The sequence below is a fragment of the Scleropages formosus genome, chromosome 14 (genome assembly GCF_900964775.1).
Source record: "Scleropages formosus chromosome 14, fSclFor1.1, whole genome shotgun sequence".
NCBI classification, from domain to species: Eukaryota; Metazoa; Chordata; class Actinopteri; order Osteoglossiformes; family Osteoglossidae; genus Scleropages; species Scleropages formosus.
Genome location: NC_041819.1, coordinates 22,810,364 through 22,882,452, shown reverse-complemented (window position 1 = coordinate 22,882,452; position 72,089 = coordinate 22,810,364).

The following is a 72,089-nucleotide window of genomic DNA, read 5'->3' as shown; positions in this document are numbered from 1 at the left end:
ATGCTGGGTTTACATGATCTTCATTGCTTTCCAGAGGGAAGAATTTCAAAAAGTTGGTTGTTGCTGGTCTGGAAATGATCTGAATGGTCTCCCCACCAACCCAATTTGGATAGAGACAAAAAATGACTGCAGTTCATCTCCATTAATCTTGGCAGCAGTACTAAGACACACCGCGAGAGCTGCAGTGGTTTCAGAGCCCTTATGGCGAGAGAAGGGATATGGCGGAATGTTCTGGAACGTTCTCTGGCACGTCACGCAAATGGTCACTCTTCCACCACCCTCCTCAATAACCCTAAAGCCGCACACACGCTCACTTCCTGCACGACTTGTTGACGCGACAGCGGCTGATGTCGGTTTGGCTTTCTTGGGAACGACATATGAAAGAGATCATTTAGCTGTCCGTCACCTAGACCGATGACCGTCTCAACGTGTCTCGGTGTTGGGGATTCCCATAGCATATGAATTCTACGTCTCTGTCTCCATCCATGTTTTTCGAATCAGCGGAGCGCATTAGCGTTGGAACCGCCAGGGCTCTAACACCATCAAACACACGGCCTGCCCCATATGACCGTGAAAAATAATCCGGGGCCAACTGTGCCAAACAACATATAGTTTCGTCTTCAAATATATAGCCCTAGGAACTAAGATAAACCTTGACGTACGAGGAAATTGCTTTACCTCACACAGCTGCATGGAAACATTTGTGTGCTTGGGTGCGCACCAAAGGCTGGCGTGTTTCAGACACACCTCTCTGAAAACACACGGCCATCCAAATTCCTGATTGCATGTGACCATTTTGATGCGCGCCAGCTCCCCCCACCGCCCGCCCCTTTCATAATTTAGTGCACCGGTATATAAGGGCTGATAAACAGGTTCTGCTCTGCCTTGCAGCCGTAACCTCTGAAGAGATGGATTTTGACAGTCGCACATTTCTGGCAGTCTGCACTTAATCAGCGCTCCTGATCTGGGTCCAAGTACACCATTTGGAGTGTCTCTGGCTCCTTCCAGGGAGACAGTCTGACCCTACCATCACTCCCGGATGGGGGCAGGCAACAATACAGATGCCTGTTAAAATTCAGCGCAAAGCGCTGCGTCGGAGGCAATTAGACCGCACCGGCACGGCCCTCGCAAGCACCCGACGGCTTTTCACATTCTATAACATGTCCTGGCTCCATAATCCTGTCCAGGGGTCTCACACAGCTGAGAGTTGGCCAGTGTGGTCTTTCTTGCTATTTGGCTGACATTTTTTGCCTCTGGTTAACATACATCAACATGTTTTTGAAGCCTGGTCTATACACTCATACGTTCGGTAGATCTTTGCTGCAGAACAATCATAATTCGAGATACGCCTATTCGAGTTATGAGAATTCAACTTTACGAGGAGTTTCATTTAATACCCCTACTTTGGGGGTATTTCTTCTCATTTATAAGGAATGGATTTGGATTTTGCGCTCCTCCCGACATCTGGTCAATGCAAGACATTGACATTTATTCATTTCACAGATGCTTTCTATGAAGTGACTTGCAATCATTATTAACTATTTTCAGCTGACACCCTTATGCAAGGAGACTTACAGTTTTATATACATTACATTTATTTATTTTTTCCTCCAAAGCAGGGGGCGTGGTGGTGCAGTGGGTTTGGCTGGGGCCTGCCCTGTTTTGGGTCTGGGGTTCAAGTGCTGCTTGGGTTGCCTTATGATGAATTGGCATCCCATCTAGGATGTGTACCCTCCCCCTTCAGCCTTCTGCCCTGTGTTGCTTGGTTAGGCTCCAGCTCGCCTTGACCCTGCTCAAGACAAGCAGTTGTAGACAGTGTGTATGTTTTCTCCAAAGTAACTTCGAATGAACTCTATGTAGTGTTATCAGCCCACACACCTTATTCACCGTGGTGACTTACACTGCTAGATACACTACTTACAATGGGTCACTCATCCATACATCAGTGGAACACACTCTCAAAACAGAATTATATTCACTTTACACTTTTCTCCAAAGCAATTTACAATTATCTACCCATTTATACAGCGGAACAATTTAGGTTAAGCACGTTGCTCAAGGGTCCTACAGCTAGAGGTGAGACTTGAACCTGCAATCTTTGAGTCTAAAGGGAGCAGCTCCATCTTTTACATTACCAGCCACCTTTTGTGTAATAATGATGGGAAGCTGCCTTGTTATGTTGTGCTATGACAATTAATGTGAACTACTAAAGCAAATAACTAACTGTATCCTTTTTAATGGGATTTAGTCATATTTTGGTGTCAGGTGTCAGTTTTACCCAGGGGGTGCGGTGGCGCAGTGGGTTGGACCACAGTCCTGCTGTCCGGTGGGTCTGGGGTTCGGGTCCTGCTTGGGGTGCCTTGTGACGGACTGGCGTCCTGTCCTGGGTGTGTCCCCTCCCCCTCCGGCCTTACGCCCTGTGTTGCCGGGTAGGCTCCGGTTCCCCCGTGACCCCGTATGGGACTAGCGGCTCTGAAAATGTGTGTGTGTGTGTGTGTGTGTGTCAGTTTTACATTTACATTTATTCATTCAGCAGACGTTTTTCTGCAAAGCGACATACACACATCATCTGAACCGCTCATCCCATACGGGGTTGTGGGGAGCCGGAGCCTAACCCGGCAACACAGGGCATAAGGTTGGAGGAGATACACCCAGGACGGGACGCCAGTCCGCCGCAAGGCACCCCAAGCAAGACTAGAACCCCAGACCTACCGGAGAGCAGGACCCGGTCCAACCCACTGCACCACTGCGCCCCCCAAGTGATGTACATCTAACAGAAAATACAATGTGTGCATTACATTAAGAGAAAGAGAGACATAGTTGCAGGCGTGTGATTCTTAAAGACAGTTAGTTTCTTTTCACCAAATGAACCAATGCTCATCACGCAAGTAGCTGCATAAAACTTTATCTGAATATCGAAGATTCCTGATCACCTTTCTAGTATTTTTTTTTTTTTTTTGGAGATGCATATAAACATTTACATTACATTACAGGAGTAGCTGTGTAAGGGTTTATTCGGGCATCATCTTAAAGTTATAGAGCATGAACATTTACACCTTACGTGAACTTAAGAGATCATGGGCAAAGTGAGTCTAGAAGAGGTGAGTTTTAAGACCCTTTTTAAATGTGGACAGAGATTCAGCAGTTCTGAGTGAGAGGGGAGGTCATTTGTCCACAACAGAGCCAGAACAGGGCTTAGGAATACACAAAATTTTTTGCCATTGAAAAAAGTGGTAATTATGTTGTTTTAGACAGGAGGGGAGAGGAATGTACAGTTTAGAAAAGCATGGGTTGATTCCACTTTTGGCATCTCTATGTCAAGTTCTCCAGTGGGCGCTGGAGTTTTTCTTCCCACAGCTGCTGAACTCGTTCTGGAACACGAGCGCCGGTGACAGACACCGGAGAGCCCCACCGAGTCACTTTCAGCGATCACAGTGAACATAAATCTGAGGCACTCGCTTTGTTTATGAAAATGTCAACATGTCACCCATGGCTCATACGCAGGTAGGTGCTGCACCCCAGATCATAGTGAAGTTGAACCATGAGCCTGGAGATGCCAGATCAGTCGAGTAGAGACACACCAGGAAAACAATAGCGCAGCATTACAAAACTGTATATTTTTTTAATTTATCTCTTTATTTCAGTGACTATTTACACATTGTTTTTTATTATTTATAACATATTCACATTTAATAATTTACACATCAATTTCTGCAAAGCAACTTATGAGGGCAGGTTTGTACATTGATCTACTTAATGAACTATTTACCCATTTTGACGGTTTGGCTATTTATACTGTAGCAATTCAAGGTCAGTACCTCGATCGATGGGAACAGGGTCACAGCTCTCCCATGTCAAGTTATGAAATTTGTGCCAGCTGGGATAAGGATATGCATAGTTACAGGAATTTTAAATTCCCACACATCTGACAACGCTGCGGCACTGGTTTTCTGCCAGCTTTAACAATCAGATTGAAAACTGCTTTCCTTTTGGCTGCTGTTTTAAGACACGGGTTACATTTCACTCTGCATATTACATTGTAATTGAAATTTTTTCCTGTGTTGCTTTTCAAAATAGTGAAATGCAATCTATTATGTAACAGTGAAAAAGCTGGAAAAACCACGGTTTCCTGGAGTATTTGGTTTTTATGTCATAATTAGCGGAGCCAGAATAAATTTTGATTCGGATCCAACTGTAAGGTCATATTTAAGGAAATGTGTCGTACATAGTTTGCATGTCAGTAGTTTGTTGTAATTAGTGCCTTGCTGTTATGAATAGAGCTGGAAAAGTGTACCCTTGAGGAGATGATATCACTTAAAGTGCCGGACCTTGATCTGGGCACGTGGTCGCTGTCAGTGGGTCACAGCGGGTTATTTTAATTCGCCCGTGAGTTCTGGAACACTCAAGAGGTGCTCGGCCTGACTGACGTTTCCTGCCTTTGAATTTTGACAGAAGAGAAATGACTTGCACTGGCTCCAAGTTTTGTGGGGGGAAAAAAAAAGGCAAGCTTGCTGTTTTCTTACCCTTCAAAACGAAATGCGGCGGTAAAGGTGTTAGGCTGACGTCTTGACATCTCTTTTCAGAAACCCACGATGGCGCTTTTGCCCTTTTCTATTTTCAGTGACAAGACATAGCTATAACAAATTGAGAAAAAAAAGGAAAAAAAAAACTATTCACATTTTTCCCCGTCCTGTTTTTTTTTCTTCTGTTCCTTCAGTAATGCTTTCCTGAGCACAATAATGAAAAGCCATGATATGAAATGACTCTGGATTCCTTACATCACCTAACTTTTGCCCAGACATCTCAGAGCGCTTAGAAACCATCAGGACGGATGCCAAAACTAGGATTTTGCATTAGGGATAGATGTGATTCCTCGGCGCTTTACTAGACAAACCAAAAAATTTTATCTCACAAACATAGACAGATGTCAAGGAAGAAGATGTAAGATCCTCGACTGGAGACAACTGATTTCGGTGCTGGGAGAGGAACAAATCGTTAGAATATTTGGGATTTTGGGACTGACTGAACAAAGATGTGAGAATGTGGAGGATAAGCATTTGAGTGATGGACCATCACCCATGTGTGCACTGCTGATGAAAGGTTCACTGTAGCACTGTACGAATGAATTGTATATTTGTTTTTGATTATGTTTGGGATTACAGCTATTTTTGTTTTCTGCGAGCCAATCCAACATGCCAATAGTGACAGAAAACAGCCACGAACAACACGATCAGTTTGTCACTACGTTTGATTTTATATCATTTGCAATTTATTAGTATATACTAGACTTATTAGTATAATATCACTATTGATTACTTCACTTTCTTGGCAGGCCTTTCTGCACAAAGTGAGCTGCACAGATTACTGCGAGAGGCTCGGCTCTGCGCAGCTCACTCATTAACACAGCAGGAAAATGGTCTTCCAATTTTAGGCTTCCCTTCCCCAGTTTTATAAATACATGTACTCTTTATAAATAGACGTTCCAGCGAACAAGACCCTCATTCATTCCGCACTCTCTCTCCCAGTTTATTTTGCTCTTCCTGGCTCAGCAGAACCTGCTTTACATCGTCACTGCATTGCTCCACACCTGAGTGCAGTTACAGAGTAAAAGGGCCAAGATCAGCTGCGACGTCCGCATGGTTTGCACATACGGGCTTTACCTGGATTTCAGGGATCCTCGGGGGCTGCAGTTTTCAGAAAGTGCATCACCATTTTCAGACTGACTGATTGACACCTGAAGGACCTGGTCAGCTGATTTACAGTTCTTGTACAGGTGGTCCCCGATTTATGATGGTTCGACTTACGACTTTTTCGACTTTACGATGATGAGCTGGCAATAGACATTCAGTAGAAACCATACTTTGAATTTTGAATTTAGATTTTTTCCCAGGCGAGCCATATACAGTTTGATACTCTCTCGCGATGCTGGGAAGCGGCAGTGATCTGCATCTCCCAGTCTGCCATACGGTTGTTTGTGTATCCATAATGTCATAGAAACGCCCATCTGTGTCTCCTGCTACTGGTGAGAATAAGAAGAGGAGGGCAATTACTGCTGAGGAGAAACTGAAGATAATTGCCCAGCATAAAGGCGGCAAGCCCATAGTGGCCATCGCATGCTAGGCTAGGTTGGTAGGTTAGATGTATTAAATGCATTTTTGACTTACGATATTTTCGATTTATGATGGGTTTCATTGAACGTAACCCCATCGTAAGTCAAGAACTTTACTGTATGGGGCACAGTGGGCAGTGTTGGTGCCTCACAGCTCCTGATCTCTGGGTTTGGATGTGGGTTCAAATCTGGCTCAGTCTCTGTGGAGCGTTCATGGGTTTCATCAAGATGCTCTGGTTTCCTCCAACAATCCTGAAAGAACTGGTGACTCTAAGTTATTCATAGTGTGTGCGATTGTTGAGTTTAGTAATTATTGATGATGGATGGCATATAATTACTTCAACAAATAAAAGTAATGGCATAAGTAAAAGACCAGAGCTGCAGTCTACAAGCTAGATGAAGACCTTTGCTTATCTAATGGTAATTGGTTGTTGTCATCAAGGTAACAACAACATTTTCCTGTCTGAGATATGATCCTAAGTCCTCCCCGAGTGCATTCTTTAGGTTTGGCTCAGCACTGCAAACAACAAGCCTTTAATTCCAGTCTTATTTTGTTCTCATGCCATCCTCTTTCCCCCATGGCAATAGAACGAGAATGAATTAATTCAGCAAACACAGCCAAGCAGGGGCCAGACTGAGCCTTCCTTACATAATGTAATTTACTAACATGAGAGACCTTTGGTTGCACGTGACTGGAAAACCCATTAAGCAAATCGGAGTGCCACCACACAGGGGAATGTGGCATATTGGTCTCAGCTATATTAATGGATTTTTCCATTATTACTTATTTATCTTACGCCTCTGCGCAGAATATTGAAATATAATGATTTTTGAACCTTTTCTTGCTGAGAATTCTTCCTTTTACAAGTGATCTCCAAGGACTGTCAGCTGTCAACCTTAACAGGAACACTACAACTCTGTAGACCCAACGTTACCATCAGGTTCTCTAGGCCACAATAAGGAAGAACTTTATTTATTAGTACTTTTATTTAGCTTTTAAGTTAAACAGCAGATCCTTGAAACATACAGGGTGCCTTTCCTCGGTGACAGCCCACAGTGTGTGCGGCATCTGTACTCTGCGGCCCATGACATTTTGACGATGGGGAGTGGGTTTTACATGCGGGTGTGACATTTCTCATTCGGGCATCTCAGACGCTACCGACATTCACTGCAATGTGAGGAAGAGTGAGGTGCTGCCTCTGGCCACGTACCAGACTCAGTGCCTCGCTTCCCACTAATTTCTCCAGGACGTGACTGCCATCCAGAGATCCTCCAGATGTGACGGTGAGAGGTACCAAGAGGGGGCAACTCAAGTAATTTATTACAGGAAGCAAAATGAGAAGAAGTTAAGAGTCTGGAGCTGTGTACCGGATTGTTCAGTTTTAGGTCCTGAGAGAGTTCCTGCTTTTTTACGTTTAGAAAGGTATGAAGCAGTTTCTCTAACTGAACATACATTTGCATAAATAACTTCAGCACAGCTCTGCCAGTAACAGTACTACACTTGTAATAACAGTAACATGATTAAGGGCGCACATTTTTAAGGTTCTAGGAAGGAGCTGTTATTTTACACTACAGTGATATACATAATGAAATATACAACAATAACGAATCCAGCTGTATATATGCGTGAAGTTTTTATTCCAGACAAAAATTTTGGCTAAGCAATAAAATAGAACGGAAACTTTCAAAGAGCTACCAGAAAAGACAAAGCAGTTCTACAGTCACATCTACAAAGAAATGGAAGACAGAAACAGTTGTGAAAAAAGAAAAGTCTTCCAGAAGTTTTGAGAGATCACATCTTGCAATTCTCAATGATCCAACTGAGCATATAATAATAGAAGCTGAGAAGATCAAGCAGAGGTATGAAGAATAATAGGAGAGGCTGCAAACTACTGCTAAATTTCCTTATTTTCACATACCATCAAAGTGACACTCAAAGTCATTCATAGGCTGCAGCCGTACATTGAAGGAGAACTACCTGATGTACTAGCTGGTTCCAGAAAAGAGCAGGAAACAAGAGATGCCACTGCTGTTGTGAAATGGATAACTAAAAAATCCAGACAATTCCAAAAGGACCTTGACAGGTGTATTAATGACAAGAAAAGCTTTGGCTGTGTTGACCATGCTGAAGATGAAGAACTTGCACAGGTGGTCAAAGTTAAAGTAGAACAGGGAGAAACTGATCAGTGTTCATTTGACAAAGCAGTAAGACAAGGCTGCATACTTTCTCCTTACCCTTTTGACTTACATTGAACACATTATTTGGAGAAGGGATACTAGAGCAAAAAGAGGCTTAAAAATTGGTGGAAGGAACATCATCAATCTGATTTACTGATAACACCACACTGATAGCAGAGGATGAAGAAAACCTTAAAATATCATTTAAAAAGTGAAGGTGGAGAGCAAAACAATGGCACCACTTTTAAATATGAGGAAAACTATAACTAAAATCTTGACAAATGGGTCAGCTGCAAACTTTAGTGTTGATGGTACATGTAGAAGTTCTTAAATTTTTGAGATGAATAATCATGAACAAGGGGGTGCGGTGGCGCAGTGGGTTGGACCGCAGTCCTACTCTCCGGTGGGTCTGGGGTTCGAGTCCCGCTTGGGGTGCCTTGTGACGGACTGGCGTCCCGTCCTGGGTGCGTCCCCTTCCCCCTCTGGCCTTACGCCCTGTGTTGCCGGGTAGGCTCCAGTTCCCCGTGACCCCGTAAGGGACAAGCGGTTCTGAAAATGTGTGTGTGTGTGTGTGTGTGTGTGTGTGTGTGTGTGTGTGTGTGTGTGTGTGTGTGTGTGTGTGTGTGTGTGTAATCATGAACAAAAGATCTAACAGTCAAGAGAAACACCAGATACTAGCATTTGGCAGAGCTGAAGTGAAAAAATCTAGAAAAGGTCCTGAAATGTGGTGATGTATGGAAAAGAAATTTAGAAATGCTGAAGGAATGGTAGAAAGACAGATACTGGATAAAATCAGGCCAAAACTCACATTAGACACACGGATGAAAATACTGGGGTCGTACTTAAGACAGATGATGCAAAGATTGGTTTCTTTCTCAAAAAGACGGCAATGCTTGCAGAAGTTGGAGAAAAAATAAGAGGAGGATGATGGATAACCAGATGGATGGGCTTGGTCACAGTGATAATGAATGAAGCCCTTCCAACACTAAGGATACAAGTAGAAGACAGAAGTTTATGTGATTGCTAAGAGTTGACATCAACTCAGTGGCAGAACATGCAAAAAAGAACATCTTCTCAAGTGATATGCAACTGGTCACTTAATGGTCAAGTCACATTGACCATATCATTTTAGAACTAGTGCCATTCTCTTGGACCTTAACATGAAATCCTTAAGTAGAACATGGTGAAGTTTAAAACTGTACACTCTGGGTCACACTGGAAGCTATGTAGGCCACTGCCCAGCAGAGAGAGAGAGAGAACGTGTAATAATAATATAATGTAACACAGGATCCTCTCGTGTTTTACTTGTGAGACTGATCTCTACTGCATGACCTATTGAAAAGATAGAAATTCAAAGATTTCCTCAACTTTCCTAGCGGAGCCACGGCCTTCTCCTTGATGCATTTGCCATCTGGGCTCTGTTTGGTATTCAGTTTGATTCTCCTTTTGTTTTCTTTTTCCTCCGAGAAACTTCTTTTTCAGTTTTGCTGCATTTTCCATCAGCAGCACGTTGTGGAGCGTAACAGGCAGAGAGGTGCTTCGTCGTGGTAATGTGATAAGTGTGTGAGGCAGTCGGGAGCAGAACTGGAGCGGTAATTTAATCAGGCCTGCCTCACCTTGCATATGTTCCGACGGATTCAGAATGACAGGATTCTCATAAATTTGCAATAAAAAAGAGAAACAGATTTCGAGGGGTAATGGCAGCATAGTTTAATACCTTGCTTCTTCAAGAGTCCAGAGGCGACATGTTAAAACCGTACAGTTCTATTTTGAAACAACCAAGGACCGGGTCTCCTTTGAAACTTTAATGATACATAGCTTCTTCATTACCCCCCCACTGTTTAGGATGAAGTCCGCTCGTTTACCTGGCCCCCTTCCTGTCATCGCCGCATCTCTCCACGACCAACTTGCATGGCTTAAGACACGTGTGTAAGAGTGCAGCTTGAGTTTGAAAGAGGGTAACAAGCATGTGAGTCACTGGGTGCGCATTTGCATTTGTGCCCACAAAGATGCCTTGGGATGCACACACACACACACACACACACACACACACACACACACACACACACACACAAAGACACGAATGCATGGTGACATACACAAATGTGAAGTTATCTGTTTCACAAGTAGAGCAAAATTCAGGATCCTCGAATGCACGCATCCTGCAGACTTGAAAGCGTGAGGTGGTATAGAAAGTGCCAGTCAAAAGTTTGAGTACACACGCTGGGAACTAGTTTATGTCATAATTAGATTTACATGTTTTCATTTAGCAGACCCTTTTCTCCAAAGCGACGCACATCTCATTTTGATCATTATGACATGTAAGTCCCCTTCCCTTCTGCAGCAATTCCCAGAAATGCAGGACACTTGGATTTCTTAGCTTTTACTTTTTTGTTCTCTTGCCCCTGAACAAGCTCTCTCCAGGTGCACTCAAACTTTTGACTGATACTGAACATGCTATAGGTCAAGTATAAGCATAAAAACGTGGTGATTTGAGAGGCTGTGTATAAAGTCCCGTAAAATCTGTGCGTAGAACGTAAAATCCTACGAAAGCTGTGTACAGTTTACAGACACACAGCTGCTGTGTACAGAATATATGATCAGACAGAAGCTGCGCACAGAGCACTTAAGATCACGGATAAGTACATGTTCGTACAGAAGCTGTGCTGTGGCTCAGCAGTTCAGCAGCGCTGCAAAGAGTCTCTCCGTGAGGAACGAGCTGGTTTTGTGCTTCTTCGCTGAGCTGTTGCTGATTTAGCTCCTTTCACATTAGCCCACACATGACTAGGCAGACCTAATTTCCTTCCCTTCCTCCCCCTTCCCTTCCTTCGCTCTCTCGCTCTCTCGCTTCTCTCTCTCAGACAAGGCAGCTGAGAGATTGTAATGTTTTGATTCGCTTGTCGCTACCCAGGATGGGGAAAGCAAGATAAGTAGTTTTTGCGATGAGCAGGGCTCTGAGGCCTAGGTTGTGCTTCTTGTGACTGTGCCTCTCTGTTTAGAGACCTCTGAGTTTAGCTGTGATAGAATGACAACTTTTATTTGTGCAAGCGCACCTTCACCACCAGGCATTGTGAATAATGAAATGGGTTAAAAAAATACGTTAAGCGCAATCGGAGTAGCCAGACAAGGCAAGAAGGTGCGTCTTCCCAGTTCCGACACGTTTTCGGCCGTTAACGCATCTTTTCTCATTAGTGTAGTGCTTTTTCACATTTTTTTTAACCCATTTCATTATTCACAATGCCTGGTGGTAAAGGTGCACTTGAAGGATTCACTTACTGCCGAATCTCTGTCCACGTTTAAAAAGGGTCTTAAAACCCACCCCTTCCGGACTCACTTCGACGATGATCTACCAAGTTCACGTAAAGTGTAAATGTTCATGGTCTATAACTTTCAGATCATCCCTGTTAAACCATGGATAAACCTTCAAGCAACTACTACTGTAATGTAACATATATATGTATGTGCATATATATACATATAGGCAGGCAGAAATCATCAATATTCAGATAAAGTTTAATATAGCCACTTGTGTGATGTACATCAATTCACATGGTGGTGAGAGAAAAACTAATTGCACTTAAGAATCACATGTCTGCATCTATGTCTCTCTTTCTGCTGATGTAATGAACACTTTATATTTTCTATGAGATGTATGTCTCTTTGGAGAAAAGCATCTGCTAAATGAATAAATGTAAATGTAAGGAAAACGAGAACCATCTCGCAAGCAGCAATCGATTTGGAGATGAAATTAAACATAATAACTAAGTATGAACGTGGACAAAGATTATTGTCTATAGCGTGGGAACCAGATTTAGCTGTATCGATTGTAAATACGATAGCGACTGATGCTGCACGTATAAATGAGCACGTGAAAGGAACAGCCAGCATGGAAACAACAATAATAACAGAAACGTCAAGGTGCAATTACTGAGATGGAAAAATTATTAATGTTATTATGTTGAATGGTGGGGGAAGAGGGGGAGTCTGACATACGGAACTTTTGACTTACGTAAGGGGTTGAGGAACGGTCTATTTGTGTAATTCGAGGGGTGTCTGTAGTTGGTTTCCCTCTTCCAGTGTTCGCCTGATGACAGAAGGTTTTTGACTGCTCTGGTTACAATAGAGTAAGACCTGGTACTGTACTGCATCTCATCTAGGATTTTATTCATGGCATCTTCTCCAAGGAGGATGCAGTCGTTCGATGCCATCAAAGAGAAGTGGTACGCATACTTATAAGTGAACTGCTGCAGCAGCGTGTTCGTGATGTGCGGGGACCGATGATGATGAGTAGGCCCAGAAAACACTGATTTATTTTGGACTGAAAGCTGAAAACAGCCCTGGTGACAAGATTGCTGCTAAACCTGTCTTACGTCAATGCCACTGGAAAATGAAGAGGGAAAAAAAAAATCCATGAAAATGAAATTAAAGCGGCGACTCACTGATGGAAGTGGCGAAATCGGGCCTCCGCAATCTGCCGCGGCATGAACGTTGACATCTGTCTCCTTCCCCTTGTTGCTCATCGACCTCCTTCTGCTCTGCGCACGAGGAGTCGTGGGGCTGCAGGGGGAGTTGGGAGCAGTCGACTAAGTTCACCCCAGTCCCCGACGGGCTGTCCTCCATTATCTCCAGTTACTCCCATTATCCTTCCTTAAAATCACATGACTGGCCCACAGCACACGCTCTGTGAGTTCATCTTCAACAAATGCTCAAGCTGCCCTAACCGTCCAGTGATGCATTACAGAGAACAGGTCACGGTTCCAGCATTAAGGTGGGCTTTTCCAGGCGAAACGGCCAAATGGAAATGGAAAAATTAAGCTGAGTAAATGCAGTCCCTATTTTCATGCTTTTGACAATTTGCAGGAGATTCAATTATGCAAATATGTCACTTAAATAGCCATTGCTTTCTGTGCAGAGTGCCATTACTGAAGATAATGTTTTAGACTCACATGAGATAATTTGACCACTACATGAATGCGATAACTGGGTGCCAGTACCCAACAGGCTAAACAGTGGACTTTTCACCAGCATGTTGCAGGTGCAAATCCTAAAAGTGTTTGTCTGGGTGACCTTCACAGAGATACAAGCAGAACAGTTTAATAAATTTCCAGATCTAAAAAAAAACTGTGATCCTATACAAAACGTTGCACAGGATAGCACTGTTTTAAGCAAATAAATAATGCCTGTGAACAACGGTGGTAAGTTCCACACAAATTTAACTAAGTAAGTGTTTGTTCTAGAGCTCAGAAAATGTAGCCTTGAATGCAGATTTTTGAAAGGCATAATGCAAGAGTTGAGAACGAGAGAACTGGAAATTAAATGCCGGGGTTCATTCAGGGTGAGACTCCATCTGGCCCTGATCGTCTGGTGGTTTTCGCTTAGTTCTACTGCCCAGTGCGCCAAATGCCCTCTTCCCTCCCCGCCTACTGAATGAATTTAATAAACCTGCCAGCAGGGGGCAGGAGCATTTCCTGGGCACCTGACCTGGGATGCATTAGTCAAGATACACCACATGGAGCATCGGAGGCTGATCATGCTACCACAATTAGTTGCAAGAAGTGTGTTTATGGAAGTTGTCCCGATTGACTTTCAGCTTTTTCGAAACACAAAAATCTGGAGAAATTAAACATTTTATTTATACATACAATATTACTCCTATTTTGAGTGACGGGGTCACACAGATAAGTGATACTGCTCTTGAAGTTTGAGACAGATGTTTCACAGAGTAACCTTTCCCAATGGTACAACACCAGTTTCGATAGCATGATTACACTTAAGGTTACTGTGAGTTACCGTGTTCACATTCTTGACTGCCATGCTACCTACTGCCCTGTTTATGAGACACCATTTTTGGTTTTGCGACCCTAAAAATACTTCCCGCCACAAAGGGCGGGAGCAAAGCCGATCCCATGGCGAGTCTTTCAGTAACATAACTATTGCTTCCAATCAACGAGAGCCACTGCAAATGGGCCACAGCCCCAGGGGGTTGGTGTTGTGGGGGGGGCACTGACGTTATTTCAGGATGAAGGTTCTGCTTTCATCTTTTGTTTATTTTACCTCATCCTTGTTTTTGTTTGCTCTGCGTCCAATGGCTTGCACTTTAAAAAATTCATCTGACCATGGAGGCATTCTGTTTTGAAAGAGGCCAACTCTGGTGATGGAGAAGGTCAGAGACAGTTCAACGGACCAGGACGAGATGAAGAGAAGCTAATCTGTGGTTGATGCACTGGCAATTTGCAGGGTGACCCCAGTGAAGATTGGAGGAAGTTGCCGCGTATCACTGTGGGACCTGTCAGCAGCGATTGGGCCACAACAGATATGAAAGTCCCTCACAATAAACATTTCTGCCTTCCTGCTACTTTCACTGCACAAGGTTAAGCTGTAAATGAAAAGTGACTCTTTTTTCACCGGAACATTGGCGTTTGGAAACACACATAGACATGTGCATACATACACAACATTAATTGAGATCTCTCAGAAGGGGTCCCTCAACAAAGCGACTTTTCACCTGGAGCGTAACAGGTTGCCGCCAACAGTCACCCATTATGCCACCACGCAGATGGCCTGGTTCCATCAGCCCATCGATGAGTTGCACTGGAGCGACTGGAACGACATCCTGTGAAAGCGGTGGTGTTGGTGGGAAACAGGGTGGGGCCACAGCTACAGTGAATTGGAGCAGTTAGTAGACAGTAGCTGACAGCTTTGGGTCAGCGGGAAAGGGCATCGGAGGGACACCATGTGCAGACACATGACTGTCTGTCATCTTTCATGTGAATGTGACATCCCTGTCCAGATGCAGGCTTATTAGCACCACTCAGAATACAAATATATTATTCTTACCTATGTGTGGGAAAGCTCTTCCACTGCCCTTATCAGCTCACCACAAGTCTTTTTAGGTTGGAGGATTTGTGATCCTGGGATGAGTCAGAAGGGTCAGAAATGAAAACTTTGCTTTTGGATCCCCTCCATATCTCCCTTCTTGAGAAGTGCCAGGAGCGGGGGGGAGGAAAAATGAGTGCGAAACAGGAGACGGCAGCAATCTTACCTCAAACTCAACATTAGAGGGAAATGTCATCTCCATAGAAGTAATTTACAGCTCATCTACTTTCTAAAAATGCACTTTTCTAAATGGCAGAGAACTGAAGTACATTTTGTGTGAAATGTGCGTGTGTGTGGTGGGGGCTGAGGGGGGTGGAAGGGAAACGTGAAAGGCCATAATAACAGCAGAAAAGCAGGACACTGCAATGAATAATTACTCCTGCTTTTACAATAATAGCAGTCAGCATTTAAAGTGAGGCATGTAAACAGCTGAATTTTTGGACATTCCGTCTTTAAAAAATCTCCACTTCGATAAAGCAGCATGTCTCCTCAGCCAAAGTGTGAAAAACGAGGTAGAGTCCTAAATGAAAGGCTCGCGATTATCATGGCACACCGAGTTGCGTACATAAACTAGAGAGAGTGGTGAATTCCCAGCAGATCACGGAAACGGATATGGACCACAGCCCTGCATCCGAGTCAGTCCCTTCACCCTACAGAGAGCTCGGTGATCAATATTTCATTTATCACCCCTGTTGTTCAGTGAGATGGGTAGTTTGAGGACAAGCATGACAATGTGAGGATTAAACACAAAGGGGATGAAATGATTCCATGCTTTTTTTCCTTTGTCCTACAGACAGCTGTCGCTTGATTCCGAAAGAACTTCTTTTTGATGTGCTCAAAAAAAAAAGCTTAAAAAATTCAGCTGACTGAATGAAGCAACCGAAGCAACAGCAGAAACATGACAGGAAGCTGAGGGACATGCTTTTTGTCCTGGAACTGGATCAAGCCTGGCAAAGAGAACACTATTAATATTATATTACTTAAGTTCTATAACTGTTCAGCCTAACCAAGTAATGTCATTTTCTGGGGTCAGGGGGATTCGACTTTGACACAGCAGCAACATATCTTCAACACAGGCATTGAAAACAGAAAGGTTGCCTGTATTGTTGCTTCCTGAACCGAATGTTCCCACGTCTCCCTGGAAAGTTTGTCAGGCTAAGACCGAGTCAAATGCTCTCAATGGGGAGATTCATGTACGGAAGCCAGGCAAAATGCTACTGGACTCTAACCTTTATATGGAAGACCTTTGAAAGAAACCAAAACCTTTTCTTAATACAGCTATTGCTGAAAATATAGACTGTCTATTCAACTGGGAAGGGTTATCAGGAGACACAGAGAGACCAAAGGGTAGGTGAATGAATTTAGATTTGCCAAAAAAATTTATGCCAATACAAAGGGGAAACAAAATCAATGGCATATAACACACACTCACACACAATTAACGTATTGCATGTCTCAGTGGAGAATAAACAATCTATCAAAAGTTTTTCTTTTGGGTGGGCAGTATTTATGTAGGGATGCCCAGAGGATGGTGATATGGGAACATGTGTAGTATTTCAATGCAGGACTGCTCTAATTGCTATTATTAAAGGCTATCCCAGTGACACATCTTACATCTTTAAGTTAAGGTTCTGAAACAGAAGTGTTTCACAAAATTCAGGATCAGATAAAACAAAAGCTCTGCCTGTTACCAGGTGGTGAAAATTACCTCTGTGTGAGTGATGCCACTTACATTTATTTATTCAGATGATGCTTTTCTCCAAAGCAACTTACAATGTTAAGCTACTTCCAATTACTACAAATTCACATTTCTAGAGGTGGGTAACTTCACTTGAACAATCTAGGGTAAGCTCCTTGCTCAAGAGTACTATAGTTGGGGAGGGGGGGGTTTGAATGCGTGATGTTTGGATCCAAAGGCAGCAACTTTAACCACGACACTACCATCTGGCCCCTCACTTCACGCACCTATGATAAAAATAAACTAATCACAGACCCACCCACAACTTCACTCCTACCTGTTGTCTTGCTGTCTATGAAGATCATTAATTTACCCTTTGACCTTTAGTAATGAAGCATATAGGATTTTATAGAGAGAATCCTCAAAGTGAACCTCAGCCATGCAGGATTCAGCACTTAATTTTACTCTGTCACTCAACACTCAGGTGAGCAACTTTCCACTTTGGAAACAAAAAGGAAAAGAGGGTGGTCAGCCATGTACCGTATAATGTGCCACTTTTGAAGCAGTACTCACCTCTGTAGCTCTTTCTGTGAGGCTAACCAAGAACATATGCATATGTCAGAAATGAAGGAAAAAGGAAAGTGTCATAAGTGTTTTTAAAATTATTTTTAGCTTGGGAGATGCCAGTACCTCAGCAGGGGTTCCTGACGAAAATGGCTTATGTTTATAGGGAAGAACATTTTGTGCAAACATTTGAAGATATGTAAGTTTCACAGTTCAAGTTTATTTATTCTGGATTTTCTCCTGCAACTCACTTACCACAAATTTAGTTTGCTGAGCCCTCCTCTCAAAGGCTGTATCTTTACTTTTTTCTTATTGTTGTCTTGCTTAGTCAACACTTTTGTCCAAAATGACTGTTTGGAAACTATTTTATACATTTGAACAACTGGATATTTTGCTGCGTAAATCTAGGTTTAGCATAGAACTCAAAGGCGCTACTGCAGAATCCACCCAGGGACTTGAACCATGAAGTTTAAAACTTTGTATTTCAACCTACTACTAAGTTTGAAACTTCACCAAAGCTAATATATATAGTATTCAGAACAAAAGTTCAATTCATAATAATTTTGCTCTGTTGATTACTTTGGACTGTAAAAATCTGATTTTATTTTATTGAACCCCAGAGAGTAAGAATTAAGAACATTAAGAATAGTATTATACACACACACACATTTTCTGAACCTCTTGTCCCTGATGGGATCACGGGGAACCGGAGCCTACCCGGCAACACAGGGCGTAAGGCCGGAGGGGGAGGGGACACACCCAGGACGGGACGCCAGTCCGCCACAGGGCACCCCAAGCAGGACTTGAACCCCAGACCCACCAGAGAGCAGGACCCGGTCCAACCCACTGCTCCACCGCGCCCCCCAGAATAGTATTATATTAAGAATAAAATTATATTACTAAAATATTGAGAAAAGTAAAGATATTAACATTTATACTTGTACTTTATGTATTTTTTTTGTATGTTTTTGTGCTTTCATGCTTTCAAGAACCTTTTCCTTACAATCAAGATCCTTCACTGCCATATACTGTAATGATATTCTCAACATTAGGACACCCTGTATTACTTTAAAAATGTTTTGTGTTATGGAGTCTATTACTTGAATTCTGTAGCATGACTGTACTTCATCAATATTTTCATAAATACTGTATGCGTGTATAAATGTAATTCTACATCAATAGTTGACATTTTTTCATAACAAATGGACAAAACATTTTAATTGATCCTTAAGAAATCCATTTACATTAGGGAAATAAAATCTGATATTTGGATATTATTCATGCTAACAACTTAAAGTACGTAAAGCTCCTTCATATTATTTCGAAGAAGCTGCAGAACTGAAAATTTTCTTCTTATTTAATGTTGTTTTTCTTTTTTTAATGAAATGTCAACAATCATATCTTTTCTCGTGCTCTTGCACACAACTGGGAATTTTCTAGACTTTTACCTAAAGTGATTGAACAATTTTAATTTATGAATGAAATAGCGTGCTTTGATTGATGATAAAATTATTTTTCTAAACAGTAAAAATAAAAATATTTACATTCAATTCTTAAATTATATGCTTTTGCAATTCTGCAGTAGTGTGCATCTGTGTATAATTAGGAACAAACACCTGGTTATTGAAATGCTTTTGAATTCTACAAAATAAAAAGTAACATGACAAATCTTAATAGCAGTGATATAAAAAAGAAATGACAGCAATTAAAAAACAAGTCTGACACAATCATAACAGAAAAAATTCAACTGAAAAAAGTTTTACTGGAACAGGATTCTTTGACTTAACAAGGCAGAAGTCTATTGGTTAAGCTGGTAATCTAAGAATTTAAGGCGAGCAAAATTTACATGGCAGCAAGCCCTCTTTAATTTATACCTGTGAACGCTGCATGCAATATGAAATATTTCCTGACACTGAATCCAGTCAAAACCTCTGCTGCGTAAACACTTTCATGAGCTAGGCGCCGATTTTGGCAGAGCATCCCCCCCCTAAATTTCCCTTTGTTTTGGCAGAATGTTACTTTAGTTCATTGGTGGTTATCAACAAGTCATTAATGTGTAATAAATTACCTTTTCAGGCTTGGAGGCGTCTAACTAACGCATGCTTGGCAGATGTAAGCATTGCAGCAATAAATCACAGCAGCAGTAGTAAACAGGCCGTGCTCCCATATATAAAAATCCTATTAATTGCCTGTCAATAACGCTCAGGGTAGCTGTTGCTATGTAAGTGCTAATGCGTGACCTTTGACCCAAGTGATGTTCTTTTTTTGCAAGAAAAAGGGCAGAGAAGACATTGGCTCCCCATGAACTCTGCAGCTGAGATATTATAATTAAGACAGGCGTTGTGTGATTGCTTTGCGAGAAACACCTCTCTCAAGATGCCTTACTTGGAGACAGAAACAAACGACGACATCCCTCCGTCTATCACAAGCAACCACTTGAAGGAGCCTGTGGTGCTGCTAGTTATTTATTGTTGCGGCTGCCAATTAATCAGCTAATGTTTATTGAAACGGATGTGCCTGGTTAAATGACTGTACGTATCAAGGAGCCCATTACTTTCTCGTTCCATATACAATCTTCTCATTTCCGTAATTAAAATTCATCACCATCTGGCATGTCTTTAAAACCTCCCCTTAAAAAAAGGGTTGCCTTATCTGAGCCAAAGAGCGAATCTCATTCCAGACCCTCTCCCATCAATTCCTCATTAACTTAATGCAAGTCATCACGAGGAACACGTTCGCTCCTCTGCTGTCGCTGCCCGACTTACTCCAGCCATTCCTGCCTTGGAGGTACATTGCTGGTTTTGAACATGTCCCCTTTTACGCTTACTTCCATACCACGATTACCGAGAGGCCTTCAGGCACTGACAGACAGCAAATTTGGTGCTGGAATGGCCTTTTTATTGTGTGCCGTTCCGATTCCTCCCGGGTCTCTTTGAGTCGCTGACTGCGTCGCCGCGGAAGGCCGAGCAGCCATCCCCGTTCCGGCGATTTTTTCCCTCCGACCCTCTGCGTGCCTACTTCTTTCTGTCCTGTTTCCCCAGTAAGTCACCCGCTGTAATTATGCTTTATGGAGTCCAGTAATGGGGTCTGCGGTGAGTCAGGCCTCATCTGAAACCCAAGGCGCACCTTGGTTTCATTCGTAGCTACCTCTGCTATTACAGCACCGCAAGCTTACGCCTTTCAGAGCAATCCATCTTAGTTCAGTAATGAAAGTGGCACTGGTTTGAAGACTTTCATTTCAGCGCACCCCTCAAAGCTGCTACAGAGGTGGTTTTTTTCTTCACTCTTTTTTTTTCAGCAAAGCACACTGGCCACTCCTGTGCTCTCCAGTCCCTCCAAACTCGTCCTTCCCTCAAAAGATGGATTGCCAAGTCTCTGGTGCGACAGCGTCGCCTAACACACGTGGGCCCTGCTGTTTTGATCTGTGGCGTGGACCACGCTGTAGTTCAAGTATGTGTATAATAACACTTAAAAAAATGGCAGCTCACTTGTGGCCACTGTATCTGGGGCCCCAGTCATTTATCAGGTCCCGCCACACCAGCATTAATCTCCCTTGGCCTCCGAATTGCTGACCATAATTACTACCTCTTTCATCTGCGGTTGCGAGCTGTTCGGGAAAAGCATTTTTCTGAGGAATATTTTTAGAGTGGCATCACCGGGTTCATTTGGCAGCTCTAGGGTGATGGTCCCCTCTCCAGGCAGCCCTTGAGTTGGGCCTCCCAGAACCCGAGCATTCACCCATGTGACACTTCCTGTTCCAAAGAATGGAGATTTACCACAGCCTGCTGCGGACCCCTGCTGCGAAACGTCGACTTGGGGAGGAGTTTGACATATGACTCTCAGACGCATGCCAGAGCAGAAGTTAAAAATTAAAGAGGGATATGTGATGTGACAGTAATTCATTTCCAAAATAACCGGCCCACTTGGCTGCTCATTTGCCGATTGATTTTATGGCCATTTCATGAAAGCAGGCTCGAATCTTGACTTTATGACTTATCGGTGATGTCCTGACTGCAGATGTGTTGATAGTAACGTTAACAAGAGCCGCCCCACTTCTCCGACGTGTTCTCTTGACACGCGTCAACCAATTACCGATGCCCCGTGCTAATTGTACCCTTTCAGGTTCCAAGGACAGCTTCTGGGGTGTGGGTGTGATTGCATTACCTCACACTGCTGGGGCGCTACATTAGATTTGCCCTGACAGCAGCTGTTCCAGTATGGCAGGAAGTGACATCTGTTCACTGAGAAGGATGTAGAGGATGGAGGATGGCTGGAGGGGAAAGGGCAGAGTCATGGGTGACGGGGGCATTCACCATGGAACCTGGGGGACTCCAAACCCACACACCCACCTGCCATATTGCCATACCCCAAGGACTCGTTGAATCCTGTAGCATTCAAAAGCTTCAGGCCCTGTACAGCGACCAGCCAGATTTCCCAGTTTTATTTTTAATACGATCATCCGACACATTGCTCTACACGAACACATTTTATTTTGGGCAGTGGAATTAGCTTTAAAATGGCAAACACTTCAGCACGGCTGCCCGTAACAGCAGAACGCGTTTGCGTCTTTAAAGCAGAACAACATAGACCCATTTTGGAGGCTCCCTGATATATTTCTGGTGTCTTTATCAACTGGGAAATTCAAAAAAGAAAACACCACCTGGATTAAATTGTCATTATATCATGCTTTGCAAATCCAAATATAATACATTTTTGTATGAATAGAAGCTGGGATAGGAGGGTGGGTTTTATCGAATGGTGTCCAGCAAGGTCTCCTTGTGTGCTTTTATCTCCGCCCCTCTAGGGCGTACCACAGTAAAAATGAATATCCTTTCATTTCTTTTTTTCATGCTCACAGCAGTCCTTCAATTACCACCTCCAAACTTTAAATCCATTAAAAACATGCTTTGCGCTCTCTTTCTCTCTCTCGCTCTCTCTCTCTCTTTCCCTCTCATTCTCCCTCCCTCTGTGTGAATTTATTTAAAGGTCAAAATTAAATTGAACAGGAAGAACAAGAATCTAAATTATTGTCTCTTTAAAACTTTTACAATATGTAGGGTACAGAAAATTAAATGCTTAGTGCACGTATTACTCCAGTTAAACATAGGATTATGTGGCCTATCATAAGGATTTTTCTTACACATGGAAAAGGATTTGTTTCAAGCCCAGGCTACAGTCTCGATTAGCTTGTCTTCCCCCCTGCGATCTTTGAAAAATCACATCCGCAACAAAAAAGCAGCTGAACATAAGACATCCCCCTTCTAAGAGGCGTCTCAGAATCGTGTCGACCGCATAATAGATTGGGCTACTGCTGCAATGGAGGCTATGCGAGACATGCACTCCTGCAAACCAGATGCTCCTTGTGCAGAAGTGTGTGTGTACTGGTGAATGTGTACCCCACCCCTAAACAGGCGGTTTCATTTAAAAGCATGGAATGTTCTCTATGAGGTGTATTAGGATTCCACATTGAGGCATGAATATTAGGGGAGATACACTGAAAAGTATATATTCTCTAGAGTGGATAAAAATTAATGTCTGGGTCTAAGGAGGTTCTTAGTGTTTCTGCAAGTCATGGGTACAGCTGATGGTGTAGTGGTTGAAGCTGCTGCCTTTGGCTCTTAAGGTGGGTGGTTCAACCTGCACCTGTTGCTATAATACCGTTGAGCAAGGTACTTACCCCAAATTGCTCCAATAAAGTAACCCAGCTCTATGAGTGTGTAAAGAATTATAAGTTGCTTTGGAGAAAACCATCAGCTAAATAAGTAAGTTCTTATGTCTGAGTGTTTTCACATTGCTGTGTGTGTATGACTCTCTGTTCATCCGGTGAGGATGTGCATGTTCTGGTGGCAAGAATTTATCGTTGCATATGAATATGGCTGCGTCGAGGTGTGTGTACCTTGTGTATCTGCTTTTTTGTGTATTTTCGCCTGCATTTGTGTGTGTGTGTGTGTGGTTTCTGTTCTGGAGACACTAGGGAGCACACTTACCCCAGGAATGGTGGCGAGTCGAGGGCACAGTGAACCTGCCATCAGCCCGCATTACACTGCAAAGCCTACAATACATTTTAAGTCGTGCTATACAGCCCCAGTCTCCTATGGTCACGGCTGCCACTTCAAAGGCCAGATTGTACATTCATTTTTAAATGAACGGACTGTTTACTGTTTTCTGAGAAATTTTTTTTGCTCCGTGGAAAGAGGCAAAATGGCCAGAAAAAACAAAAAAAAGAGGGGGAAGTATAAACCGGAGCGGGCGCTTTCATGCAATTTTATTCAGCGCGCTTTCAATCAAAGCATTAAAACCTCGTACATTATGAGAGGAGGCTCGCAGGTCGTTGGAAGCGCTTTGCGGGTTTTCATTCACATCAAGCGCAGCTGGTTCAGGAAGACGGCACGCGGGTAAAGGGAGATTTTACTGTCCATTAAAACCCCCCACTTCACTGGGGGTGGGGGACGGGGGGTGTCTTTTCACTCTCGTTATTAACAAAATCAGAAGGAGGGAGGACGTGTGTGTATGTCTGTCTAAGTGTGCGTTGCCCCAGACGCCAAATTTACTACACCACATATACTGTATCTACAACACTGCTCCAACAGGTAAGGGGGAAAATCCATATTTTTGGGATGGGGTCTTTTGCAGCAGGTGGTGTACTAGCAAGAATTATCACCTTGTAATCAAAGGAACCAGGTTTGAATCCCTGCTCCATACCCTTGATGAAAGCGTTTACCCCGAATTTATAGTAAAAATGACACTGCTATAGAAATAGTAAATTAAGTAAGCAGCTCAGTGTACAAAACCTGACATTTTATGTCACCTTGGAAGAATGTTTCAAGTCAATGTATAAATATAATCATTTGAATTTGGTTGTGCTGATTGGAATGTCTAGGTTATAAACCCAGTGCGTTAGAACCTTACCCTGCTCTGTCACGGAGGGGCCTCCAAGGGAGTCCCACACTCGTACGGCTCTATACTGGCAGTCGGTCTGATCACCGAATTTACAAGATTAACCTCCCTCACTTCAGAAAAAGGGTTCAGGCGTATAGGCTACCACACATGCGACTACATCGCTGCACTTCAAAGGCATGCAGCACTCACGCTTTACCTCGAGAGGAAATTTCCTTTACCTTTGTTTTATCCCGAGGGACGAGTTCCTTTCGGATTGGTTCTGTTCAGCTTTATTGTCGGCGAGATCCACACCGAGTCAAACACGGTGAGGTGGACGGCTGTAGAGTTAGAGCAAAATCGCTCACATTTCCCATTCATGTCATGCTAACTTTAATGATTTAGGCAAATATTAATAATACCTGATTTTTTTTTTTTAAATTTAGATGTATAAAAGAGAATGATCATTCTTGGTCTTTACCTGATCTGTTAAAAGAAAGACTTTGCATTTGGAAATATCAGATGAAATTGATTTCACTTTAGTTTATTTTCATCAAGCCCTCTTCTCAACGAGGTGACACAAAGCACTGAACATTTGTAAAACACCTAAAACATATTTTGGACTTTCAGAGCAGTGAATCCCAGAAGTGACCTGGGAACAGCAGGTAGTGTAACAGTTAGAGCTGCTTTTGCACTTGAAGGACCCAGATTGGAATTTGATCTCCTGCTGTAGGACTATTGATCAAGGTACTTGACGCTGAGTTGAGATGGTAAAAATTACTTAGCTGTAAGTAGGTTTGGAGAAATCAGCCAAATTAATAAGTGTATTGTAAATGTAAATGACCTGGCCTGCAGTAGCTTCTCATCAGCTATGCTCTTTCCTGGATAACACTTCTCAGGTGCGGAGCCAGGTGGACTGTAACACAAGTGGACTTTTGGCCACTTTTTAACACTCCGCTGGGGCGGCAACTGCTATTTTCTGGTCTGGTTCACCTTGTGGCATAAAAGCCACCCAGAATCCCCAGCACTGATCTGGCTCGTCTCCTTAATGACTTCCTAATCAGTGATTACACACCCTTGCTCACGGGCTAGACCAACAGCCGCTGAAAGTGGGGCACCCAGACAGCCGCTCTCTGTGGGCTTTGAGGCTCCATGGGAAGCTTAACTGCATCGTACGGCTCCTGTCCAATTACCGGGAAGCTCCTGGTTGAGCTAAGAAGCAACAACCTTTCGATGCTTTGCTAATCTGAGCAGAACTATGCTCCACCCAGAGGGGGGCTGCTGGGTAGTGCTTCACCCGGCCTGCTTTAGCGTCATCTTCTCCTGGGATGTCCTCATTGCCAATGCCATTATAGGACTGCCGTACCCACTGGCTTAATTTGTCTCCATTTGCAGATTTCGTGAACTTTGGCAGAGGAACGCTCCTCCAACCTTGGTTGTCTCCTTGCTCAGGAGAGAAGGCAGCTTTCCAGAGTGTATTCTTAGACAGGGACAGAACAATGACCAGTTTTTTGGCTCTTTCCAGATGACCTCCATCAGTGCCAGCTCTCCATACCAATTCCCTGGGAAGAGAACGCCAAGAACTTGTTTTCTCCAGCACCCCCAAGAGTGTCTGAAGACATTAGCCACTTGAAGATCTCCTTTGCGTCGCTCTCCCAAATCGATGTTTTGTTTTTGCAAGCTGACCGTGCTCGACTGGTTCATGTGTGGCGGTGATGGAGAATTGTAATACATCACCAACACACCCAGGTTCAATGCTAGTCGGCCTTATAAATCAATGGGCATTAGCATTCGTAACGATCGACACGGGGGGACAGCGCCGCTCTCATTAATAAGAATCGGACCTCCCGAGGATTTAAGGATTTAACATTTAGCACCGCTGATTTCATGTAGCGCTGCTCGATCTGTCGGTCAGTGCATAAATATTAGATGTGCCGTCCATTCCCGGGATCTTTAAGTCCTTTTTTTCGTCCTAATGAAATGTCACGTTTATTGGGCAACATTAGCGGTATTGACAAATGACAACGAGTGCACCGAGCTTTGCACCTTCTTGTTACGCAGAGAAATTACAGTGTGACAAGGGGGACCGTTGATCTACAGTGAAATCCGTGTAAATGAGTATCTTAGAAAAAGCTGGGATATGCGCTACCGTGTTCTCCACATAGACCCCAAACCTACACTGGGTGTCAGTGAGGTGCAAAGAACCATGTTTTACCATAATGGCATAGTGTTGCAGAACCTATTACACCCCATGTTTCTAGAATAATATATTGTTCAAGCAAGGTATTTATATTCTGACACTCAATATGATCCAACAGGACAATGACGCAGAAGTCTGAATTGTTGCATTACACTTAAGAAACACACACACTTTCAGAACCGCTTGTCCCATACGGGGTCGCGGGGAACTGGAGCCTACCCAGCAACACACTCAAGGCATAAGGCTAGAGGGGGAGGGGACACACCCAGGACGGGACGCCCATCCATCGCAAGGCACCCCAAGCGGGACTTGAACCCCAGACCCACCAGAGAGCAGTACCCGGGCCAACCCACTGCACCACCGCACCACCATGCCCCCCTCCACTTAAGAAACCTGGATTTCAAATCCCCATTCCAACTGTAGGATCCTTGATCAAGATACTTGTATTGAACTGATCTAGTAAAGATTACCCTGCTTTGTACATGGGTAAATCAACGTAAGTAGCTCAGTGTACATACCATTCTCGGCTACTTCAGGGAAAGGGAAATCAAAGAAGTCCTGAATTAGAATTCATTAATCCTGTAGTGTTATTAATGTGGCCAAATAGATCATGCTTGAGATATTTTCTATTCTCATTTTGGATGATACAGTTGGACCAACAGAAACATTAAAGGTCTACATGTTCCAGCTCAGTGGTTATGGTTATGTCATACAAGAGACTCTTCTTCTTCGGCCATACGGGAGTGGCACGAATATCCCGTCAGTGCAATGGTAATCAGCTAATGGGGGGCGTGACATAATAACATGGCGATTGTTAAAAAGACGGCAATTAGACCAGAACACTCTATTCCCAGAGGACATGTAAACATTTCAACTGTATTCATTTGTGGGTTTTTTGTCTTTGAATTATATAAATTTAAACTGTACTGCTTGCTTTTAGGCAGAATGTGCCTTGCATTAAAACATTAATCAAATTCAAAAGGTAAATGATGAATTCATATTAAATCTCTCATTCATTCAGCCCAAGGGATAAATAAATGATGCATTTTATTTATTCAGCTCGTGTTTCCGCATGAGCGAGTGTCTTTACAAGTTTTTTTTTAGGAGATATTTGCTTTTTTCCCCCTTTATGTCAACGACCAGATTAACAATCAGGTGACTTTCCTCACATTTTACAGGGCACTTGGCAATTAACAATAAAGAATCTCTGTACTTTTAACTCACCCTTTTAACCTGTCTCTCTAAGTTTCATTAGATAAAGCTATTATGATTATTGCTTTTCGCTTTTTTAATACTTTTTTAAAGTTTCTGCACAAACGAGAAGTCATCTCTCTCTCTTTAACAAGGAGCACTTTCTTTGATACCTTCTTATATTTCTCGATGCTTAGTTTTGTTGCACTCCTTTGTTGTGTTCATCATGAAAAAAACCCACAAAGAGAACTGAGAGATGAATGGCTCTGTTATTGGGGCTTTTTGGTCAGTGTACAGGTTTTATTAAAGAAAAATTTTGAAAAATTTTTGGTGTATCAGCAGTTCAGGATGAATCCCTTGTTTAGGGGTAAAAAGACAATATTTGTACTATGACTTAAACCAGTAACCTCCTAGTCACAAGATATGTTCTTCAGCTGTTAGCAAATTCTACACAAGAGCAGATACCTGAAGGTGCTGAGACAGCATCCATACTGAGTCTACCACACATTTCTCTGTGTGGTTCTGTCCATCCAAACATCTACTTTAGATACCTTGATCAACACTCCTGGTCTTATAATTGATTAATTAGCTGTCCAAACAAATGATAAACAGAGAAAAGTGGAAAGATGGTGGGTGTCAGAGTGGCACAGTGAGTAGTGCTGCTGCCTCACACCATGTGGGTGGTGTGAGAGGATGTGGGTTCAGTCCCTGCTCAGTCTATGTGGAGTTTGCATATTGTCCCTGTGTCTGTGTGGGTTTCCTCCCACTGTCCAAAGACATGCTGTTTAGATTCACCCATAGTGTGTGAGTGACAGAGAGCATCTGTTCTACTGTAAGTAGTGTATCTAGCAGTGTAAGTCACTGTGCTGAATAAAGTGTGTGGGCTGATAACACTACATGCAGTTAATTAGAAGTTGCTTTGGAGAAAAGTGTCTTTAAGTAAAAAATGTAAATTAATAATATCTTTAACTTCTCAAGTTTTCCAAAGTGCATGTTTACATTTACTCATTTAGCTGATGCTTTTCTCCAAAGCCACTTACAATGTTAAAGTCACAATTATTACATGCTTACAATCATTTACCCATTTATACAGCTGGGTAATTTTACTGGAGCAATTTAGGATAAATACCTTGCTCAACGGTACTACAGCCAGAGGTGGGGATCGAACCTGTGACTTCTGGGTCTAAAAGCAGTAGCTCTAACCACTACATTACCAGCTGTCCCCCCCTTTGGGTTCTAGGTGTCTGGGTCTCAATATGCCACAGGAAAGAACCCCTCTCACAGCTCTAATCCCCCAACCCAAGTGGCTCATGGAAAAGTTGAGTTAGATTTTGACACCTCTTTTTCAAAGGTTTCCAAGATCATCATCAATCAACCTGACATCTATCTATCTATAGCTATTGTCTTTGTCCAAGGACACTTACAGGGATCTCTATAAAAATCCCTTGCTTGTCTCTTGCTTATCAACATTTTCATTATGCCATCTATAAAATCTCAGAACAACACTGAGTTTGACCGCCCCCCCCCCCAAAGTGTGCCAAACTGCATGAATGAATATCAACCTGACTTAAGCCCCCACATTCATTTGCATTTCCCTGTCCCACTGGCTTTCATCATAACTCCGCTTGCGTGCCAGGAATAAGTGCAGGAGGGGGCTATTTGTGTTTGCATCTGCTCAGAGGCACTGGAGGGCTTTAACTCAGCGTTCGATGCCTCGGAAATCTGCCATCCGAGCGCCAGCCTCTCTCCTGCCTTCTCAGAGACCACACGATTCGCTGAACTCATTCAGTGGGTTCTGGTGTTATTGCATCATATTCCAGAATGGTTATTGCCCATGTTTTTCATGAATATTAAATGGTTGTAGAATTTTTGATATACACTAAGACATGCTGTGCAATATATCCACACCTTAAGGCAAATGATATAAGTGGATCAAAGAGGTGTGTTTCAGTTGACAAAGTACTTGTTAGACTGGCCTGTACAAAGAGACAGATGAACTGATGGTCGTAAGTACACTGTGAAGAGATAACAGTTCTTTACCATTTGTGAATGAGGTTATTTACTCTAGGATTGTTAACTGGGTGCAATGGGTCACCTAATAGAAAGAGCTGTCACCACGTAATCAAAGGACATGACATCAGATCACCACTCCTGCTCCTGTACCTTTAGTGAATGTACTTACCTTGAATTGATTGCAAAAATTTCCCTGCTGTGTAAAAGGTTAAATGACTAAGTAGGTTGGCCTATAAACTTCACATTTGTCTACACATTCAGTTGTTTGAATATTGCATTTCTGGGCAGCAAGATGGTGCAGTGGGGAGTACTGCTGCCTTAGGACCTGGGGTGTTTGGATGTGGGTTTGAATATATCTGATGCTGGCGTGTTGGGGAGCAGAAGAGTAGATCCATGTGTGGGATTGTGCAGGCGGCAGTTCTTGGGGTGATGCAAAGAATGTAGTCGGGATGGGCGAAGGGTCAGAATCGAGGGGTGAGCGTCATTCCAAGGATGATCCAGAGATGCGGTGGGATGGACAAGCGATGATTGTGGCTGTGGGAGACAGGATGCAAGGACAGGGAGATGGGCAAGTGAGACTGCAGAAGGGACCCGTGGCGAACAGGACAGGTATGCTACGAGTGCACTGGGGCCAATTGTCTCAATGAGATTCCACGACCAGGGAGCTGTGGACTGGTGCCCTTTATTCCCAGCTGCGTTGATTGTGACCAGGTGCTTACGGTTGTGCTGAGAACGTGAGCGTGACAGTAGCTACTCTTTATGTAGTTTACCATCCTTTTTTTTCAGATTAATTGCAGGTAGAAACATGTTTTTGGACCGTGGGAGGAAACCCACACAAATATGGTGGGAACACGTAAACTCCACAAAGACTAAATTGGATGGAAACCCCACTGGGCCATTGTGCCACCGTTTTGCAAAGATTCGAGATGGATTTCATTTTGAATGGATAAGATTCCGGAACGTGCTGGGTGATTCAGCGACTCCCTATCCATTATTCTCTGGCTATATTAGATGTCCAAAACGAAGAAGGTTCCTGTTGTTTTACTTGAGCATTTGTTGGGTTTTCAGTCCTCGAATCTAATAGAAATTTCCATTTTCTACCAATAAGAGTGTTCTCAGGGGACATGTTTCAGTCTTGGCAGAATAGCCCGACACCAAGGAACAGATGGTTTCAGTGGAGCTACGCTCAATGACTGTTCGCTCATAACAGTGTCTGGCCAATTACACAGACCTATAATTTTTTACGAGCTAATTATCATGGCAAAAAACACTTCCTTGATATTGGGGAAACGAGATGCTGTTAGTGCCCCCTCATCTTTGCTTTAGCGCAGGTGACGTAGATAAAAGGAAAACTGAAATGTAATGGCTCCAAATGCTGGGCCATATAACACCCAGCAAACAATACAGAGGAATCTCATCTCCATCGGTCACCCTGATAGCTTAATTACCTTGAAAGTGGGTGCTGAAACAATTAAAGCATTTTTCTAAATTGATTTTTTCTCACAAGATTGGCTTCCCTATTAACTCAGAATTTGTGACTTTGTAGATAATTAAATATATGCACGTAATTGCATAAGTAATTCTATGTTTTTTTTTTTTCTTTTGGATCTGTTCATTTTTTGTTCCTATCTGTGACTGGACTAATGAGGGGAAGGTTGGTCCAGTTGTGCGAGTGACCAGTCATTTCAACACATATTATACATGATTTTTTTCATGGACTATTTTTGCATGATATTAGCCTTGTTATAAGCATGTAAAATGATTTAACTAATTTTTTGTATTTTGAGTTATATGCTTGCAAAACATTGGAAATTTTGAAATAAAATTATATTTTAAAAATAATTTAATTTTACATTTACATTTACATTTATTCATTTAGCAGATGCTTTTGTCCAAAGCGACGTGCATCTCAGCAAAAGTACAATTTATAGATTACGTTAAGAGAAGGAGACATAGCTGCAGACATGAAAGTCTCAAGCAAACCTAATTTGTTCCCCACCACTTGCTACATCGAGGTTCATCGTTCAAGTAGGTGCATAAGTCAGAATCGAGGGGTGAGCGTCATTCCAAGGATGATCCAGAGATGCGGTGGATATTAGGATGAATATTAGGATATTTTCCCAATATCCTAATACCCTAATAGCACTATTAGCGAGGAGAGTGAGCAGGCTGGTGCAAATAACATGATGACTCTTTCCACTTCTGCATGTTCAAAAAAAAATTCTATTATGTATTCCATTGTATGCCTGGGGGGGCGCAGCGGGTTTGGCCTGTGCCTCCACCCTGGTGGGTGTGGGGTTTGAGTTCTGCTTGGTGTGCCTTGTGACGGAGTGGTGTCTTCTCTTGTCCCGGGTGTGTCTCCTCCCCCTCCAGCCTTGCATCCTGTGTTGCTGGGTCAGGCTCTGGTTTGCTGTGACCCCTCTTGGAACAAGTGTTTTCAGACAGTGTGTGTAAGTATTCAAATTAAGTAATTTTTTTAATAATTTGGGTTGCTTTCATCAAATGAACCAAACATGTTTTTGAAAATTCTGGAAATATATAAAAAATGATATTGTGATGCACTGGACTGTTAAATCATTCCAATATCTCGTCAATCGAGATTCGTTCATTCGCAGATGAACAGTAACGGCAATACTACTAGTACTACTATTACTACAGTGAGCAAATATATATGGGTTTTAGATACTGCATGTCTGGACAAAGTTAATGCGCAACATTTTAAAACAATACTGAAAGACAATTTCGAATATAATTAAATTCCAAAGAGTAGAACTGTAAAACTCTCCAAGGATGAACTTTAAGACAAAATGCAAAACATGTTCAAGCCTTGAGATGAGTTGAAGGTGAAAAGCTTACTCAAATAGCAGCTGGTATATAGGGACAAATGTCTAGTTTTGGCCCTTTGAGGCCAAGATTTTGACAGAGTGACAGGAGCTCTTAGGCAAATGTTTAGAACTCCATCTCCCAGAAGGCCATGGGGTAATGGCTGCATGAGCATGGAAGATGGACCAGCGACAGAACGAGAAAACAAATGTTTGGGCAAAACAAGCAGCTGTTGGTGACTGGTGCCAGAAGAGATCTGATGAATGGTTAAGACTCCGTTGTGTGGCACATGAGTGAATGACACTGTCCTACCAGCTTGTTCCAAAAACCATGTACTGCCATGACCGGAATACTAATACCAATTATGAGTGTAAATAAATTCATAAATTATGTCAATTAAACCGGAAGCGGCATTTGTAAGTTCCTGGGTTGTCTATTAAAGTATAATTATCGGTGCCAATGGTGTAGCATGGTTGCGTGGCTCCTGGTTTGTTGGTTCTGATGTGGGTCCGGATCAGTCTGTACAAATTCTAAATTTCCCTCGTCTGCATGAGTGTGTGTGTAAATGAGTCTGTGTGATTGCTCTGTGAAGGACTGATGTCCCTTCCAGGGTGTATGCTGCCTCATGCTCTGTGCTTCCTTCATGGAAACTGGACTATTACAGTTGTGCACATTGGTTACAGATAATGGATGGATGGATGGTGGAAGAGAGTAGGATGAGAACACCACCTGTTCTAGCATTAGGAAGACCCTTCCTGTTGTACCTCTGAGGACGAACATAAGACTTCAAATATGGGTTAAAAATATAAACTGTAATTGCTTTGAAAATCTGCTGAGCACCTAAATAATGAAGCAATAATGAAACATCTTTAAGCATGTGCTTGATGCACACACTGACAATCAGTTGTAGCTCTCGTTTAATTGCAGCTAAAGTATTTCTTGTCAGACAGGGACCTGGGGGAGGAGTACGTAGGTTGGTATAAATTAGGTTTTTTGGTGTAAATCACCACCGGAGCACCACTGAAAATGCTTCTGTGCCCTGCTCTCTAATTGTAATTTGGGTTCATTTCAAACATGCCAATCAGAGTGTCATTTATGGAGAGGAGAAAAGAGCCATCAGTGAGACAGGCAGAGCCAAGCTGTCATGTTTACGGCACTCTGCCGTCTCCGATAAGGGGCCCCTGGCGGAGGAGGCTAATGCCTCGTGGAAAGAGATTCGGCAGTGTCAGCCACCTTCGTGTCATTACGTGTGGGTGAACATCTAACCCTTTTACATCATGTAACAATTCAAAAGAAATCAGCAACCTGGTCTATTCCCGATGCATATCGAAAACACATGCACGAAGAGATACACTAAAAAACACACTGAGCAGAACCAACATGATTGAGTGCCACATGAATCAGCCTATTGGAAGTTAGATGTAGAGGGAAGTTGGGCTGAAAACGGTCACAGCAAATGGTCATCCACCTACATCTGCACATACAGTCATGCGCTGCTTACGACGTTTCACTTAACGACTGACAGCCCATACGATGGTGGTCCCATAAGATTATAATGGAGCTGAAAAATTGTAATTAACTAGCGATGTTGTAGCCGTCGTAACATCGTAGCGCAACGTGTTACTCACTTGTTCATGGTGGTGCTGCTTTAAACAAACTTACTGTGCTGCCAGTCCTATAAAAGTATTGCATGTACAGTTATGTACAATACATAATACTTTATAATAAAAACAAACACCTATGTTACTGGTTTATGTATTTACTATACTGTACTTTTAATCGTTATTCTACAGTGTACTCTTTCTACTTATAAAAAAGTTTACTGTAAAACTGTATGCTGTGTTACGCTGGGAGCAGCGTCATAAATCTTGTGTTTACCACGTCTCTTGACTCCATCGAGGTTATACCATATAGGTTTGTATAAGTACACTTTCTGATCGAGGCTATACCATCTAGGTTTGTACAAGTATACTCTATGATCGAGGCTATACCATCTCGGTTTGTATAAGTACACTCTATGATTGAGGCTATACCATCTAGGTGTGTATAAGTACACTCTATGATCTTTGCACAACAATGAAATTGCCTAATGACGCATTTCTCAGAACATATCCCTGTCGCTAAAAGACGCATGTCTGTATTTATTACCAAATGGATATGGAAGCAGCAGCCGATGTCCACACTGGGTCTGACCCAGCTGATTTATTCCTTCACTAGAATACAGGCAGTGTTTGTGTGTATAAGGCAAAATGCTTTTATTTGGCCAGCGGTTAAAATAAAATGAAGTGGAGGGTGTGATTTACCATAGGCCAGACCTGCCCGTGGCAACCAACAGTTAGACATTAGAGTAGCAGTACAGAGACGATGGAAATAAATAGCCAGCGACATTTTCCTAATGAAGGTTTTAATGCATCTGTTGCGGTCAGCGCTGTAGTCGGAGTCCTATGGCGACAGGCAGGGATGAGTCTCCCGAAACGGCACAAGCTAATTAGGAAAATGTCACGGGCTTATGACCAGCAGACAGCGAGAGTCCCACCCACCTGCTGGGAAATGTATTATTAAACATTAAAAAAACAAACCTTACTATGTTCTCCAGATGTCTCCTGCTCTTGCATACCTCTACAATATGTTTTAATTTCACACTGTTTTTGGAGAGTATATTCTGCTTTCACCCAACAAAATCAGAAGTCCCTTCTTTAGCTCAAGAATTACATTTATTCATTTTGCAGATGTTTTTCTCCAATATGACACAGCACAGAATAAGATATGATAGAATACAATAATACTGTATTAATCCCTTGTATACAACTCCGAATAAACAAAAGTGCATTTATTAAACATACAGAGGTATATGTGATTATTAAAGTACACTCAATTACTCCAGAATCTGTTTTTGCCAGTACACATTGAAAAAGTGGCAGCATATCAAGTTAATACTGAGTTATTTACCTTTCCATCCAAGTTCAACAACCACTTGTTCTGAGCAGGGTCCCAGTCAACTGGAGCCTATCCCTGAAGCATTGGGCCATACTCTAGACAGAACATAGGGTAGCCACACACACTCATTAACCCACTCACACACTAACTTAATGTTAACCAGTTGTCTTTGGACTGGGGGAGGAATCCTGAGCACCTGGTAGAAAACTCCACACAAACTGAGAAGATGATTTGAACCCATGTTCTCTCAGACTATCAAGGGACTGAGAAGGAGCAGGGCTACTCACTACACTATCATGCCTCTAGAGGTTAAGGTGCGTGCTCATTGCTTGATACAGTAATACCCCTTTTGGAGGGAATGACACTGTCAGCTTTTTTATGAATTTGAGCTGAACAATTGAATTTGTTGACTGGCGTCCTGTCCAAGTTGGACCGCTCTTAGCCTAGTGACCAGTGATCCCTCCCATTTAACAAGCAAGTAATTATAATGATTGAGTATAATTCAATTTTTATCTAAACTTCCCAGTCCAGTCCTTATAAACGTGAAATCTTCTTTCTAAAAATGGAAGATGCAGCCCTGAGTGTACATGGATCTTGGAGTTTGTTTAAAATGAAGTTTCTCACACATTGCTCCATTTGCAGAATAACAGGAGCCTGAAGGAAACTTCCACAATGCAGGTGAGACTAAATCTCCCGTCTCTGTCGAAAGACAGATGGGCGAGATATTTAAATCGTTAGGCTATCGATTGACTTAACAAACAGGATGAGGAGAACGATCTCGTCATATTAACATCTTTCCTTGTCCTTCAAGGCCATCTTTCGAATCATCAACTTAGCCTTGTAATTTGTTCCTGAACTTAAGTACGATGTGAAAGGACTATAGCATAAAATTGCTTAAACTTTGTCCATATTAAGGCTTTCACTCCAAAATGAAGAAATTTGGCATGAGAACTGACATCAAGACTTTAAGTACAAATGAGCCTCCAGAACTTGTTCATTTATTGTTTTTTTCTCAAATTGCATGATACATTTATTTTGCTGTTATTCTTGTAAATTCTGGTTTCCACCCATCCATCCATCCATCCATTGATTCTTTATCAGTAACCACTCTGATTACCCCATTCAGGGGCATGGTGGTCCAGTGCATATCCAGGAACCCTACAGAATAAGGCAGGGTACACCTTAGACAGAATGCCACTCCAACACACGGAAATCACACACACTTATTCACTCACAGACACACACACACTACACTCCCTATCTTTACTAATTAAACACACTTATTTATAAAATTAGGATATACTGTGCTGCTTCCTCAGAGTCTGGTACAGAACCACTGCCGAATCTGTATGTAAATCACACAGGATACTGAGATACATGAAAAGTCGACAAAATGGGTCTCATTTCGGCCTACTGGAAGTCAGGAGGGTGAACAGGGTGCAAACTGATTGTATTATTCTTCCTCTAGATCCAGATTTATAATTAGATGGACCCAAAATTTGCCACGAAAATCAAAAAATAAATTGTAATCTTGGAAAAAATGTATTAAAAAAGCCTTGCTTAGTAATAAAGACACACACCGTCTGTTTGAACCGCTTGTCCCATACGGAGTCGCGGGGAGCCGGAGCTAAATCCGGCAAGACAGGGTGTAGGGCTGGAGGGGGAGGGGACACACCCAGGACAGGACGCCAGTCCGTCACAAGGCACCCCAGGCAGGACTCAAACCCCAGGCCCACCAGAGAGCAGGACAAGGTCCAACCCACTGCACCACTACCCCCCCCGCATAACACGCACGCACACACACACTTTCTGAACCGTTTATCCCACACAGGGTCACAGGGAACCAGAGCCTAACCCAGCAACTCAGGGCATAAGGCTGGAGGGGGAGGGGACACACCCAGGACAGGACACCAGTCCATTGCAAGGCACCCGAAGCAGGACTCAAACCCCAGACCCACTGGAGAGCAGGACCCAGTCCAACCCACTGCGCCACCGCACCCCACATAATAAAGACAATTTTATTTTAAAAGAAATCAAGAGCTGCTGCCATATTTTTTGGTAAGATACCATACGATGCATCACCGCCCCATGTCTTTGAAATGTCATGTCTCTGTAGGTGACATTTTCTATAGAAATAATTGTTGCTGTACACAATAAATAGATTATATCTATTTGTTCCCTTCAATGAATTTCAGGCTTGAAAATACATTTAGCTTTCAATCTGTTTTGTCTGTAATTAAAATGTAAATTTGTGTTCTGTGCTTACATAATGTACTCATACATATAATCGTAACTGCAATAAACAATAACTTCAATAAAAATAAATTCCAATTTTATTTGTGTCTTCATAATCTCTATGTAGCTATATTGAAAATATATATTTTTAAGATATATGAATGTACACAGTGCCAGAATAATTCTTTACTAGGGGTGTCAAAACCTCTGCCCTCATCTTTTACTAATACCTTCATCACAAGGTCCCTCAGTTAAAATAAATCCCAAATATAAAACATGAGAAATCTGTTTCAGGTTTCAGTACACTTGAATCATCAGCTTATTTGCTGGTCAGAGGGTTCAGACGGGTGGCTAGTTAACAAAACGGTGGAATCTAAATGTAAACATGAAACCAGTTATTAAAGGTTCTCAGTCTGTTTCTCTCTCATCCTTAAGCCTCCTAAGGGTGGATTTTTCCACTTTCTTGATCGCTGTGAACAGGCGATCTTTTTGGCTTTCGCTTGCTAAGTAAATATGCTAATTATCACCTTCGGGACAGTAGGATGGACGCCGCCAATGATCTGAAAGGTCACCTGGGAGGGAGCCAGCGTGGGGGTGGTGCTCGAAAAAGCCTTTTCTTAACAACCTGCAACAGAGTCTCTGTTGCTGTGACATCTGCTTGACCCCAAGTCTGCTGCCTCTGCTGAGTTCCAAACCCTTCATGAAGTCTGTGCTGATATGATCCGTGACCCATCCTGCCCTGCAGCCTGACCAGCAAACTGTGGTTCTCACACATCTCTTTTGCAGTTGCAGTTTATGGCTCAGTAGAACAACTCTAATATGTCCCTTAGCACAACAGTGTTGATGGTACTTATATTTATTCGTTTATCTGACATCTTTGCATCACTACCTCTTGGCAGTGGTTGCAGTGTAGGGGCAAAGTGAGGGACATCTCTTAGCACCAATGAACCAAAAGACACATAGTTCCTATTCTTACAAATGGAATGAACAAAATGGAGATGGGTCCAGAAATGTGTCTTCATATACTATAGGAGAGTTCTTTAAAGATCTGTATCAAAACACCTGATGATCTGAAATCAGGTGTTTATGTTGACCTTTGAATGAGAGAAGCTTGAGATAGACTTCTGGAGTAGATCTGGAAAGCATCTTATCCTGGAGGATTCTGTGTTATATGGAGTGAAGTTAACCAACATAACCTTTACTTTCAAGCCCGTCACAGTGATTTCAGGGTCAAGAATCAAAAATCAAGGGAGATAATGCCTGGTAGACCAAGTTGAGGATGGCAAAGTCCCCCGTGTCAGAGATGTTGAGCTGGAACTTCAGCATCTGCCAAAAAGACATATTTTGACCTGATGGGTGGGATGCTATGATGGAGAACACCCGTGTCCTTCATAGGCTGCTACGCCATACTGCGAAAGCTGATTCATCTCACCATAGAACTGCAATCAGCCTCGCAATTCGTGCTCCATGACATCCATGCTGCTTCTTCTCCTAAGAAAACCCACAAAAGGTGTGGCACATTGGGTTCTCCACATTAGTCTTTTCTGACAGTGTGCTTCACGGGGTCCTCAGTACCACCCGAACATCTTCCATGTTCAGCACCATCCTGAAAAAAATCCTGAGCAAGGATGGACTCGCACCATTTTTTGCTTGGTCTACACAATGAAACTTTTCTTGACCAATTATAGTGGAATTTGAACTGAGGGATTCAACCTCAGATCTTCTTCCAGTGCCTTAACCCCCAGACACAAACCTGCTTATATTTCACTTGAATGTGTCACTTGCTGCCTCCTGTAAATAAATCACTATGGGGGGAAATAGGTGGCATAGGGGTTAGAACTGCTGCCTTTGAACTCCAAGATTACAGGTTTGAATCACACCTGCTGTTATCCTAAATTACTCAGCTATACAAATGAGTAAATCATCAGTCGTATCTCACTCAAAAGTATGAGATGCTTCATGGATCAGCATCATCTAAATGGGTCAATGATGGTGATAAAACATATACCCAGCGGTGGGAGCATTACCTTCGCTTGATTGTTACACCAGATGAGTGTTTTTGTTATGATGTATGGATCGGGGGTTGTTTTTCCTGACTGACCTCAGCAAATTGCACGATACCTACAGATCCATTGAAAAGGGCTTTCCGATAACAGCGTTGTCCAGAGCGATCTATAACGTTATCTGTTGCCACTGAATCTGTCACTGTCAAAAGTGTGAGAGGCTTTCAAACATTGTACCTCTGTTTAGTTATCATCCCCTCCCTCCATTATTTTGCATTACTTTAATTTATTTATCTGACACTTTTTCTCCAGAGCAACTCATAATGCTCAGCTGCATACAATTAGTTACCCATTTACACAGCTGGGTAATTTTTGCTCTACCAATTAGGGTCAGTACATTGATCAAGGGAACTTCAGCAGGAGGTGAGATTTGAACCTGGGACCTTGGAGGGTGAAGATGGCAGATCTGGGTGTGTGTGAGAGAGTGAGAGTGTGTTTCTTTCTGTGTCATTCTGCCCGTGTGTCTTTGTGTTTCTGGGTATGTTTTGGTCGGTGTGTGTGTGTGTGTGTGTGTGCCTGCATTCGTGTTTCGTGCTCATTGTGTCAATTACGTGTTAGTCAGCTGTAGCGTACAGGGACATCTGCTCGATCAGCAGCCTCCAGCTGATCCCGGCCGCCGGCCTCTTCCCAGAGTCTACTGCAGCAGAACCGGCTGTAGTCCTCTGTGGGGAAGCACTCTTCCTGGGTAAAATGTGAATTTGGCTTGCAAATGTAACCTGCATTTCACTACACCACCATTACCCCCCCCCCCCCCCCCCCCAAAAAAAAAAAAAAACTCTACAAATTGAGAAGGTACAATAAAAATTACCCAGCTGTATAAATGAGTAAATCAAGGTAAGCATCTTAAAGTACAAATCACACATTTTATAAGTCACCTTGGACCAAGGTACCAAATAAATAATTAAATACCAATGCGGTTCAGCTGGCTGGAAATGGCTGGGTTGTAACCCCAGGGAGTGGAACCCTCTCCCTATCCTCCTCATCCACCAAGAGAGGGAGTACTGTAACACTGATACTGATATACGATGCCGTAAAAATTGCCCAGCAGAAAAACGGGCAAATATTTCTAAGTAGCTTAGTGTACAAACCACATATTGTAAATCGTTTGTAAAATAACACAAAGTACATGAATACATGTAATGTAAATGTAATATGTAATTTTTTTATGAAAACTGAGGTGGTCATTCATTCATTCATTCATTCATATTTAAACAAACCAAATACAATGCTAATTATTCACCTCCCTTTTTATATTTACATTTTCATCTATTCATCTGGCAAATTCTTTCAATTTTTAAATTTGTAATTGAGACTGGTTCACAAATAAAAGTAACTTTTGCAGTTGGGACATGGAGCAGTTTTCTGAATTATAAGTATTAAACATGTGCAGTTCAGCATGGAAGTAAGGATGATGATGCCCATGAGTACCAAGGTTGACCTCCTCAAAGGAGGTTTTGAAATGTCAAATTAGTTAGTTTAGTCAATTTAAGTAATATTTATGTATTTTCCAAATTTTTAATTCTTGGTTTGGTTCACTCTTGGTGGCAGCTGAGCTCTTGTCTGTGTATGCCTCTGTGTGTGTGTGTGCGCACGCACCACAGTAATGGAGAGAGAGAAGGTGTGATATAATTTGTTCGCAGAGGAGTCAGGTCTTGCCTTCGTCTCTTCCACTCCAGCACCTAGGGGTCTAAAGGTCACCCTCGCAGGGTTTAACACTCCATGTGATCTGGCAGCACTGCGGGCCCCGACCCGAAACCCCCCGCCGCCGCCTTTCTCCGCGCCGCTGCAGGACGGCCGTAACACCAGCATCCCCCGCGTCTCCTTCGTCCTCTTCCTCGGCACCCTGAAGTCACCTCCGGTCCTGCTTATCTTGAGCATCAAGTGCTGACAGATGTGCCGTGACAGTGGCGCTGTACTTTGACGTGCAGGTCACCCTCTTTCAAGTGCACTCATTCCACCTGCAGGGAACCCGTACAGAACTATACTGCGCACTCCATGCGTCCATACCGGCATACTACAGAAAAAATATGCACAACTGTGTATTTTTTAAAAGATTTTACCCCCTAAAATAACAGCTAGCATGTTCATAAAGACTTTGGGCACTTCCTGTGCTGCAAGGAACCTTTACTGTGTGGATGGGTGGTACTCGGGGACCCATCGGCCATTTTGTGTGAGGATGCGTTTAGGTGGCCATTTTGTGTGAGGGTGACTACATGGTACCGACATTTTGTGTGTGGGGAAAGCAACACGACTGTGGTCTCCATTTTGTGGGGGGTCAGCTGCTTGCAATGTCCACCTCAGTTACCCCAGAACGAACTCGGATCAGGGCTGCACGACGCCAGGTGGCTGCTCTGGGCTTTGCAAGGCCGCCTGATGTTTACATTCCAATTAGCGGTTTTCCGCTTGTGGATCTGGTAAGAAATTAAACATTTCTCCTCATAAAGTGTACTCGATTTATTCGCTTATTTCATTATTGGATTGTTTACTTTATCATTTTGACAATTTGTCAGAACTTGTCTGAAACGTTTGTATAGCCCCAGCTAACATTTTGCAATGTTTATACTGTATACGTTCCCATGTCTCCCATGCCTCTCAAAATTGGGAAACTCTTATTGTCATAGGCAACAGAGTGTGCTTATTTTTACTGTAGATGTTATTTTTACTTAAGAATTTAACAGAACGTGACAACTCTGGTTTATGGTGCTAATCAGGTGGTAGCAAACTTTCTTTGAAGGCTTGCTGGGATTCGAGCCCAATGGATGACAGTGGGCCGTGCCTTGTGATGCCTTACACTCTATTTATTTATCTGACACTTTCCTCCAAAGTGACTTATACTTTGAAGCTATTTACAACGATTTACCCATTTTACTGTCATTTTACTGTGTTAATTCAGGGTAAGTACATTAATCGACAGCACTTTAGTAGATGTAGGTTCAAATGCGGGTCCTTTTAGGGCAAGGCTGTAGTGCTAACTACAACGCCACCTGCTGCCCAGGTCTTGAGTAAATAAAATGCATGTTGTAGCATCTGACTTTTCATACATTTTGTATATTGTCTACATTTAATCTCTTATTATGTGCAAGCATAAATATGCTTAAATGCGGGCAATATCCATTTGAGAAGCTAGCTTGTCTTTACGATCATTAATCATTTTAAGTTCCCACAACCTCCCTGGAATGCATGTACAGACTTCTGCATAATTTTGTTTCATTATATTTCATCCTTCTGTGGTCTTTGTGGTCATCCAAGGTTCACTCGTGTCGGTTTCCATCAGAGCGCATTCTTCAGACATCCACGTTCGGTTGTAGCGATGAGCTGTAATAGCGACGATGAATCAGCCTGGCAGAGAGGATTCCGTCCCACTTGTAGTTATTCCGGAGAGTCCGTCTGGGTCGGGGGAAAGTGATGAGCGATGCGAGAATCTGCCCTTCTGGCAAAATCCTAGGACAGTAGGTAATGGTTAAGGAGCAAAACTCATGACCTGGTCATTTCAAACACCTCAGGTGGACCCTCTTTTTCCTCATTAAATATTCACTTGTAGAAATGGGGAAAGCTCAGGTATGCATGTAAATAAGCTTCCATTGTACAAATAAGTCTGAGCGAATGATGAAATTATATTAAGCTTTCGATATCTCTCCAGGAGTGAAGCCCGAACCTGAGGCCTTCACCAGTACACTATTTCATATCATTGTGAAAGTTCAAAGTAAGGTCAGAAGAGTGGACTATCAGAAGCTGTGAATTTTAGGTACTGAAGGGAGCTTAAAATTCAAGTTTATTGAGTTTATTGAAACACTGCTGAAAGACAGCACAGCTCAGTTGCAAATTATATTTAAATTAAAAAAAAAAATAAAAAAATTAAAAGAATATTTAGAATGAGAGATTCTTTATTCCTTTATTGGTTATATTCCCCTTATATTAAATGCTTTGTCATCTAAACCAACTTGTCCAACAACGATGGTGACGACGATGATGACAATGACTATGATAATGACAATAATAATAATAATAATAATAATAATAATAATAATAATAATAATAATAATACATTTGCTATATGTTAATATTTATTTTAATTATATTTTTTCTTTCCCAGGACTTAACTGATTTAAAAAAATTTAGTTTGAGAAAAAAATTAAAATTGTACCACACACACACACACACACACACACACACACACACACACACATTTTCAGAACCGCTTGTCCCATACGGGGTTGTACTAATAGTATCAAATTATACATATATGTTTTGTTACTGCTGAAAAAACAGTTGTATTAGTGTAGAGTTAAGTATAATAATATGGATATGCAATTGTTTAGAATTTCAACATTATTTTTAGAGAAAACGTCTATTTGAAAATAGGTATAGGATAACATCATCCAATTCAATTAATTCACAATGTAATGTTTAAATGCTGACTTACATTTTTTAAAAATATTTTCCTCTGCAAACAGGAACAACCTTTAAATTATAGAAATCAGCTGCTTCTCAATGGTTATTGTTATTTTAAATGATTTATAAAGTGCACATTAATTATTTCTGCAGGAATTCTATACAGCACACATTGGTAAGTGTTCTCTCTCTAATGAAAAATTAAATTTCTATCCTCTTTTATAAGGTTTGTGTCCTCTAACGCCACTCATTTTCCAATTGCCGCAAAACAAAGAAAACAGCGGAGGTGTGGCTATAAAGAACCACCAAAGGACATGGCGTGAGATTTCCAGAGAGGTGCTGCTTAGGTGCAGAGGACAAACACTCCTCCATACACAATGCGACCGCTGGAATTCAGACCGCAGGACTCAAGAGTGCAAATGATACTATAGCAAAAATATCTTTTTTAGCTGCAGCCTCAGACCAGCTGATTTATTCAGTCTAAGAGGCACTTGCTGAGACAAACAACATGTACACTGCCTATGATATATAATATATATACTTATTTCTAGTGGCCGACGGTAACAATGGCAGAAATTCTCACAGTTTCTTACAATTAACTTATAAATAAATTCATATGGCTAATCTAAAGTATGATAAAGACTGGTCATTTGAAATGGAAAGAAAATTTCAAATTTTATGTCCAAAGTGAAATCTCCTGCAAATCTATTATTTTGGATTGTGGAAATTCTGATGATCGAGATGATCCTCTCAAATTTTCAAATGATGAAAAACAAAAATGTTTTTCACAACCGAGCACATACATTGTGCTGACATGATATTATGTGTAACCAAGCAGAAATTATGATGATAATACCAATACCTCTGTCCGGAAAAAAGGCTTGCTATTTTATTGATCTGAAATATAAAACTGCAAATGTTTAATTGTCTTGAGATACAATATCTGGCCATTTCTTTCACGCAAAACCGATTTGTAATAAGTCCTTCCTTTAAATATGTATTTTTATCTATTTTTATTATTATTATTATTATTATTGCCTATTTTTTATCATGTATTATTTCAATTATCTTTACTATACTATGAATATGTTTTGGCAACGTTTTTTCAAAAATCCTGACTTTCTGAGTAGCTTTATGTTTTAAAGGTCCACATTATCTTCCCAGAAAGGATACACTGTGTTACACCATGGAAACATGGCTCTGTTTGGCCTCAATATAGACAGATCTTTCCTTGAGCTGTCAAATTCAGCTCTGTAAACATGACCGTGGCACTTGCTTGGTAGCATTAACCTAACCTAGTGTGCAAAAGAAACAAAAACGCTAAATAAAACACTTAAAGAGGACCAGGTCGCCTTGTCAGGAGGTCGGCGACGATATGCGGGAACCTCGACCGGTTCCCCAGGCGACCGCTGCGGTCATGGAACAGGCTGCCGCAGTCGTCCCTAATTCCTCCTGTCAGCCCGTAATCAGGTCACTTTCACATAATGGCCGATTTGTTTAAGCGGCAGACTCAACTGCGGCGTTCGTAAGATGGGTCGGGAAGTGGAGGTGGGGGGAAGGGGTGAGGGTGGCTGGCAGTGGCAGAGGGGCTCATCACATCAGGCAGAGGAAGAGGGGCAGTGACAGGTCGTCTTGTACCCTGGAGATGTTTCGCTCCGCCTCTATTGACATCTTTAATCATTGCACTTTGAATGACCCTGCCCCACTTCTTTATATTTAGTGCACATGAAAAAAATAACTAAAAAAAAATAACTGTGGGCCAGCTTGCCTGCCTCTCTCAACCCTTCTGGCCATTGCGCATTTCCGTCGTTTCAAAGACGGAGCAATGAATTAAAGTTGGTTTCCAACTTGGAGGCCTGTCTGCTCAACAAAGCATGGTGGGCTAATGGTGATCCACCCATGTCGGCTGATCCTTCGCTGGAACCAAGGACCGCGCACACAGCTCCTGCTGTAGTATCCTTGAGCAAGGTAGTTACCCTAAATCGCTTCTGTAAAAATACTGAACTTTGTAACTGGTAAATCACTGTAAGTAGCTTAACATTGTAAGTCATTTTGGAGAGAAATGTCAGCTCAATGAACAAAAGTAAAAGAAGGTCCCTTCTCTGAAAACAACAAATAAACAGCATCATTAGTATCGTGCAGATGCTCCACCAAAGGCCGTGCCGGGGGCCTCTTCTGGACGTTTTCAAAGTGTTGAGGACCATGCCTGGAGCAGAAACTTGGACCGGGGGAATGTTTGCAGGATCAAAATACTCAGAATACACAAACATACACTCTCTAACACACTCTCAAAACAGGCACTGAATCAGAACCCACAACCTTGAAGTTGTCCTTCTTTCCTGAAGGATTGGTTATTAGGTCATTTACTGATTGCCTCATTAGAATGGAGTACACTCAGTTCGGCCAGGTGACCCTGAAAAGTTGGTCGCTAGGGGTACTACTCCGAGGGTTTGTGACATTTCACGTTCTTGACTTTTCACAACTGACAAATTACATCTCCCTCTGACAATCTTGCCTTACATTCTGGACAAATATGACCATACTGCTTTGACTATGAATACACTGGTAAAATACTTCATTGTTCATACTTTACCAGTTATGGGGGTAAGTGAAAGGGAATTGACGGGAAATGTTTGTTTTCACATAAACAGAATTCTGGGGCAGGTAGGATCGCAAGAAGAACATGCAGTAGACGGTGCACAGTTGCGAGGGCATGGGCCACTCGTACCCCTAATAGTTTCAGACAGAGGCAGAATTTGCTTTCATCTTTCAAGGGCTGCCACGACAGAAACAATCCCTGCGCCCCTGGCCTCCTTTATCGAGAGACACTTAAGCGTACGCGGTACACATCTCGTTTCTATTTGTTTCATTCATTTAGCTAGTCTCACAAAACACAAATTGGTGGGATACAAGGAACATCCACAATGAACGAAAACCAACATACATAAACGAGGGAGGGGAAACACTATTTAGATTTGGATTCTCAGATTAGGGAATTCTTTTCTTGTCTTTGAAACGCCAAACCACTAATGCTCTTTTACATCCGATTCTCCAGCAGCCGGCTGATAATCCAAAGCTATAAATCTGACAGAGATCCCAGAAAAAAGCATAATTTTATCAGCCATTTTTCCAAGTTGTATTTCTTCAACCCAGGTTTAGGATCTAAGATTTAAGATCTTTACAAAAAAAAAAAAAAAAAAAAAACCTATATACTGAAAAAACTGTCTTGAAGGATACACACACACACACACACACATTTTCAGAACCGCTTGTCCCATACGGGGTCACGGAGCCTACCCGGTAACACAGGGCGTAAGGCCGGAGGGGGATACACCCAGGATGGGACGCCAGTCCATCACAAGGCACCCCCAGCGGGACTCAAACCCCAGGCCCACTGGAGAGCAGGACTGTGGTCCAACCCACTGCGCCACCGCACACCGCACCCTCTGTCTTGAAGGATAATTAAATAAAATGTTTGGTAAAAGCCAAAATGTATCTGGTGAAGAATATTAGCATGCAAAAATTATACTTTGAATAGTGGATTTATTCTTGTGGTGTTTTAGACTGCACAAACAAACCAACATTTACACTAACAATTATTTATTTTGAAGACACTTTTCTCCAAAGCGACACGCAACTCAGAGTAAACAAAAAGACACACAAGCCCATTGATAAAAGCAGCTTGCCAGGTCACCTTCCTCATGTATTTCAAACTGAAAACCATTTCTGGCATACTTTTTCACCCTGGAAACTGCAATTGAAATGGTATTTACAATATAAATTATCATCAGTTTTATATAGATGTGTACTAACATACAAGCTGTACAGTGAGCGTGTGCCAGGATGCCATATCTGAAAGAGTTATTGAGGCCTGTTGCTCACGGTTCCCCCTCTGTTTCGCAGCTTGTGGCCCACGCCCCCAATCCCTTGCCCCCGGTCCTAACCCCCCTGCTCAAGCCCCCTCTGTGCATGGCCTCTCCAACCCACGACATGGCATTTGCACCGCTGAGGAGAATGTGAGCTAATGAAAGTGTAAAGCCTGTGCTCAGTAGAGTATAAAATTCACATTCGGCCAGGGCAGGCGGTGCAATCCGATATCATGAGCCTTCCATAGAGAGAGAGAGATGAAAATAGCTCGGCCGAAACAAGACGGCACAATCGAACAAGAAGAGGGGGCGAGAAAAAAAGGTGAATTTATGTCATCAACGTGGACTCGGTCTTTGTAATTCTTTTCATTTCCTTAATGGTAGATGAGTGCGGTGTGTATGGTGGAGGGCTGAACATTTGGGAAGACACGAAAAAAGAGGAAAGAGAGAGGAATTCCCGGTGTGATCGTATGCACACGGCAGGGACGGGTGCCCCGCAGCTGCTCTTCCTGCCACTAGCAGACCTCTCTGCTCCAAACCTGGGGAGGGAACCGCCAGGAAACCACAAGGTACCGCGAGCCGCCATCTTCCTCTTGGGAGCATTAGCAGTGGTTGGCTGCGTGGCAAACGGAGACCTCGAATCAGGTCGGCATGGACACCGAGTGATGACGCAAGCAGGAAAAACCTCCCTGCCCGTACGCCATCGCCCTTCACTGCCACCGCAGCTGACGTTAGCCGCAACGCACAAATACGATAAACAAAAAGGTAATGTTCTGTTCACGGAGAGAATGAAATTTTAATTAATAATAAATCCTTATTTCAATGCTATTTTGAAATGAAATTATCGTTATAAATATGCAGAAGATACACATCATATAAAAACTTACAGGAAGAAAAAGCTATGATGACATGGTGATTAGTTTTATACTCTTATGTTGGTCCATAACAATATAAAGATGTTCAGATGGGTTCCCGACTAATGATGCAGATATTCTGTAGTTGGTTTGCGCGGGAACAATAGTCCCACTCTGACTCAGTTCAATAGTTCAAGCAGATTATGACTGGTTGACCTATTTTATTCTGCTGTAAACTTGCATTTGTTTTACTTTTCTGGCTAGCTTTTTGTCTGTGGGCCGACAGTGGTTTCATCCAATCAAAACTGAGGTGAAGTACGAAAAACAATTTTGACAATTTTTGGCATATGTAAAAGGGCAATAAAAGTGTTTGGCAACAGTCTGCATGGCTTTTTGGGAGTTAAAGCAGCTGTTCCTATTAAAATCTAATAGAACTACTGTGTATGTATTTAAAGTTTTGTTTGCAGTCTTTCACTTTTGAGATGCATGAAATCAAAATTCATGAGAAAATTCCTGAGACAGAGTTTACAGATTTTAGATTTTACATATTTAGAATTTATATTTTACACATAAACATTTTTGTTTCCTAGTTTTTTCTTTAAACAAAACACTTAAAATAAAATACTGGACTTCCTTCAAACATTTCCTAATTTTTTATTCTGAAATATCTTTTTATATATATTTTTTTCTTACAAGCGCGAAAGTATTTATGAAGTATGGCTTACATGCCTAGTAAAGAGTGTTGAAGAATAATAAAGTGAAAAGGCAACATCTTTTTTTTATGAATTAACATTTTCCTTGTAAAAATTAGAGGAAAATACTTTAAACAATAGATTGAGTATTGTGGTTTTAAGAGATTGCACAAAAAAAAGTATATCTTGGTTACAGCAGCTTTCCGACATATGGAAAGATATTTTTTCCAATGAACTTCAATCAGCTCTATGTGGGTCACCATTTGCTCAAATTGTAGAAAGTGCACCAGCAATACAGAAGGACTGAAAGAGCAGGGTGGCAGATGCCCAAAGCCAGACCTCAGCGTGACCGTACATGCACACACGCACACGCACGCACGCACACACACGTACACACACACACGCACACACACACACTTGGGCCCAAGAGTGCCTGGTGCTTTATGTAATGGGGTGAAATTTAGGGTAATCTGTGCCGCAGGTGACATCTTTGTGGATGAGACACGTTAACCTTTGTTTCTGATGTACAGGCCAATATCACTTTGATGAAAGTATACTTAGGTTCACAAACATGTGAAATATTACACCATCGATAATAAAAATGACCAATTTTAGTCTCTGTATACGAAAAAAATATTTTACTAACAACAGAAATAACAACAGCAACAACAACCAACATTCTTCTTCTTCTTCTTCTTCTTCTTCTTCTTCTTCTTCTTCTTCTTCTTATTATTATTATTATTATTATTATTATTATTATTGTGGTTGTTCTTGGCTGTTGTTGCTGTTGTTATTCCTGCTATCATTATTACTACATTTACATAGTAGTATGTATGCACTACATTTCATAATAAAATTTTTTTAAAAAAAGCTTCCACTCAGTATATTTTTGATATAACATTTTAATAAATTTTATATGTCAAGATAAACTGATTTCAGGCTTTCTGCATTATCGTATGCCTTGCAATTATGGAAATATTGCTAAAACGCTACATAAATTTTATTAACATTTTTGGTTTTTTTTTTTTTCAATTACAAACATAGTGAATTTATTATTAAATTATTATAAAACTTTAGTTTAACTTAAACTATTTTTCCCTTTTATATTTCCGAAAATTGCAGTATATTTTCATTTTTTATGAAGAATGTGTTAGTGGTTAAATAATTCAAACTATAACTTTCAGTCATTCAGCTGCACATTTATGCTCAATTAAGTTTCTTTAGTAACTTATTTAAAGTTGCTGTGTGTTACAAAACACAGGAAAACTTCATGAACATATCAAGATTTTTTCGGTGCAATAAAATGGAAATTAAGTTTTATTGTTTTTCACCTGGAGACACTGAAGAACATCTGTCTTCTGAATTAAAAATGTAACATTCTAAGGCCTTCTGTAAACAGGATATGTAGACTTCAAAACATGACAGACTTCAAATCTGGACAAATTCTCACAAAACCTTCCCTCCCTGTTATAATCTGAATTTTCTCAAAATCTGCTCTTTCTGTGTGGGACTGAAATTAAGAACTTTTCATAAAGGACTGGATTTCAACAGCAAAAGCTCTGATTACCATCAAGTCTCCTATTTATTCAATTCAGTTCAATCAAACTTGAAATATTTTCACTGCAATAACAAGGACATAGAAAAAAGGGAAAAAATGCTCTTAATGGAAAGTATATCTATATTAGCTTTCACTACGTATGTCCAACAGTGATGATAGGAAGTCAACTTCATACATTTTTAATATAAATAGATGTCACTGTGAATCTTTCTCTATCGACTGAGTAAAAACCAAAACTTAAAAAAGTGTATTTAATAAAATATATGACAAAAGTAAAAGTGAAAAAATGTGAACGGGAAGCCAGACATCGGTGAGAGGAGTGTTCTGTCGGCGCTTGTTCCACTTTCGGTGGATGTTCGCTGAAGTTGTGAGCCCTTGGGCAACTGCGATCCTCAGAAGTGCATGTGTGTATGAGTGTGTGTTTCTGTGTGAGGTGACGGGCAGGTCACTGCATTGGAGGGCACTCTGCTTGATTTTAAAATGAGTATACAGATGCTGTGATGGGCTGATGGTCACACACCGATACACACACACACCGGTAACCTGGTGATGCCCTTGGGGGTATCATCGCCCCACTGGGCTCTGTTCTTCGGGTACGGTCACTAACACGTGTTCCGGATGGCACAGGAGGGGCGCGAACACCCCAGCAGGATTTCCCCGACATTTCCCAGACTGGAGGCCTTCAAAACCGCTGGCAGGATTTCAAATTTTTAACACGACCCAACAATTGACAAACAGCTGGATTCTTCTCCAATGGAGCCCTTTGCCGGCCATACATAAAAAACAGAACAATTGTTATTATCATAATTATTCAAAGCAGCACAGAAATCAAACAAACGCAAAGACATTGTGTATCACGGCACTGCTGTGTATCTTCACACTGCGATGTACTGTGTGAACCGTGTGAAACCACATGCAAAACCGCAACCTTTCTGTGACTGTCCGTTGGACTCTTCAGATTATTAAAAGCAGGCTAAAAAAATAGAATGACAAATTAATGTATCTCGCTCTATGCTTTTTTTTTTTGATCCCTGAGCTTCGGAGGCTATTTTGAATTTAATTTTGATTCTACATTCTTCTTAGCCAGCTTTTTAGTAATTAAAAACAGGAGATGTTTTATTGTGTCACTTATTTGTCCCTGCATTTGCACATTTTAATTCCGATGTCTGTTAAGTCAAAAATGGGCCAGGCCACACCAAATTGTGTGCCTTTGCTCATTTTGTCAGCCTTTAGCCATGACGGAACGACATCAGATTAATGAAATGAATTAACACTAGACAAAAAATGCGTATAATTTTATGAGTGCGGGCGTGCTGCTGTTTAATTCCAATTCATCACTGATAGCAATGTGACATCGATTGGTTATCCTCGAAATATTTCTCCCAAATGTCAGCACAACACTTCGCGGCCAGCTTTTCGCTTTGAATTAATCTACTCGATAGTCATAAAAATATTTAAAAGGACTTAAGCCACTTAATAATGAATTCTTCTCATGCGAAATTAGATTGCACAAATTTTTGACTATAAATGTATGAAATATACATTAAGCACCAGCAACTTAACAATGAAGATTAACAATGTCATTGCTATTTCATTTGATAAAAGATATTTTAACATAATATGCAAATATCATAATTATGCATAATGACTATTTATGCATAGAAAGAATTTTTAAAACTGCTGGCACATTCAGCTCCTGCCTCTGCAGTATCGTGTCATATTATTTTGAAAGGTTCCAATGCAAAGCGCTTTATGTGGTTTCAACCACCTGTGCAGTGTTTTAAAGCCCCTTTACATATGTGAGAAGTTTATTATTTATTAAAATTTTTAATAATGATAATTTTCCGTGTTTTATAGCCGTTTATCGATGAGGAAAATTCTCTCCCGCGCGTGAATACCGCATACAAAAGAATGAGAAAAGACTACAGATGGCAACGATGGTGACACTTTCCTTAAAAAAAAGAAGAAGGGGGTCACGGAAGGTGAAAAGAGAGCGCTTGGAGGCCTCTGATGAGGTTTGACGAGGTTTGCTGAGAGAGAGCAAAATCGAACCCCGCAGAGCGCTACCTTGAGTTGAGGCGAGGCGCCGAGGGCCCTGGGTGTTGAGTGACCAGCCCGTGGTGCGGAGACAGGCCACTCACTGCACATTAGCTCAGGGACGCTCTAATGACTGCTTTCAGATGTGACGCGGCCGCTGTATTAAGCTCCGCGGACTTACTGACCGAACATTCACCTCCGCATTTATTTATATATTTACATGTTCGTTTCACCCCCCAAAAGTGTTTTTCGCCCAAGCTAACCTACATTGCGGCCGGATACTCCGTCATGTGCCCGCCTCGATAAAAGGAAACGATATTATGAGGGTAGTCCGGGAGCAGCGGAAATTCAATCAATCGCCAAACTGCGATCGTTATGGAAATATCACGCAGAATCCCGAATTGAATTTCCTTTTGTTTAACCACTGAAGCAAGGATTATATTTAACAAGCAGGCTGCCTAATCAAAACCAAATTATTTCCACATCATAAAGACGACCTCTCAGAAACAATTGAGCTCATTGGAATTTTCGGGGGGTTTTTCCGTGCAGTTCCGTAACTTATAGAGAGTCGGATTCCTGTCTCCTCGAATCACCGGGTCGGCTGTTACCTTCAAACACATCTATCTAATACTTGTGATGGGCATTTACTTGAAGGGCACATTTCAGCAAAACATCAACGTTACCTGAATATTTCAAGTGTCCCTCCACCGCAGGTAACTTTGGGGCCCACAGACAGCCTGCAAAGAGGTATGGAAGTGCTTCGCTAGGGCATTTTCCTTTGTGACGTGCCATATTTAAAATGTTTCAACTGCAACTCACGGAACTGCAACTGGAAAAAAAATACATTACATTGCTTCAATTAACGAGATAATATTTTCCTGTGAAATCCGGTTAAACCCTAGAATTCATTATGAATTCTCAATTGATGATGAAAACAAATAATACTGGATAGCTTTAATAAATTAAATTTAATTAGTTAAATATATTGAATGAAAAGAAAATGTGTTTAAAATATGAAATAAAACTCATGTCTGACCATACCCCCCACAACCAAAGTCAGATATTACGCTTGTTTTCTCGTATTTATTATTACCATTTTCATTCATGATTCAGTGGATGAGTCAGAAGTCCTAAATACACAGAAAGCTTAATAACATGCACTGATGAAATAAACACTGTAGTAACAACTACCGTAATAATAAAAAATCCTCGGCAGCGTTAAATCCATGCATTTCTGAATTGCTTTTTTGGTGTCCCACGTTAACTGCGGTACGGCTCAGGCTGACACGTTAACCATGGATGGATGGTGCAGTGTAAAGCCGTGTTCTCGCAGCTCTCGTTGTCCGCACCCAGGATCAAGGTACTTACCCTGAATTAAAGCGGTAAAAATGACTCTGTTGTAAAAATACATAAATCACTGTAACTTAGAGCACAAACTGAAATCATAAGTCACCTTGGATAAAAGTGTCAGATAAATTAATTAATAATAGAAGGTATGTTACCTTCACAGTCTCGGTGCAGGTGCATTTTGAGGTGCGAGGAATTCTTTCGGACAGCTACTATAATTTTTTAACAGCGTTCAGCTTCACCCTTGCTATGTATTTGACACTCGGACTAAAAGAAAGTTTGAGAAAGAAAGCGGTGATAAGTCTCTTGCCTCCTCTCTGACCTGCTGAGGGCAGCAGTGGCTCGGCGAAGGCCGTGGGAGGCGCGTGCAGGGCATCTTCACACTGGCACCAGAGGTTCTGGAGATGAAAACTACATGAAAATACAACAAAGTAAAAACAGCAGTAAAAGTACAGTGAAACCGCAGTCAGTGTGATACAACAGTAACGTATGCGCCAGGGGTGTGTGTGTTTACATCAATAATGTGCATATGATGATGAATGTATAAAGATAAATTAATTTCTCATATCACTGTGTGCCACACAGGGTCTTCAGCGCCAGTACAAACAGCCTGTGATACGAGTTTTTACTACACTCTGCAGTACAGCTACAATTTAGAAAAATTACAGTCCTCTCAGGAAATTTGCTGCTGACTAAGATGTAAAAGTACCGACGAAAAGTTGCTTTAAATATTTTTAGTCGTCACGTTTTGGCTTCCTGAACTCTATTGAAAATTCAGATGTTTTGGAAGTTTTATTTATTTCTTTCTTTATTTTTTTAAAATATTTTGCAGCGGTCTCGACATGCAGGGCAGTTCTCACTCATATTTCGTGCTAACTTGTGTGTTTTATCTTAGTGGCTGGCTTTGTTTTGCATTTCGAAGGTGAGCTTTAAATGTGTTTATTTCTCGCTGTGTTTTCTCTCTCGTTTGGTGCCATTTTTGTGGTAGGTGTCACAATAAATTGATTTATACAAAATTCAGAAAAGCCTCAGTCCACTGAACTGAAAACATGATGATCTGATCTTATCAAACTGGAAAAAGCAAGAAATATATTTGTAGTAATGTACAAAAAGAAAGGGGGCTTAATTAAATGAATTTATATTAGAAAATGATGTATTTATTATTATTTGCTCTCCTGGGTTTATCGAATAGATCAGATGGTTTATCATAATCGAGACAAACCACGCCAAGTCTCGTTCTCAGTTGGAGCCACCATGATGAACTCCGGTTGACCCTGAGATGTTTCCGACCTGGGCGGTGGCACAGAAGGGTACAGAGATGCATTAAAATTTGGGGATTTAGGAAACACGAATTAGACGTGACCTCTAAGGGTTTTGCTGGTCACGCTATATTTTGACTGTGTTTAGTTTTTGTAGTTCTTTGCTAAAATCATAATTAGTGTGGCAATTTATCTCCTTTTTTTTATATATAATCTATCTGAAAAATATAGTTGGAAAAGAAATTCCTGTATTCTGTCCATTTTTGTAGTGATATACCAGTCAGGTATACATTGTTATAGTGTAATTTTAAAAAAGAGAAAAAAAAAATTAAAAAGACTGTTACAGTAAAAAAATTGTATATTTAATAATATGCATTTATATATTTTTCAGAGAATGGTATATGATATTTTGTGTCGTGAAGTTTGTTTGGTCGAAGGTTTGAACAGTATCAGTGCTGCAGGACTAAGTTCACAAGTGACAAAGGAGACTGCAGGAATGTTTTTAAATCAAAATAATAATCTACACTATAGCACAGTTATTCCAAGGCAGTGAAGGAAAATAAACAAAATACATATTTTTAATAAGATTTATTTAATTTGTACTTCTCCAGATAGAATCATATAGTCAGGTGTTCCGTATTTTCATGTCTTGAAATGAACAAAATCTACACATTATACAAAATTATAGAGGATTCCTCAAATAATTTCCTCAATTTCCTCAAAGAATTTCTATTAATGTGTTATGTAATATAACATAATTAGATAATATAATTATAGAATTATTGTATTATAAATAATATATGTAATTATATAAATTACATTTTTAATATGTGAACATGTATTTATATTTACAGTATATTTTTTTACTATATCATCACTGTATATTTTATTATTTGAAAGAATTTAATCTTTTTCTTTACCTTGGGATGCACAAATATACTGCATTAACGTTTTTATTATTTGCCTTTTACCCAAAACTTTTTTGTTTTGCATGTTGATAAAAGAAGATGAGCAATGAGCTCAATGAGAGGGTGTGGGGTCCCATCATTGCTTGGATTGAATCCCAAACGAAATTATTTAATCCTTCAGAAGTAATAACATAATTTTTTCGCGGGGTTTGTGGAAAGACGATGGCTACAACCGTAATATTGTGCATGGAGCTGTCAAGACGGTCCTTTTGCAGCCCCGCCTCCTGCTGCGTCTGCGCCATGTTGCCCTATGATTGAACTCCCAGCAGCACCTGGGTCTGTCCCGCAGCCATCTCTGTCACCCCGGAACTGTCACGTTCCCTCATCGCGGCGAGCGTCCGTCAATGTGACCACAGATATTTCCGATAATAATAGAGCTAGCCTTTGCCATTTTTTTTTTTTTTTGTTTTTTTGTACTTGTCATAAACCTCAGAAAGAGGGAAACATCTTGTCATCCTTCAGATACTTTTTATAATTCCTTGTCTTTTCTCAGTTGCCTTTGTCCAGGCTCAGGCTAGCAAGGCCCGCGCTGCTGATGGTTCTCGCTCAAAGCGGCTTTCCAGCGCGATGCAATAATCTCATAGCCGCATAGTCCGATTCCCGCCTTTTAGATCCGTTTCCCCTCGGCCGCTTTAGAGCAGAGGAGCAGCTGGTGAGCTCTGATGATGGGTCGGCCTTTTTTTTAGGGATTTAATTTTGACACCTTGACCCCTGTCCGAATTCGGCCGTCTCTCTTGAGCTCCACAGCGAGGATTGGGTGCATGAAATTACGGGAGAAAAGCAGGATAATTTGACGGGTGCTGATCGTCCCCCCTGTCAATCTGGATTATCCCAGAGGTTTTCTGAAAGGGGGAAAAGTTCAGCGGAGCACCTAACAATGCAAAGCCTGTTCCCGAACATATAATCAGAGAAATACAGAGTGGATCAGTGAGAAAAGCTCGTGTTGCAATTTAGAGAGGGAAAAAATGACCCTGTTCCGTCTGGTGCCTTAAGAACAAACACAGTTGGACTATTTACACTGATAAAATACAGTATATTCGACGGGCGAATGTGTGAAGAAAGTTACCTAGAAACACCGACTACATTTATAAGATCAGATGGTAAACTGCTGAAGTGCTGTAGGATAACTTTCTGTGAAATTTAAAAATTACAGTAAATTGTATACATATTTACATTTAAGTCTTTGATCGACTCAACTGGGATGGACCGAAGAGTAATCTTAATTTCATGCATGTATAGTTGAATAGTACATTAAAAAGTTAAATTAAAAAAAATGTGAGCACAAAAATTTCAAAAGGTATCACTGCAGTATATATATATATACACACACACACACACACACACACACACACACACACACACATATTTATATATTACATTCTCTTTCTAAAATTTCCCTTCTGCAAAACATACATTTCAGAATAATTACAAATAAATGCATTTAACAGTCAGCATTGTCAATACAAACTTTTGCATGTAAAGTGGATATTTTTCTCTGGAATGTTAGAAAATGGGCTGAATTCATGACAGTTTAATTATGTTACTTGTATGAAAGATTTTTTTCTGAGATTTTAATAATTCATACCATGATGTTGGCCTGGCACAAAAGTGCCAAAGCTGTTGTTGTGGATTAGACTTCCTAAGAGTTAAGGGCCTCATAAACCTGTAATGATGTCTAATCCCTGCTAATTACTAAATGTAATCGTTGGGCTATTGCAGCATTAGTCGATTATTAAATTATGATGGGGGAGGGAGCCATTGTTTAGTGGATTATTGACAGTTGCTTCAATTCACACTAGGAGGCAGTATTAAATCAATAAACCATTTGGCATATTACTGTATAATGTTCGGTGTTTACAGATATGTTGTAAAACAAGGAAAAACTGTGCTGGGGTTGAATTTTAGCTCTTTATAAAGTAAAAAGTCAGATTTAGTGTCAGGCTGAATAATCATTTCCCCTTCACTTATTTTTGTCATATGTGCATATATGGGGCAAATTATGTATAAATATACAGTATACAGGATATAAATTGCAGGTAATGTTCCATTACTGGTGACTAAATGTCAGTTGATGGAAAAAAATTAAAAAGAAAGAAAACATCATCTGAATTAAAAGAAAAAAGAATAGCATTTCAACAATTCAGTGTAGAAACAAACATTCTGAATATGAATTTGTGATGCAATAAAATAGTCATAATTTGGACACAAACAAACTAAGAACATAAGTGTTGTAACAGTTTGAATATTGAGAGACTGATTCACTTTGCAGTATGAAGAATATGGTCAAACCCCAGAAATTTATATTTTAATGTTTTGAAAGTTGTTCGTATAGTTTTCTGAACAAAAAGAATTTGAACGTTACAAGTTTGTACCGTTTATAATTGTACATCCAGTTGTGTCGGTGAGGGAAAAATGTTTGTTTCTAGTTCACTCCGTTTAACTAGATATGGCATTTTTAGTGCATTTCAGACTGAAAATAAAAATGTTACAGAAAATAGAAAATGACAACCTAACTTCTCCACTTGTGATCCAATAAAGATAATTGACTGCATAACAAATTAGCTCAGACTTTGATAATAGAGAAAATTAATGGAAAGTTAAGTATCAGACGGTCTTAAAAGGGATCGAATGAAATGCTTTCAACATGAATATGGTTTTTCTGTTGCAGTGTGGTATATATACACTTTAAATGCACAGCACAAAATGTTAATTTTGACTTGCAATATAGATTTACTTATTCCCGCCCATCACAACAGCAATGGAGCGACAAATGATTTATTTTTGAAACCCAAGTGGGATATTCCTCACGTATTTTATCTCTGGTTATATGAGACACTTTGTTTTGTGTGTACAGTATATTTCATACTTTTCGAAGTAAACACATTTCAAAAAATTAAGCACTTAAACATTACAAAGTACACTTTTTAAATTTTTTGGTGCATTTTAACTTTTTAGTGGGAATTTATTGCTCTCTACTTTTCACACTTTAAAATGTGAGATTGGGAGTTTGTATCGTTTTTGAAGAATTCATATGTTGTTTGCTCATAACTTAAAGTGCTGGTATTTACAGTTGGATAGGAACTATAAGGCCAATAGGAATTTTTTTCCACTGTTTTCATTTATATTTAATTCCCCATAAATGGTACATTGCAACAAAAATGATACGGCTGCATCATACGCAGAAACATGGCTTTCACATTCATTTTCATGTTCCATTCACAATTTGTGCCGCTTCTTCAGAGGCAACACTTTACAGTCATTTATCTTGTGTCTCATTTTCATGTACATGTAAAGTCTGCAGAAGCACAATTAAATATATATAACTATTTCAACATTAAGTAGAATTTGAGTGCTTACTGTTTTTCAGATTATATTACGGTTTGTTCACGGAAAAATACTGAAACACTACATACTTTGATTTCTGTGTGTGTGTGTGTGTGTGTGTGTGTGTGTGTGGGGGGGGGGGGGGTTCTTGAAGCGCCACCACAGTCTCCTGGAAAACACCGATCGATTGCTAGAACAGCGCAGTTCGGCTCCTTGTCATTCCTTGTGTCCTTTCTTTAAGATCTCTTTCTATGATTCTTTTTTTATTTATATTTTTCTCTGGAACCAGGATCACAGATGTTGCTGCCAGAAATATCCATAGTTACCACAGGCCGCGTGTAAATTTCTTCCATGTTTTGCATTTTGCTTTGCTTTACAGCTCAGACCACTGAGCACACACTTTTAATTTCCACTGGCACTCTCTCCTTTCCTTACTTGTTCACAAAATTAAATAAAAGAAATATGACATCCTCATTGTTTGCTCCATGGTGCAATTTATTCGTTCTCTCCTAACAACATGCGGGGGGATGCATATGGAATCCACAGAGTGTCAAATATTTGTATGATTATGCAAATATGCTTGTTTCAATAAAGTATGCAAATCAAGGAATACACTAAGTTGTTGTTCTGTTTTTTTAAGAGTTATTTCCACTGTCTGTTTGTATTTGTGCCTATATTTATAAAGTTCATTTCAGACAATCACTTGTATGCATTTCACATGTAAAGTGAGAATAATGCTCATTGTTGTGATCACAGGTCAGAGTTCCCCACGTGGTCTCTTCCAAATTGTGGCGCAAACACAGGGATTTCGTACAACTGATTGCAAAAGACAAACAAAAAAAAAAAAACCCTCTAACTTCACCAAAAGGAGGGGCTCCCGTTTGGAAACAACACAATTGTGACCTGACAGATTTCGTAGCATCTGTCGATATGACCGGAGACAAATCTGTTCTCTTTTGGAAAAAAATGGCTGTTACGCAATAAACCTGCTGTTTATGTTTGCTGCTTGTGTTTCAATGTTTTCCTGAAGGTGTACTATTTTCTGAATAAGACATTTTTAGCTAAATAAACTTGAACCAAAAATGTAAGATGCTGTATTTTATATTCTAAATCTATTCCAAAGATATATATCCCAATATCGATAGACATGGAAAGAGGCGGTGCTGGCGTACCATGGATTGCAACATGAGGACAAACAATGAATACTGCACTTTATTCAGCGGTCAGGAAATTCCCCCATTTTCAGTCCAATAGATGATGGGATGGTCAAAAGGTTTTAGAAAGATAGAGTCAAATAAAATCCATAACAAGTCAAAATGGTTGAGTAAAAGAAATTAAACTGGACCACCAATAACAGCCAAAGTACTTGTGCAGCACTTCACAATCATGGCCCATTGAGTCAAACCACTGGTATAACAAGTCAAAGTTGTATGCAAATTGTGTGAGTCAAAGAATTTACATAATCATGAAATCATAGCATAAGGAGTCATACCCAGGGGCTAACTGAAAGAGCACATTTGGGCAATGAATCCCCCCATGATGGGACAGAGTGGGGCAAAGTGACTGTGAGGAATGACTCAACAGAGCTGTCATGGACATGGTGTTTGAGCGCTTCTGCTCCGTTTAATACCGATGCAACGTTCGTGCTCCTGATTCAATTTAACCGCTTGTTCAGAGCAAAAAAAGTGCACATGACTCCCAGCTTTGATTCCAGAATTTCAGCAATGTGCCGCTTTCTAAATAGTCAATATTTTATCTACAGTCTTTGTCGAAAGGGATTACCTGTTTAAAACTGCTGATCACCGTGAAAGACCAAAATGAGGAGGGGCCAGATGAATTTGAGACAATCTTTTCTGATTCCCCTGGCTATCGAAGGCAAATCAAGGAGAAGAAAAGTACCATTTGTTTGGAGAAGGAAGGCATTGGGCAATGGTGTGAAATGTAATGTACTGTGCGGTTGACTGCCACATTGGGAGTTAATGGAATGACGGGGCCACCCCCATCCATTTAATAATGTTTTATAGCTGCTTTTATGTTTGAGCTGAATTTATATTTGCTTTTTAAATTCACTTGGATGTGGATGAAATCAAAGGGTGGGAAAGAAAGGACACCAAAGATCGACGGGCCTTCTTTTCATGCTCCACAATTAAATTCATCTGTGCTTGCGCTCCCGATGTGCAACAGCTGAGCGACACCAATGACGGAGGAATGGTTTCCCGCTGCGTAACTGTGCCGGTTCGGGGATTTCGCCCAGACAGACTCCTTGGCTCACACTGGGGCCCGAAGGTACTCTAGATGTTTAACTTTTCCCAAGACAACTTGGGCATCACCAGAGCATCATTCAGGCAGAACAAAGGATGTTGGCCGGGCTACTTGGGCACAGGCCGGAATCAGAAATCTCGAGAAACTCCTTCATCTCCCCTCCTGCCCGCCTCCGCCACAGGGTCGCAAGACGGCATTATTATCCCAGCGGGAAGTGGCCCCTGAGCACAGGGAAATGACCGAGGCTGTTGACGGTCTCCCGGTGGACGGTGGCCCATGCACCCTTCTCGAGCAAAATGAAAAAGGAAGAAAATCAAACCCAGGATAATAGGCGAGGCATGTCATCGCATCAAACTTTATTAAAAAAAGAGCAGCAACAAAAGCGTCAAAGAATAAAAAATGGGACGCATATATTCCGGGACGCCGAGCAGATGTCTCCAAAACGGCGGACTCGCAGTAAGTCAAGCACCTGAATGGGAGGCCCTGTGTTGCCCAGTTCTCGGAAACAGCGAGGCAGAGCTGTAATGCCAGCGGGTCACCCGGCGCTCCTCCTGGGCTCTAATCCGTGACTCTTGACTGGGAACGTTCTAGAAGAAATGCGTTTTTCACAGTTGTTACCAGGGCCGGGCATGCCCGCTGCTTCTTTTCACAGACGCTTAAGTACCATTCTGTCGGGCCTTTCTCCTCCTTAATCTGCCTGAGAAAGGGCACGGGGTGTTCAGCAGCGCTGCGTGTCTCTGTGTTTTCTACTGATCACCCTTTCTGCTCCGTCACGTTTCGCTACCTTCTGCTTTATTACATCGCTACAGCACCAGATACGTTTTTAAAGAATTACTGCTCAATAAATGATCCCTCTTCCTTTTCCAAAAACATGTATTACTTTCACAAAGCCAGAGCTACACCTGAACATTTCACAGTTTAAAATAAGAAGCAAATATGGACTTATTATGAAGTACAGGGGCAGCTGGTACTGTAGTGGTTAGAGCTACTGCCTTTAGACCCATAGGTTGCAGGTTTGAATATCATCTCCGGCTGTAGTACCCTTGCAAGGTACTTACCTTAAGTTGCTCCAGTAAAGTTACCCAGCTGTAAAAATCGATCCAAGTTGCTTTGGAGAAAAGTGTCAGCTAAATGAATAAAGGTAATTATGGACTTACTGCGAAGTTTGTGTAATTGGGACTTGAGTACAAACAGCTTGTAACATCTATTAGATATCTTTTCATATATTTCCCTGCTCTATTTATGTGGTCTTTTCACAGCTCAGTTCACACCGCGAGCAACGTCAATCTCAGGTCGAGAGGTTAAGAAGAAAATGAAATCAGAGCCTTCTCAAACAGGGCGACCGGCGGGAGCAGCACGGTATCAGCATGTCAAAAGTGTCCTCCATAACCCGAGAGCCAACATGGTGCCTTCTGACTCCTGACGCGTGTGTGTGCGTGCGTGTGCGTGTGTATGCGGGTTCATGCGGTTCAAAGAATCGATTCATTCCTCTCTCACTCTTTCATGCACATTATTAATCCAATATCATTTAATCAATGCGTGCATGCAATTGATTTGTGCATTTATGTACTCTGCTTATTTACATGATTCAAAGCAACAAACACACAGGACCGCAGCACATATCAATAATTCGATAACGCGACTGTGCGAGAAAGTTAATCAGACACAATTATGTCACGTCTCACCTTCTCTCGCACGCACGCATACGTTACAAAAATATGTCTTCATTAAACCTGGGTGTTACAAATACGCAGTGATGTCATCCGATCAATTTGTGCATTTGCGTAGTGTGCACGTTTTCGGGAGTCCAAGTGCAGACGCACACATGCACGCACAAACAGCCGAGCACCTCCAAACAGGATCACACTCATGAATAATATTGCCATCCAGCTCTGTGTGAGAGTTAATCTGATGGGCCCCAGGGAAATTCAACACTGCAGTGCCTGATATTGAACCTATTTTACACCTGAATGCTTCTGGACAGTTTGTACAGTGGTAAGGCCACTGGAACTGATTGAGGGAAACGTCATATGGACTCACCATCCTGGAACTAGAGCTCTCTTACTGATAGTTCTTGGGTGTTGTGGCACAAAATTCAACCTGAAGGGGCCCGGGCCAGATCCCAAAAGGGCCTTTACTGCTTTCATACTCCTAAAGGTACTTGTGCTAAATGTTCTGGCTGTATAAACGTTCATATTTTAAAGCCTACCTGTGTGTGCCTGCGTGTGTGCGAATGTGTATCGCTTAAGTTACCAGTGCAATAAGCAAACGAAACCAACATGTCCCGTTTCAGTTGATGATCAAGAGGACTTATTTCAGTCAGGTTTAATTTCTCTGTAACTCTCAAAAGAGCAACGCAATTGGAAAAATATAGATGGATTTTTGGATGTAAACATGTACTGCTGTAAGGATGGATGGATGGATGGATGGATGGATGGCTGGACATTGTATGGTAATGCTACCACAAGGCTGTCGGCAATGGCTTTATTGCACAACCCGTCTGTACTCATATCTCACGTTTGTTAGTGTGAAGCCCAAATACTGCTCTATTCCCACCTAGTTGTGCAACAGACCAGTCCATCACTTGTGTGATGTTTTTCAACAATTCAGACAGACTGCTTAACGCATCTGTATAAATTAAGCTATAAAAATCTGTAAAGATTACAAAGATGAGGCATGTGTTTTTTCCTATCCGTCAGCTGTTTGGTTAGGAATAAATAAATGACTTTACATTCTCAAATGTCCCTAGGGGCTGGGAGCGAGGCCTCTCGGTGACAAGTCGCGTGACTCCCACTCGCGAGGAAGCAACCAACAGCAGCGCCATTCTCAAACGCATCTTGAGCGCTCTACGACCTGTTTAGCGTTTTTAAATATTCGGTATCGGCAAGAAAGCTCCAGCAAACTTGTACATGACCCCAGACAAGGTTTTTTACACTTTAAGGAAGAAATTTTGCGGGAACGGGCTTTTGCAGAGCATCAAAGGGAAAGATCAGCTTCAAATGCAGTTTTACTACCGGGGGGCTTCAATGATGAGAACATTTCTATTCCAGACTTGAGAGTGGCCAAGTCATAGAGAATAACTCATCTGAATGTAGACGCGGCAGCATCACACCTGTGTGTCTGCGTGTATTAAGAGTTTTGGAGTCGTCGCTGGACGAGGATGAACGGTCAACTCAAAAAGAACTAGAAAGAGAAATTTCCTGTGCACACCTCTTTGGAGAAGAGCATCTGCAAAGCGAATAAATGTAAAAGTAAATGATCAGCTCGGTGGAATAACACCTCATTAATGTTTTGTGAATCAAACGAAACATTTGAGAATAGTGTCAATTATCAAGAAGAGGCTGTCATAATTTACCTTGCATTACCATACATTACTGCTAATAGGAGGATGCAACACACAGAGGTTTCATGGCTACATGACTGCATGCTTATGTTTTCTTGATGTCCGGTGTGTGATGTCCAACCCCCCCATCAAATGGCTTCAGTTAGCCTTAATAGCCTCACCACTGACTTTGAAGGCCCACAAAGGGATAACGTGAAGCCCATTTGAGTTGCTGTCCCAAAAGACAAACTTGGCTGTTGATGTTGGGGCCGCTGTTATGTTGGACAGAAGGGAAATTGCAGCTCACGTGTGCCACATGAAAAATGCCAAAATAACAAGCGTGACAAGTAAATCGGCTCCGATTTTGGCACATTCGAGAGCTGTCGCAATTAAATGTTTCATCTTCTGCTGGCTCACAGACAAGGGAAGGAAAAAAAGGAAGGGAGAGTGCAGCGGTTGACGGGCACGCAGTGGAGCGGCCTTAAGATCATCGGCCGACTAGAAACTGTTTTGACTTCCATATTGTCAGGAAAAAAGCTAATGAAAGAATACGATCATCAAACGTTGGTTGATCTCGTACTGTGTGTGTGATGCAGACACTATTATCCCTCATTGCACATCACTGGGGGAGTTTCTTTCACTTAATCTCAGCCACCCTACCCCCCCAGCAAAACAAATATGGATACTCATACACATCTACTCTGGTTATGAGTTTATAAAGCCGAATTACACTTCACTGGTACTGCTGGTACCTCACAGCTCTTGGGATGTGGATTTGGGTTCAAATCCAGCTCAGTCTGTTTAGAGTTTGCATGTTTTCCCAGTGTTCACATGGGTTTCCTCCCATAGTCCGAAGACATGTGATTCATGTGAACCGGTGACTCTACGTTGCCTGTACTGTGTTTGTGTGAGCGAATCAGTTTGTGTGTGTGATTGCCCTGTGAAAAACGGGGATCCTTCCTGGGGTGTCCCCTGCTGAGCCCAACACCCAATGTTTCAAGGGTATGCTCTGGACCACCTGGCCTTAGGCTATGTGATTATTGATCCTGACTGATTGAATCCCGAATACTTGTAATTCCATTTTTGTATAAAAAACCACAAAAGAGTATGGGAAGACTTGTTGCCCTAATACGTCCTCTTGAAATTGGACGTCTTCTGAAGATATTATCATTGCCCGTTTCCAATAGCTTCGCCGCAACCGGATCCTGTGCCATTAAATAATCCCGTTCATAGCGCCGCTTTTCTTTCAATCATCCCTGCTATTCTTGGCAATTGCAGGCCCATCTGTTTCTGAAGGGAAGGTTGCGGCTCTCGTTTTTGGCAGAAATGTGAGTTTTTCCTCAGCCGAACGAAAATAAACTGCTCAAATCCGAGACGCTGTAAAAATAAGCAGCCGTCTTTGGCCAAGCTCTCCAACTCTCCGCGATGCAAAGGGGTTGCACGTTTTCCCTGCTGATTAGAAGAAGTCAAAGTAAATGGCGCTACTATACTCATCTAGAAAAATATCCTAATCCCATGAAAATAAATATCAAAAAACATTGTGATTGGCAAAGTCCCCCCCACAGAAAGTCAGGAAGTTTTTTGGCAGTTTACTAGATTGTGCGTTTTATTATGGAGTCCTTTTCATGACGACTGTTGTAAAAAGCTGTGCACACTACCACGCATGTTTTTTTTTTTTTGTTATTATTTCAGTGAAAGTTCCTTTTATTACTTTGAGACCAGCGATTATCGCTTTATTGCCCACCACATGTCACATGTAAAGATTCTGTGACTCATGACTTTTTAAAGAGACGAACGCTTGAGTCACCCAAGAGCGTTTTCATGGATGAAAAAGACACACGCAAAATGACGGGAAGTTTCTGCCTCCAAAATCAGGTTTGTAAGTGAAAAACAGTCCAAATGTGGGTGTGTACAGAAGAACAGTGCTGTGGTTTTTACTGCATGGATCATTCAAAATCAGTCAGTATCCAGTAAGAATTATCCATCTATCATCAAGAACCTCTTATTTGATGCAGTTTTGTGGTCCGAAAAACACAGGGTGTGAGGTGGGACGTCAGTCCATGATAGTTAAATGTCACACACACTCACCAATTTACACATATTAAGGGCAATTTCACCTGAAATACGTGTCTTTAATTGCTGGGTGGAAACCAGAGCACCTGGAGGAAACTCACACAAACACGGGGAGAAGATGCACGCTCCACACAGACTGAACCAGGTTCAAACCCGTGTCCGAAGCAGCGCTTCCCACTTTTCCACTATGCCAAGCCCACTAGAATCAGTACAGAACAAATATTGTCCAGTCATCTATAAAAATGATGGCTGGCCTTTTTATGATTAAATCTTTAGATTTTTTCTTCAGCTTTCTTTCTTGCTGCAGGCATGGCTGCCGAATTGTCACGTGAATATTGAGAAAAATGTGAATTTAAAAAGTCCAGCGTGGCTTTGAATCACACCGATGAGCTGGCAAGCACATCAGGTGAAAGGTGGCACTTTGCAAAATGAGCTCGGTTCAGAAGGGCGCTCCAAACCCTCACTGTTCCTCGCATCCGGTGCAGACGAGAGGCCTTGGCTTTGGTCAAAGCCCACAATACACTCCATTTCCATCTTCTTCATTTCCCGTGGTCCATAGTCCGGTCCTGGTTAATAAGCCCTCGAAACTAAGCGAGGGAGGAAATAGGAAAGTTCTGAGATTTCTCTCTTTATGTTTTCCCCCCACTATGCTCCCAGGTCTTGTTTTGGCCCCGACAAGCCTGTGCAGCCGTACCCAGAGCGCCTTTCATCTTTCCGGCATGGGGGCAGAGTGCTGCACTTAGCATCCTGGCTCATCAGTGGCCCTGCGGACGCTCTTCTCAAGGTAGAATGGCAAGCCCAAGGGTCATGCTACAGAAAGAATGCCATGGGGTTCAATCTCCCTGCGACGGCCTTCTGTCAGGGCAAAATGCTGCTCATGAGCACGTTTCCAGTCTTCGCTTTGCTGGAAAAGTCCATTTTTATGCAGCAGAGCCTTCGGCATACCTTTCCACTCTGACGCAGCTGGATATTTTTGCTAAATAAATTAAAATTTAAGTACCCAGTTCAAGGGTACGACAGATGCCCCCCCCCCCCCCCCCCCCCGGCCCCCAGCCTTCTGGGACTTGAACCAGAAAAAATTTCAACCCAAAGTTCAGTTTCCCAACCTTCACATTACCCGTCACCCCATCAATAACTTGCTGAGCACTGATCACATTTTGCTCACATTGCGCAACCACATCCCAAGCGATGACCCCTGATTAACGTATGCGGTGAAATTCAGCAACGGATCCTGCCTCGGAGACCTGGATTGACCAATCCGCTGCCCTATCTCATCTTTGCACGGTAACTCACCTCCACATGGATGCCTGTTATAAAGACACTGCTCACCTTACTGACAGAAGTGGCTCTGCTGAGAGTTGAAACCACAAGGTTTTCCACAGAACCCTGGTGCCTTGGCACCTGGTCTCGCTTCTGCTCTCATCAACTTGTCTCTTCTGGCTTTTCCTTCAGTCCTCCTGTTTATATATTTACTTAGCAGACACTTTCTCCAAAGCAACTTCCAATGAACTCTATGTAGTGTCATCAGCCCACACACCTTATTCACCGCGGTGACTTACACTGCTAGATACACTACTTACAATGGGTCACTCATCCATTCATCAGTGGAACACGCTCTCTTTGTCACTCACACACTATGGGGGAACCTGAACAGCATGTCTTTGGAGTGTGGGAGGAAACCAGAGCACCCAGAGGAAATGCATACAGACACAGGAGAACATGCAAACTCCACAAACACTGAGCAGGGATCGAACCCATGTCCTGTCGCACCACCCAGGCACTGTGAGACAGCAGTACTACTCGCTGTGCCACCTATTTAGCGTACACTCCTCCCCAAAGCGTCTTACAATTTAAGCTGCTTACCCTGATTTATCCATTTATACAACTGGGTAATTTTTACAGTATCATTTCAGGGAGAGTATCTTCAAGTGAAAGACTCTAACCACTCCACCACCTACTGCTACAGTGGATACAGATGCTGAAGTTATTAACTGAAGATTATATAATTTTTAATGGTGATAAAGAGCTTATCTTCCTTCCGATAAAAATGTGGAATCTAATATTGCCCCAAAAAAGCACGAAAAGATTTTTTAGGCCCACCAGTCAAATAGATGCAGAGTATGAGCAGCCACAAGAATGAAAATGTATTCCCCTGAACGTGTAAATTCGACTCGGGCACTTGTAGCAGTGACAATGAATACAAAGGATGGGGGCCCTCTTATGCAGAATGAATACATTTTGCATGCAGTATGTAGGTAATATCCAGCTTATTGAAAGCTGCCATTCTACGCCATCGCTGTGTGAAGCACAAAAATGAGCCGAAGGCCTCTTAGCATATGAAAGATGTACTGTAAATATCATGAACACAGTCAAATCCATATCATTCATACACAGTCTGCATTATTATACACACCAGTGGTGGATGCTTGACCCCTTCTAGTAAAGATTGTTTGGTTCATTTGGTTTGCCAGTATTTTGAGCTATTCCAAAAATATTTTGATATACAGTTTTTCTTCTAATAAATTTCCTTGCTGAGTCAGCGCTCCAGATTTGACAAATATATAATGATGGGAGGAGTTGTGGTGCAGTCCATTTTTTGGAAAACTCTTATTTTGAAAGGCAGATGATGAGCGAAACCGTGAGGGCTCCCCTCCCCACTCCCAACCCATACTGTTGGCCTCAGAGTTATGGCTGCTCACAGGGGGCCCAAGGGCCCTTTGGGTTAAATGTGAGAACTGCACTCCAGTGGTGGAAAAAGAGCGAAAGGGAACAAGGGCTCACTGCCCGGCCCGTCCTCTGTAATGGATGAGCGCCTGCGCCATCGTCCACGGCCTGGAAGGAAAACCGTCTAAGGCTGTTCTCTCCCCCCTGCCCAATTCGTCGTCTTTGGATCGCCGTTCCCCGAAGACCCTCGTTCCACAATGTCAAGACACGCCGGCGGCCCTCCTGTGGGCCTGGCGCTGAGCTCCGGCCAAACTCCAAATGTGCTGATAGAAAACAAATAAAATGCATGTCTCACCATCGACCCTGTGGGCCGAATACGGTACGAGGAATCTGTGGTTTTCGTGTCCTCCAGACGCTTATGATCGTCGGAGTGCCGGCAGCAAAATGACTGCATGCTGACCTCACCGCACCTCCACGTGTCAGTGCATTAAAACAGAAGTAACTTCATTCCGTGACTTCGTTCTTATTTTAGTTTCTGTTCTTTCGTTTTTCTTTCCATTTTCCCCCGCCTTTTTTTATGTCCTTTTTATGTAACTTGGATGCATTTTATGTCTAATGGCAGTTGTGGTTGGACAATATTCTATCATCTGTGGTAATATTTGAGACTGAACTGTAATGTAGAATACATATTTGTCATAAGAACAGTGTGCTTCTCTCGTGGCCTGAAATACAATTTTTCGGCACAAAATTTGCTCCGTTTAGGTTTTTTCTAATTTATATTGATCTGAATAATGGGAAAGTTAGAGCTGCTTTTAATCACAATAAAGTAGTATGACAACTCCCAAACCTATGATTATCATTGTTAATAGTATTTCAAAGGCTACTTTACAACTGCTTGTATATTATACTTATATTGTTACTACTCCAGCTCCTGCTATTACAACTACTGCTACTTCTGCAACATTCTTCAGGGTCAATAACATATTTATATGCGTGTACATTTACATTTATTCATTTAGCGGACTCTTTTCTCCAAAGCGACTTACAATGATCAGGTAACAATTACAGGTGGTCCCCGATTTACGATGGGGTTACGATCTGCGAAGCCCGTCATAAACCGAAAATATCGTGAGTTGAAAATACATTTAATACACCTAACACACACCTCTGCATGACAGACTGGGAGGTTGGATTGCCGCCACTGCTCAGCATCGCAAGAGAGTATCGCACCGCATATTGCTTGCCCGGGAAAAAATCAAAATTCAAAATTTAAAGTATGGTTTTCACTAAATGTCTATTGCCAGCTCACCATCGTAAAGTCGAAAAAACCATGAGTCAAACTACCGTAACTCAGGGACCACCTGTACTACAAACTAACAATTATTTACCTATGCGGATAGCTGGGTAATCTTACTGAAGCAATTTTTTTTTTTTTAGTAGGGTAAGTACCATGCTCAAGGGTACTACACCTGGAGGTAGGGACAGAACCTGTAACTTTCTAATCCAAAGGTAGTAGCACTACCCACTACACTACCTGTTGCTCTATCTGTCTATTTGTGCTTGTACTACTACTTTACTGGCAACTACTATGATAACTACTGCTTCTACTACAAATGCTATTGAAATTACTACTAATGCTACTGCTCCTATTACTGCTAATAACATGTCTAATAACACATGCTAACAATAATAATAACTTTAGTATACCAGTGTTAGTGCTGCTGCTTA